This window comes from Ylistrum balloti, unplaced genomic scaffold (genome assembly GCF_031769215.1).
Source record: "Ylistrum balloti isolate Yb309-2 unplaced genomic scaffold, AGI_CSIRO_Ybal_v1 Utg370508, whole genome shotgun sequence".
Classification (NCBI taxonomy): domain Eukaryota; kingdom Metazoa; phylum Mollusca; class Bivalvia; order Pectinida; family Pectinidae; genus Ylistrum; species Ylistrum balloti.
Genome location: NW_026782328.1, coordinates 1,586,551 through 1,650,895, shown reverse-complemented (window position 1 = coordinate 1,650,895; position 64,345 = coordinate 1,586,551). Strand labels below are relative to the sequence as shown.

Below are 64,345 nucleotides of genomic sequence, written 5' to 3'. Positions count from 1 at the left end.
TGGATGTATTCCCCCTTATACATTTTTAGGGGTTGCCGCGTAAGTCTTTGTCGTGTTTACGTTTTACTAATTTTTGAGCTCCGATTACGATTTCACTAACTTGTCGTTACGCTCTTGTTGTTTTCGATATCACAGGGAACTACAGAGGACATATTATATTCACAAGAAGGGGTCAACGTAATAAACCTAATTTAATTGTATGTACGCAGTATAAGCCTTTTTGCAATTTTCTGCATAAATCAATCGGCAAGTTCATATCAAGATCGCCCGGGAGGGGGGATCTACCATACTTACGGGCAGTATGAAACATGTATTTTGTGGAACTATATCATGACCAATCAAGCTTTTGATATATGTTAAGCCATATTTTTGCTTTTGTTTAAGGTGTTTTGATAAAGAGTTTATCTATTATGTAGAACCTTAGGGACAATACAATTCGAGCGTGAAGATAAACACATTTAGAATCGTAGGGTATGAACATAGATATAACGTATATAAATACAGATGTACATCTTTAATCCTGAAAGTTTTATATTTCTAAATGCAAAATTTAAATGATACACAAATGCTGTAATGTTCGACATCCAATCGTTAATCATAATGGTGAATCCAGGATCTAAGGTCACCTTATGTATACCAAGACATTTTCATCCCATGCTATTTTCAATCTTGTACTATTAAACACGAATTCATATGTAAAAAGGTTATACAGGTGAAAAAATGTACTTCCATATCTTTAATTCATCTTCCTGTTCTTGATCGAAATGGGTGAAAGTTAAACGTGGGCGAAAATGTCCCGACGTATGGTATATCCATACTGATATATAAGTATGATGTCTAAAGGAGTTCTTACCTTGCACAGCCAAGAAACATGTATATATGTCAACAAAGATATGCTGAAAGGACACAATTTACCTAATATAGGTGTGCATTTGGTATGGCATGATTGTATCATCATAATGGATTCGTCCAGGATGAATACGTTTTGATGGTACTGGTAGGGGATTATCATTGGCTGGGCGGAAAGAGATTTATCTAGGTTTCCCCATGCCTGTTAAATAGAGATACGTTCTCTGGAATTAAACAAAATTATGTAGACAAGAAACTGTGAAAGATGTGTGATAAAGTTCTAATTTGTTTTTAGTAAGGTAATAATTCAAAATAAATATTTTTGGCCAAAGTCACAATTTATTGTTAAATGTAAAACGAGTTTTGTAAACAGCTTTGAAAACTCCACAAAAACTAGAAACTACCGGTAAATAAATACGTCCATACTTTTCCTTTGACTGGAATCATTCTAACTGAAAATTAAACAAAACAGATGTGACTGCGAAATATACAGTCAACCCCAACACAACACAACTCTGTCACATATATGGTACTAAAACGTAATCAAAGTAAACACAAACGATTTAACACAAATTAAAACATTAACTATATAGCTAAACATAAGACCACACCAAATATATATAACGTAACATAAGGCCACACCAAATGCATATAGCGGAACATAAAGCCATACCAAACACATATAGCGGAACATAAAGTCACACCAAACACATATAGCGGAACATAAAGCCATACCAAACACATATAGCGGAACATAAAGTCACACCAAACACATATAGCGGAACATAAAGTCACACCAAACACATATAGCGGAACATAAAGCCATACCAAACAAATGCAGCCAAATATAGGGCGAAACTAAGTTTACAATGTATATTGTGTTTGTTCACCGATATTGGTGACCGCATAATGAATATGTTAACAACTTAGGCTGGGGATGCAGTGCAGTTGCTTTCTATAAATAGAAAATTAATCATAGAGAAAATAAAATCATCGCACGTGTCATACAGATTGGTAGAAGGGTTTCCCTGTCGGTTTTGTTGTATGAAAATGTGGAGGTAAGTGGCTGAGGTAGAAGAGTCTATTGTGTACTTGATTTTGAATTCAGATGAGTATGTACAATCGAATAAGTCAATAATATCGTGTTTTCTACAGCCAAGACGTCATCAACATATCTGAAAGTAAAATTGAAGGACTTTGCTAAGTCTTTGCGACATAGTCATTAGTATGAGACGACGGACAAAAGACTTTTATCTGAAGCGTGGTGGCTTTACGTAATATGTTTATCATAAACGAAATCTCAAATATGGATGGGTCCTTACTTTTGGCCAAGTCAAGGCCGTATTTAGTCGTAAATTATGCAAAATGCGTATTCAATGAAAAATACGTACAAATCATAGAAGAATTATAGAGAGAACGAAACCATAAAAAGATATCGAAATTTTGGTTTATCATGTCTTCGTCGACAGTGGCGGTAAGTCTTTACAACACACTATTGGAATACCTATTAGAATAGACTGTGTCCCTCTGTCGGCTGACTTGATTTTGTTCTCATATGCGACTGAATTTATCGAAGACCTTTGGGAGCGTCTCTATCACTTCTTGTAGAAGATAGTCGTGTACTAGTCTGGCTCTGCGTGGTTTTGTCATCCATTAGGACAGCATCTGGTCACGGTATTTCTGTTCATTTAAAGTCCCATCAAAGCCATGCATCCGAAGCTTACAATTTAGAGGAAAACATCCTCAAAGAGCAACACCACCTTCCCCCAAATGCTGTTGTACCCAAAATGTTATTCTAATGATAGGCCGTATTTTTAGGTCTCAAAACATGGACACTGCCGTCTGACAGACCAAGTAAATAGCAGCATTTATCAGACTAGCTGACTCTTAGCTAAGACTTTATTTACGCCGGCTTATGCGAACTTTGACATTCCACTGTTCTATAAGCAGTGGTGAATGGGGCTTGCATGCCTGTTAACAACGATATCTATATTCTCTATCTGTAGCCCTTCGAGGTCTGCCACACCTGGGACCTTTATAAACATAAGCGGTTTAGTTCAGATGCGCGGCATCAACCGAGAAAAAACAGAATGACTGACATTAAAACATGCAGCTATTTGCCTGTATTTGTGTTTTGTTAGAGTAGAGGGTACCCAGGTTCCTTCCGAGTTATCGTTAAGCTTGTGTTACACTTGTTGATATAAGATACTAAACATAAAGACAAACATTGTATGGAGTACGACAACGTTTATTTTTACAAAAGGAAAAAATTTTCATTCTTAAATCGTCGATCCATAACCGTAAGGCCTATTGTATATATGACCCTAAGAAACGCAGAAGGTGATATTTGAAGATTATTTATACTGACAATGTGTGCTATGCATCACATTTAAACTTAAATGATCATCTAAACTAATGAAAAATGAGCCACAATGAGGGAGTGGGATGACTTGAAGAAGTTTGGCAAATAAAACCATTCTAATCCTGATTAATCGTCTGTAGAAGCAGTATCCTTCATTGATTTTTGACCTTTTCTTAACAAAGAGGCATTTTATCGTTAATATTTTTCCTCGGGTAATGTGCTAACTTCTTACTAAGGCAAGTGGTAGTGTTATAGGTTAAATGTGTCTTACAAAAAATTGACCACCCTTACAGATACGATACAGATCAAAGCGGTTTCAAAGCCTCAGTTTCATTTTGATGGTATCTCGAACTTTATACATGTTATTTTCGACTGCTTTTTTCCTGGTCTATGGAATATATAAATGACCCTAAAACAATTCATTTAAAAAAAGAAGTATTAAATAAATCTACGGATCTAGTATGGCACAACATGGATTCAACGCAACATGACTTTGAACTAATATGTAAATATTTGTTGTAAAAAACATTTCAAATTTGAGGCAGTAAGTTTTGAGATAAGAGTGATATGCATCCATGTCAGGTTTCTGCCTAAATCACATTGTAGGCATTGTTCGATGCTAATAAGACACACATGGACCAAACAAAATCAAATGGATGAAACAAAATACAGAGACAAATGACAATTATGTTATTATGTAATTATGATATGTTTCCCCTTACTTTGAGACAGGAAAACATAACCAAAATACTTTGTCGGCTTCCTTTACTTAACATCTCAACTAATATGTCGCTGAATTTCACAACTGACATTTTGTTAAAATCTTTTTAATGTCATTTCGGAAAAGCTTAAGCATAATCTCTACTGTGGATTTGATCTGAAAAAAAATTTGCATGGCTGGTAAACTCGGGATGGTATACGACGTAAGGTGCTCAACGATGAGGTAAGTACAGTAGCCATGGGCCCAAATAACCTTCGGGCTCAGATGACCTAGAAAGCTGGTTCAAATCACCTTTTCCCCAAGTAGATGTGTCAATAAAAATAAAGACGAAATAAAAATGTCGTTCAACCCATTATCATTAAATCGTCACATGACGAATGACATTTCTTCCCTAATTACCTTTCGATGATACAATTTCCATTCAAATTCGCAAGAGATTAACATTTAGATATGAAACATTCAAAAGGGTACAAACATGTAATCTGTGTTTACTAAGTAATAAAAGTGATTGATTTTGAGAGCATCATATAGTCTGATATGATAGGGAGGTTTGCTTCAAAATCACAGGTTTAGGAGAAGTAAGCGTCTGCTTAATCGACGAAACCGCCGTAAACCTTAGTCAATCAAGTAAATGATGTCACGTTCTCAAAATAAGAACTAGGTAAGCATGTTATGATTTTGTCATTTCAATTGACGACCTCTTGCATGGAAAACATAATAATGAAAAAGGCCCTTGAATTTTCAAATAATTCCGACAAATTAACTCCGTAGATTGGTGATGAATGCAACTGTTAGGTTTAGTGTGACGAGTGTCTAACTCTTAACATAAGTATATGTGATTAAGTGTAACGAGGGGACTTACCTGACAGTGTTGTCGTGATCTTCCTTCTCTACTGTTTACAATTCTAACCATACACGGGTCATTACGAGGGGACTTACCTGACTATGTTGTCGTGATCTTCCCTCTCTACTGTTTACAATTTTGACCGTTCACGGGTCATGACCTGTCCTATATGATGAGTTCTGTTCATGAACAGTATGTAGTATAGTGCGTGATCTACATAATGTACATTACATCTGGTGGTCTAATTCGGCGATTGACCGGGTACAAGAAAATATACAGTACAACTGCCAACTACGGCCCTTGACGTTTCCTGTCCATGAAGGTGACAAACCCAACGAATGTAAATATCAAGTTGTTCCTATGGTATATAACCCCCAGATTCGGTTACAACACAAATATCTAGGGACACCTAATTCCATGGACTGGAAAACAAAGATTGAGTCAGCTCAGCAATAAGAAAGACAACTGCTACAAGTGCGGGTCTGTGTGACACATAGAGACAGACTTGTTTTAGGCTTTCCCTACTTGTCGCCAATCAAGATTTCAAAATAGGAACACTGTCTGCAGGTGATCACACCTGAGCTATTATTTAATGTGTATAATTAAATAGTACAGGTATATTCGTGAAAATGAATATAGAATGAGGAAAAAACAACAATCCAATCAGAACAAAAATAGTTACTACAACGTATATAGCACAAAAGACAAACACGTTAATAACACCTTTCAAAACAGATTAAGTGGGAAGTCGGGGGTAGGGGGAGCGGTATCTAGGTTTTTTTTGGAGTTTTTGTTTTATTATTGTTTTGATATTTTATATACATGATGTGTTTTATACATATTTCTGTTTCATTTCTGTTGACAAATATTCCGAGGCAAGCAATGCTGTTCTTCGACAGATCTACCATAAAGTTGAATGTCCACTCTCACAATAAAAGTAATGTTATGGACAGCAATGATATCAAATTACCGAATTTCTGATATCCTACATTCCAAATACAGGCTGAACAAAAAAAGTCTACCAGAAACAGCATAATACGCAAAAGGAACGGATGGACAAAAACAGCGTTGTAAGCCATGGGAAATTTTCTGTTTTACGACATAAAATGATGTCCAGTTCAGTGTGACGAGTCAGTAACTTTCGAAATAAATGTGTTTGGTTTAGTATGACGAGTCTGTTATTCTAGATATAACTTTGTGTGGTTTAGTGTGACGACTGAGTGACTCGCTATACATACAACTACATGTATATCAGGTTAATTGTGACAAATCTGTAACTTTAATATTAATAACAACAATAACAAAAATAACAACACGTTAACACAATTTTTTGAAGATTTTGAAGAGAGTAGGACCATACACTGTATGCTCAAAGAATAGCAACTTGAATGTCTTCTGCTAAATCGACGACATCCTCCATGTAACCTTGGTCAATCCAATAAGCAATGCCATGTCCCCAAATGAGAACCAGATATACAACAAGAGAACGAACAGACAGTCTAAACAAGTCTCAAATACTTCGAGCTTTTTTATGCACAAAGAAATAAAATATTTTCAATGATATCACAATGACGACCGTAAATTTTCCCTATAATTTTCATCAGCCTGCACTTTTGAAACCTTGTGTTACGAGTTTGTTCGTCAGTTGACGACTTCTTGCACGAAAATCGTCAAAATGGAAAAAGACCGTTTAATAACTAATGAACTGTAACATGCTTATAGCATAACTTGGGGAAACATATAACTATGTGTGATTTAGTGTAAAGATTCTGTAACTCTCTATATAACAACGTGTAATTTATTATGACGATTCTGCAACTCTATATATAACTAGGTGTAATTTAGTATGACGATTCTGTAACTCTCTATATCAAACTTTGTGTAATTCAGTGAGACGATTCTGTAACTCGATACATAACTATGTGTGGTTTAGTGTGAAGATTCTGAAACTCTATATATAACTAGGTGTAATTTAGTATGACGATTCTGTAACTCTCTATATCAAACTTTGTGTAATTCAGTATATATAACTATGTGTGGTTTAATTTAGGTGTAATTTAGTATGACGATTCTGAAACTCTATATATAACTATGTGTAATTTAGTATGACGATTCTGTAACTCTCTATATAAAACTATGTGTAATTTAGTGAGACGATTCTGTAACTCGATACATAACTATGTGTGGCTGAGTGTGACAATTCTGTAACTCTATATATAACAATGTGTGGTTTAGCGTGACGATTCTGTAACTCTTAATGTGACTATGTGTGGTTTAGTGTGACGATTCTGTAACTCTATATATAACTTTATGTGGCTTAGTGTGACGATTCTGTAACTCTATATATAACTATGTGTGGTTTAGCGTGACGATTCTGACACTATATATAGCTGTATGTGGCTTAGTGTGACGATTCTGTAACTCTATATATAACTGTATGTGGCTTAGTGTGACGATTCTGTAACTCTATATATAACTGTATGTGGCTTAGTGTGACGATTCTGTAACTCTATATATAACTATGTGTGGTTTAGCGTGACGATTCTGACACTATATATAACTGTATGTGGCTTAGTGTGACGATTCTGTAACTCTATATATAACTGTATGTGGCTTAGTGTGACGATTCTGTAACTCTATATATAACTATGTGTGGTTTAGTGCGATGATTCTGTTACTCTATATATAACTATGTGTGGTTTAGTGTGACGATTCTGTAACTCTATATACAACTATGTGTGGCTTAGTCTGACGATTCTGTAACTCTATATATAACTACGTGTAATTTAGTGAGACGATTCTGTAACTCGATACATAACTATGTGTGGCTGAGTGTGACGATTCTGTAACTCTATATATAACAATGTGTGGTTTAGCGTGACGATTCTGTAACTCTATTTATAACTATGTGTGGTTTAGTGTGACGATTCTGTAACTCTATATACAACTATGTGTGGTTTAGCGTGACGATTCTGTAACTCTATATATAACTGTATGTGGCTTAGTGTGACGATTCTGTAACTCTATATATAACTATGTGTGGTTTAGCGTGACGATTCTGACACTCTATATATAACTGTATGTGGCTTAGTGTGACGATTCTGTAACTCAATAGATAACTGTATGTGGCTTAGTGTGACGATTCTGTAACTCTATATATAACTGTATGTGTCTTAGTGTGACGATTCTGTAACTCTGTATACAACTATGTGTGGTTTAGCGTGACGATTCTGTAACTCTATATATAACTATGTGTGGTTTAGTGCGATGATTCTGTTACTCTATATATAACTACGTGTAATTTATTATGACGATTCTGGAACTCTATATATAACTAGGTGTAATTTAGTATGACGATTCTGTAACTCTCTATATAAAACTATGTGTAATTTAGTATGACGATTCTGTAACTCTCTATATAAAACTATGTGTAATTTAGTGTGACGATTCTGTAACTCTATATACAACTATGTGTGGCTTAGTGTGACGATTCTGTAACTCTATATATAACTATATGTGGCTTAGTGTGACGATTCTGTAACTCTATATATAACTATGTGTGGTTTAGCGTGACGATTCTGTAACTCTATATATAACTGTATGTGGCTTAGTGTGACGATTCTGTAATTCTATATATAACTGTATGTGGCTTAGTGTGACGATTCTGTAACTCTATATACAACTATGTGTGGTTTAGCGTGACGATTCTGTAACTCTATATACAACTATGTGTGATTTAGCGTGACGAGTCTGTAACTCTTAATGTGACTATGTGTGGTTTAGTGTGACGATTCTGTAACTCTATATATAACTGTATGTGGCTTAGTGTGACGATTCTGTAACTCTATATAAAACTATGTGTGGTTTAGTGTGACGATTCTGTAACTCTATATATAACTTTATGTGGCTTAGTGTGATGATTCTGTAACTCTATATATAACTATGTGTGGTTTAGTGTGACGATTCTGTAACTCTATATATAACTGTGTGTGGCTTAGTGTGACGATTCTGTAACTCTACATAAAACTATGTGTGGTTTAGCGTGACGATTCTGTAACTCTATATATAACTTTATGTGGCTTAGTGTGACGATTCTGTAACTCTATTTATAACTATGTGTGGTTTAGCGTGACGATTCTGTAACTCTATATATAACTATGTGTGGTTTAGTGTGACGATTCTGTAACTCTATATATAACTTTATGTGGCTTAGTGTGACGATTCTGTAACTCTATATAAAACTATGTGTGGTTTAGCGTGACGATTCTGTAACTCTATATATAACTGTATGTGGCTTAGTGTGACGATTCTGTAACTCTATATACAACTATGTGTGGTTTAGCGTGACGATTCTGTAACTCTATATAAAACTATGTGTGGTTTAGTGTGACGATTCTGTAACTCTATATATAACTGTATGTGGCTTAGTGTGACGATTCTGTAACTCTATATACAACTATGTGTGGTTTAGTGTGACGATTCTGTAACTCTATATATAACTATGTGTGGTTTAGTGTGACGATTCTGTAACTATATATAACTGTATGTGGCTTAGTGTGACGAGTCTGTAACTCTATATATAACTGTATGTGTCTTAGTGTGACGATTCTGTAACTCTATATACAACTATGTGTGGCTTAGTGTGACGATTCTGTAACTCTATATACAACTATGTGTGGCTTAGTGTGACGATTCTGTAACTCTATATATAACTGTATGTGGCTTAGTGTGACGATTCTGTAACTCTGTATACAACTATGTGTGGTTTAGCGTGACGAGTCTGTAACTCTATATATAACTATGTGTGGTTTAGTGTGACGATTCTGTAACTCTTAATGTGACTATATATGATTTAGTATGACAATTATTAACTCCGAATATAGCTAGGTGTGGTTTAATATGATGAGTATGTTACTCTTAACATAAGTTTATATGATTATGTGTAACGAGGGGACTTACCTGACTATGTTGTCGTGATCTTCCCTCTCTACTGTTTACAATTCTAACCATACAAGAGTCATTACGAGGGGACTTACCTGACTATGTTGTCGTGATCTTCCCTCTCTACTGTTTACAATTCTAGCCATACACGGGTCATTACGAGGGGACTTACCTGACTATGTTGTGATCTTCCCTCTCTACTGTTTACAATTCTAACCATACACGGGTCATTACGAGGGGACTTACCTGACAGTGTTGTCGTGATCTTCCCTCTCTACTGTTTACAATTTTGACTGTTCACGGGTCATGACCTGTCCTATATGATGAGTACTATTCATGACCAGTATGTAGTATAGTGCGTGATCTACATAATGTACATTACATCTGGTGGTCTAATTCGGCGATTGACCGGGTACAAGAACATGTACAGTACAACTGCCAACTACGGCCCTTGATGTTTCCTGTCCATGAAGGTGATAAACTCACGGAATGTAATATCAAGTTCTTCCTATGGTATATAACCCCCAGATTCGGTTACAACACAAATATCTAGGGACACCTAATTACATGGACTGGAAAACAAAGATTGGGTCAACTCAGCAATAAGAAAGACAACTGCTACAAGTGCGGGTCTGTGTGACACATAGAGACAGACTTGTTTTAGGCTTTGCCCACTTGTCGCCAATCAAGATTCGAAAATAGGAACACTGTCTGCAGTTAATGACACCTGAACTATTATTTACTGTATATATCTAAACAGTGCAGGTATATTCCTGAAGTTGAATATAAAGCACATTCTTTGTTTATAAAAAATGTTACTTTCATGTTTAATGTACACCTTTCAAAACAGATTAAAAACTGGTTAAAATGAATGTACAGCCATTTCGTCCTTCCAGCACTTGTCAGTGCTGTTAAGAGCAGAACTTATAGTAAACCAGGAGAATACAGAAATGTGTCGAAATGAATCTCAAAATCAAGATGGGGAGGTGTTCTAACCACAACACTAAATAAAGGTCATAAGTCGGAATTTAAAAAAAATTAAAGTGCGTGTGTAGAAATGCTAGTATTAGAATCAATTATTTTGAAGACTACCAGCACTTTCTACTACATGCAATCTCGTTAATTATACAAAAGACAATCGAGTTAAATACTTTTAAATACAATCAAATACAATTGAGCTAGATATTGAAATAAACTTCATCATACAGCTGTTTCGTACGTCTAGGAGTTTCTCATGTGGAGTAAATAAAAAATGTTCAATCCATTTACAAAGACTAATACTCAAGTATTTTTTATTAATATGAACGACTAAAGAAATGAAATGGTGAAATGCAGACATGTTAACAGTTCTAAAATAATCATACACATAACTTACTACTTAAGTCTCATTATTTCATGTGTAAAGCTGATGAACAATTTTATTCAGATTGAAGGCAAGGTACTTTCTTTTGAGTTAAACGTCTCAGTCAAATATGTATACTGATGGAGGATAGTTAAACATTTAATAGCGCTAAAACAGGATTACGGCAAAAAGCTAAAAAAAAAAAAAAAAAAAAAAAAAAAAAACAATTTTAGTGGATTTCAAATAACAGTTATAAAGGTACAAGTGTATCCGGTTTTCACTTGTTGGTTATGACATAAAATGTTAGATACTGTAGATTCAGTGACAAACAACAAACAACACGCTCACTTGATCTAAATAGCAACGCATGTACTTAACATCTTGGCGTGTTTCCTTCCTCCCTTAAGCATGGTTTGTACAATATATATTGATAATGTGATGAAATATACACTATGTATTCGTTAAAAAAATTTACTAGTCAAGCATGACACATGTGAAAATGTCTTTTTCTATTCATGATTATCAGTTCTTTCTGTTCATTTCCTTTACAACCGCCATTGGTTTTGCTCTCCATATTTGAGAGGTTTAGAAATTTACACACACACAAACCTCCTCGTCGTCGTTTTCGTCGTCGTCATGAATTCCTTTTTGCGTTTTAACAATCAAAAATAGCGAGCGTTATGTAACATGAAACACCATTCCCTTAATCGTTCCACAGAGTACTTCAAGCAGAAGTGAAGATGACATCAAGGTACTCGTCTTTCATTTATCATAAACGAATGAGTTTTCACGCCTCATGAACAAATCTAACAGTTTCGATTACGACATGATCCATACAACGGTTAATAACCATAAACCATAAATGTTTTCATAATACCGAATTCTTTTTAATATGATTCAGAAACTAATTGCATAAAAATGATTAAATTTGCAAACACTTTGATGAATCTCGGCTCATATGCATAATTACTTTTCCTTAACGTGAAAAAAATTATTGGGCAGCCACTAATTAATTATCTGATGACTGCCACTCCTAATTTCTAATATTCTAAGTATTGAAAGATTCATCATTGATATAATTATTAAGTCAAAGCTCAAAATAGGATAGCAGCGGGAAAAAAATATTATTACAACATCAAATCATCCGATAAAATAACCTGTCAGTAACAAATCATACTAAACACAAATTAAGTGAATGAAATAGATTCATAACATAATGAAGTATATGAAGTATATTAACATCATTACTGAAATAATGTTATTCCATATTGTAAAGCGTGACGCATGTAACTTAATCAACACACAATATTCATCAAAGATAACAGACAGAAGATATTAAATATAACATAAGGAGTAGTATATAGAACATATGGCAATAACTCTTTAGATATTGGAGTACAGACTGGAATCGTAGTACTCAACATGCATGTCTGTTGCACAAACTTGTATTGTTACTGTCACAATCAGAAGACTGAAATCGTTTTAGGAAGTCAACAGCTTTGTCAAAATTTTGAAAGTATCTTGATAAGATGGTATTCAACATCAGATGTTTAAGCTGGAATTTTTGCGGTTCGCTTCTTTTATCATTTAGTGTTTTTGCACGAGGAACTTGCTATTTATATATGATCGTAATTATCATCATCAATTACTTGGGCCGAAGAACTTGCTACTATCATATGATTGTAATTATCATCATCAATTACTTGGGCCGAAGAACTTGCTACTATCATATGATCGTAATTATCATCATCAATTACTTGGGCCGAAGAACTTGCTACTATCATATGATTGTAATTATCATCATTTACTTGGGCCGAAGAACTTGCTACTATCATATGATCGTAATTATCATCATTTACTTGGGCCGAAGAACTTGCCTTTGTCATATGATCATTATTATCCTTTGACCTCGTTATTTTCATATGACTGTAATTATCATGATGAGAATTGGATGATGTTACGACATTTTTCACATGATCATCCCGAGAACTATTGTTATTAGCATTTCCTGTGTCGATCCGTCCAATTTCATCACAGTTGGTGTTCCTATGGCGATCACTGTCTATCCTGGCAGTATCCGTCTGTGACTCTTCATTAGGGATGTATTCATTATTGACGAAATCGACATTAGAAGAGTTTTCAACTTTCTGGTAATTGAGAGCATTCAGAATATCAAGCTTCCTTGACCTTGAAATAGGAAATAATAGAAGTTTCATTTGGTGCAATTTATGGAGATATGTTTAATGTTTCTGTATGTCTAATGGTGGGATTACATTGCTTGGAACAAGTATCTCTTTCGTCTAAAATGTTATCCTCTGGTGTAGTAGTTGTTTTATTAAGTAGATTCTGAATGGTTTGTAGAGCTTTGTAATATTTTCGAAACTGAAATAGTCATTGTGTATATAAATACCTTTGGGCTCTCTTCACAAATAATATCCCCATGACGAAAACGGTTGTCACACAAATCAACCCGGCAATCAACCCTATTATCAGCGTCACATTTACAGCTAAAACATAAAAACCCGGCAGTCAGCCATCTATTATCAGCTTCACATTTACAGCTAAAACATAAAAACCCGGCAGTCAGCCATATTATCAGCATCTCATTTACAGCTACGACATAAAAACCCGGCAATCAACCCTATTATCAGCTTCACATTTACAGCTAAAACATAAAAAACCCGACAGTTAACCCAATTATCAGCGTCACTTTTACAGCTAAAACATCAAAACCCGGCAATCAACCCTATTATCAGCATCACATTTACAGCTAAAACATAAAAACCCGACAGTTAACCTAATTATCAGCGTCACATTTACAGCTAAAACATCAAAACCCGGCAATCAACCCTATTATCAGCATCACATTTACAGCTAAAACATAAAAACCCGACAGTCAACCCTATTATCAGCTTCACATTTACAGCTAAAACATAAAAACCCGGCAATCACCCCTATTATCAACGTCACATTTACAGCTTAAACTTAAAAAAAAAAAAAAAAAAAACAGTCACCCTATTATCAGCGTCACATTGACATTTTTTAACCAAATTTCATTTTAAAGTTATCAAGAAAATTGTCAGATGAACACCTTACTTGAATGTTCACATATAAACGGACGCTTTTCTTCACATGGTACATATGTAACAGATTCTTCTGTCTTTCGAAATGTCCCGCATAAAGATGAACTTTTGATGTGAAGGGAACCTGAAATATAAGTATTTATAAATCTAGAGAATGTTTGTTTCGACTCATGTGCTATTTCATATGGTATTTTTGTTCGTTAGATATTGATCAGAATATAATAAGAATGAGAATCCATTGCAATGTAAGTTAAATTGCTTTGTGCGTCAATTGCTAGAATGTTGGTTCATACGATATTTACATCGTAAGGAATAAAGTGTTTATATTACAACACGTGCACAAAAAACTTTAAGTTGGGTTAACTTACTTGAAGCATATTCGACAATATCAAATCCAAATCCACGGGTCCAAAATTCGTCTCTGCCAGTGATTCGAGAAATGTTTTCCATACAGGTGAACGAATCTTGGCTACATGTTGGTAGGTCCGTTCTATTCGCATAGCATTTCATTGAAGCTTTAGTCCAGTTCATAGGTCTCATGGACACTTCTACAAGATTACATACTATTAAGATACATGTACGTAGATGTCACTCTTTCTTAAATTGATTCAAATCAAATTTCATTTACCTAGAGTTTGAGACAATCCAACCTCAAGACAGATGACAGACGGTAAAATATCAAGAAACGTGACGTTTCAATGACTACAATGCCACCTTCATTATATAAAAGACCAATATGGAGCGTATTAGCACTACTGGTTGAGGAGGCCATCTGGACAGGCCGCAGCGGACAAGCATTAAACAGGGACAGGGGGCTATAGACTCGAAACGTCATACACAAATTTTCTACTGGTTATGTTATGAAAACTTCTGTTCTAAGGAAATTGGGTTGTTTTCATCTATAAATGGAAAGTATAATAGTGATGAAATCCCTACACTTAGTGACAAGTAGTTGACGTCTTTTAAAGTAAAGATTAATGTAAGCGACAGAAAAACTCTCCAACGGCGTTAGCTTTTCACGAAAACATTTCAAAGCATAAGATGGAACTCACCGTTTTCACAAACAACTGGCAATTCCTGTTGACATCCAGTCAAAGTCAAGCCTCTACCATCACCTCTCTTCCATTTTGCACACAACATTTCATTTCTCCTGTTGATGTAGTTAAGCGGCAAAGAAAAGCCTGCACAATAAACATTTACAGATAAATATTGCTTGATCTTTACAATTTATGATATGGTCATGTTTGTACTGAAACGAGCATCTAAATAATCAATAATAAGCAATACGTTAAATGATAAACAAAAAAGTATGCTATATGCTGTATTTACTACATATTATCCTAAATACAATAAACATGTATACATATCTGTGGTTCACAAACTTGTTGCAGTGCCGCCTGGGCAATAAACAAAGAATTACCAATATAATTATGTTCATAATTAAACAAAACAGTATATGTGTATTTTCGGTTCCCCAACCGTCTCTATTTGTTACCGGCTCTACTGCTTCTAAAGATATTTGCAAAAATATATCTTTTTCAAACGGAGACTACCCTTGCTGTCGCAGTGATCCTAATTGAAATAGAAAATAATTCTACTCAGCAATTAAGCCTATCTACAATATGGCAAGTTACCAGGCCTGTGGTGTGCATAGGCTAGATAAGAGAGAGACAACTGAGCCGAGTAGTCAATGACTAAGTTAGATGATATCGTACAAGGTTCACCTTCCGAAATTGTTACTTTTAAATTCCAACTTCCTCTGTTTATCGAGGCTGGCATTAAGTTACACCATGCACTAGATAATGTGTGCGTTTAAAAGTGTCAATATCACAAAGCTTCTAAACGACTCGGCTACTTCTTTCCTTTTCAGTAGCAAGCTACTACCAAATCATTTATAAGTCAGCTGCTTATGCACTATGTTATATTTGTATTTGCTGATTTTTCCTCCAATCTAATATGTTAGTATGAAACTAGTGAATCGAATATCGTTTCCCAGCACACGTTTTACTTTTCGGCTGTATCTTGTGCCATTCGAAGGCCTTGGCCAATATCAGGATACTTTAAATATCTTATTCTTTAACGTGTTCTACATTGTTCTGTCTGAACAGGTCTAGTTTCGCTTTATCTGTCTCGCTAAAACAGATATACTTTCGTATAACATATAACATAAATACAAGTAATATTTAAATAATACTGAATGTAAAACATGAAAGTGTAGGTGCACTCACCTAATTTTGATTGATTCTGGATAATGAGTGACTCAAACTTTATAGATATAAAATATGTGAATGATTTTGATGCTGTTTGAATATCCGTTAACAATTAGACATGAAATGATTGGTGATTAAAATTGTTCTTGCTTAAAGTAGTCATAAGTAGAGCTTAAAAGTATGCTTCCGAAAGACAAATAATACATAATAACATCTTAAAGCACATGTTGAAGGTTACAACAACCCGTGCACATTAATGTATACTTTGGAAACAGCTATGTTGCGTATGTTCAGAAAAATTACGTCATTTCATTTCACGATTTGTGTATGGCCTTGTCCCAGTATTTTTAACCGTCGCCAATGGAAACCGATAAGGACATTCTATCATAATTCGAATTTATATATAAAATAATCCAAAATTGCTTTATTTCTGTCAGTTTGAATACACATATAGATCAGTGTTGTAGTGGATATAGTAGTATTATAGTTTGTCTTATTCCAAAAGGATATATAGAATCTTGTAAGTAATATTGACTGTGTGGTCCAATATTGGTACTGGTTGCTAACGTATACATATATATAAAGTAATACCTTGCGTCGTAAAGCGATAGGTTGACATTCGTCCGGTACCACCACAAGAAAGCTCTGGGAGAATGGACCAAGGACAAATTCCTATCCTGATAAAATCGCAATAGAAAGCTCTCCGCATGATAGTTATTTTCGACGCTGTCAAACAATAATAATCGCCTTTCTAAGAAAAAAAAACAAACAAACAAACAAAAGAAAAACATGTTTCAAATCATTCAAAATCAATTTCACTGACAGACACAAAACACAATTTCAAATATGGCAGTGCAAGTAGTACTAACAATGGGTGGAAAACCATTTCGCATATCGGTTGGCCAGTTTGGAAATTAAAAAAAAACAACCGAATTTTATCGTTTTGATTTTATTTGTTTCGCAATTTCATTTCAGCAAATGGACTATATATAATGTTAAATATCTCCACACTACATATTGTGGTAAAGAAATTCAACGAAAAGACATATGTCTTATCATTCCTTAATCCGATATTGATAAAGTATAACTTGAAATTTATCATTTCGTTCTTTATTTTTCTTGTAAATGCGTGTCAATATGATAGATCAAATGTTAGTTACTTCAACTCCGATAAACGTATAATTTCGACATCCTTCCAAACATTCAACAAATGATCCATTTCGTATGGGAACAATCGTTAATTCAGCATCCGGCGGAATTTCAAAACAACCTGTTATGGTCAATAGTAAATACAGCTATTATATGCAAATTAGCATATTGAAAAAATACATCCAGTGAAAGTATGAGTATGAAAGCTTAGCAATGTTTTGAATAACATAAAAAAGATGTTCTATGAACATGAAGGTATCAAAATAACTATTATAACATTCCATGTCTAATGATGTACGTTTAATAAAATGAAACATTAAAAAACTCAACAGTCAATTTAATATGTTAAAACACCTTTGACTAAAGTTTTGTAAGTTTGACAATGGGGAATGGTGTTATTTACAAATTAATGCCAAATAAATCCACAAAGTGATTGTGTTTCCGGATCTATGGAAATTCAGGAATGACATATATGGAAATTATTTTATATAGCAAACGTATATGATTAATAATACGAATCTAGGACAAATGTCTGACAGATAAGAAGAGGAGTTGTGACTGATATTTACCGTTCGATACTATCAAGTTATAGTCACTCTCTATTCGACGTCCTACCCACGCTTTCTCGTGACGCTGCGGTATTTCTATTGAGTTGATATCTTTTACTAACTCACCACCAGACCTCTGGCAGAATCTGACAGCGTCCGGCCATGTCATCCGTTCGTTATGATAAGTAACTGTTCCTGTAAGCAAAGTGTTAAATATACAACATTAATAATGCTTAAAAAAAATAAAAATTGAAAATAGAAAAAAACACACCACCATTAGAAATTATCCTCGGCGCAGTAAATACAAAAACTGAAAATGTTGTGCATTTGTTGCGAATATGGGTGACGCATTGGCGGTTATTATTGAATTGGCTCTTGTCAACTTGCCCGAAGGTAATGAGCGACAGTACATTCAAACCAGTCATCGAAGGGTGCATTGGACAACCTTCAGAAACGAAACGAATGTGTTTTAGTCTGTTTTAGTCTTATCGTGCATTACACCTGTCGTTCACACCATATCATAATAAACTGGTGTCTATGCTCATATAATACGTTCGTTAGTGAATTATTGAAATGCGTTTATCTTCATATATATATATATATATGATATATAACATATATATGATACAGTCATCGAAGAGTAAAATCAATCAATTTCATAAACAGAGAATGAATGATCAGTGTCTTACAATGTCTACAGTATCTTATCAAGGATGAAGAAAGACAATAGACTAATGATACACCGTGATACAGCGCAGAAACATGTATTTGTATGTCATATATCAATATTGTTCTATATCAGCATTGTCCTATTTTAGAATTATTCTATACCAATATGTTTATATAACATAATTGTTCTATATCAACGTTGTTCTATATCAACATTGTTCTAAATCAACATCGTTCTATATCAACATTGTTCTATATTAAAATTGTTCTATATCGACATTGTTCTATATCGACATTGTTCTATATCAACATTGTTCTATATCAACATCGTTCTATATCAACATTGTTCTATATCAATCATTGTTGTATATATCAACATTGTTCTATATCAATATTTTTCTATATCAACATTGTTCTATATCAACATCAATATTGCTCTATATCAACATTGTTCTAATCAATATTGTTCTAAATCAACATCGTTCTATATCAACATTGTTCTATATCAACATTGTTCTATATCAATATTGTTCAACATTGTTCTATATCAACATTGTTCTATTCAACATCGTTCTATATCAACATTGTTCTATATCAACATTGTTTTATATCAACATTGTTCTATATTGACATTGTTCTATATCGACATTGTTCTATATCGACATTGTTGTTCTATATCTATATTGTTCTATATCAATATTTTTCTATATCAACATTGTTCTATATCAACATTGTTCTATATCGACATTGTTCTATATCAACATTGTTCAATTTGTTCTATATCAACGTTGTTCTATATCAACATTGTTCTATATCAACATTGTTCAATATTGTTCTATATCAACATTGTTTTATATCAATATATCAACATTCTATATCAACATTGTTCTATATCAATATTGTTCCATATCAACATTGTTCTATATCAACATTGTTCTTATCATAAATCATTGTTTTATATCAACATTGTTCTTAATCAACATTGTTCTTTATCAATATTGTTCTATATCAACATTGTTCTATATCAGAATTGTTCTAAACAAATATCATTATACACTAGTATTTTTCAATATTGATATTGTTATATATCAGTATGGTTCTTTATCAAAATTATTTTTATCAATATTTCTCTACATCAGTACTGTTCTATAATATTGTTAAATGATAGTATCGTTCTATATAAGTATTGTTATATGGTAGTATTGTTCTAAATAGATGCTGTTATGTATTAGTATAGTTCTTTAACAGAAATGTTTATATCAATATTGTTCTATAAACGTGTTGTTCTATATCGCTTTTGTGCCATATCAGTGTTATACGATATCAGTTTCGGTACTAATATGTCTCCTTACCTGCCCATACAGCAACCACATTCAGAATAATAGTTCCGATTGTAAATATTGAATTAGCATCCATTGTTTGTACTCGTGTGTTACGGCTGGTGTATGGTGTATCCCTTGCTTCTCATTTTGTATAAGACCCTTCATAATACACAAAGAAGCAATCACTAATAAAGTGAAGTGTTTGATGGCGCTGGCCAACATCCGTTTTCTAAGTATTTCCTTGTTTTTGAATACTACAATCATGTTTTAATAGCGATAACGTATTGTAATATATGATAAAATTTACATCATTCATATGTTCATCTATATCTAACATCAAAAAGATGACAAACATTTAAACAATTCCTTTACATAAATATATTTTTCCACAAGGTATGAGGATATGACACGTCGGTCAACTCGGTGACTGATAATTTAATTTAGATATTAAATGTCATTAACAAAGGGCAATAACTCTGTAATTGAGGGATCGAATGCCCTGAATTTGGTATACAGCACATTTGTATGGTATGATTAATTAATCCACCAAGTTTCATTATCCACCAAGTTTTATTTTCTTTGCTTAACTGTGGGCAAAGTTATGCTCCAGACAAGAAATTTTGACAGAGGACAATAACTCTGTAATTGAGGGACCAAGCGCCCAAAATTTGGTACACTGCGCATTGCCTAATTATGATCAATGTATACACCAAGTTTATTATCATAGTTTAAATGCAAGCAATGTAAAGTTTTGCTCCCGACACAAAATTTCGATGATTAAGCGGTCTGGCGCCGTCTCTATGACAGCGGTTATTCTGGGTTATACGGAACAGGAACACAACTTGATCGAAGCTAATTAAACTATTAGATAACGTCATCGTCCCTTATCAGATAACAAAAATATAACAACGTGACGGTTAGGTTAAACCTGTGAGTAACAATACAGGATACCGACATTAACCTTTGTAACACATTCAGTTCTGAGGATCATTATTTTAGTGTTGTATTTTAGTGTCAAGATAACGGTTAATGAATACATGAATGAACAAAAAATGACACAAAACTAACTATGGGCATTTCTGCCTTCGTATGCTTGTGCTGAAGACATAAAAGTTACCAGTAGGTTTCAGTTCTTTAGAATTCTATACAGTGTACCTAATGGCTGAATGAAACTAGCATTTTACAGTAATTTTACTGTAATTGCATTGGGGTTACTATGTATCGCATGGCACACCAATTAACATTATCCCATATAATACCTATTCCTAGATTTTTCTATCTCGCCCGATCTGGCTAGTACCGTTACATGCGTTTTCGCGAAATATTTTACGCATCGGTGTATTCATCCGCGTGTAGGCGTAGGTGGCACCTACACCTGTGCATTCCAACAAAAAACGTAGGTTATGTCGTTGTTAATATTTCAACGATATTCTATTTAATTAATCATATTCGTGATATTGTAGATAAAATAAGATTTTAACTGTAAAATGGGTTGTATATTTTGTAGGTGCGGCCTACATTCTTTACGCGGCACAATCCGAACATTGTTTAAAAGTGAAGAGGCTGTGTGGGTAGTTTGAGGCTCCCACGGGATACGCCAAACTCTGATGAAATATTGAAAAATTAGTAAGTGCGAGAAAAAAATATATCATCTGTAACTGAGCGAGATCGGGTTATCTCAGTTGAGGGCTAAGATCCTGTAACATCAACTGAGATACCCTGATAATGCTTGTTAGTCTACCTGGTGGTTCTGTTGTGTGATATGAAGTTGGACATGTTTGATGTTCGTTAGTACACCTGGTGGTTATGTTGTGTGATATGAAGTTGGGCATGTTTGATGCTCGTTAGTACACGCGGTGGTTCTGTTGTGTAATATGAAGTTGGACGTGTTTGATGCTCGATGCTATGTCTGATGGCTGCTATGTCTGATGGTTATGTTGTGTGACTTAAGTTGGTATGCCTGGTGGTAGTTAATTTAACTAAGATTTACAGAGGCAGGAGACACTTACTTTTACGGAACACCTGGTCTTGTCTTCCTTGAACTTTTCATGAGTTTCCGTATGATTTTTTCTCTTCTTCTTTTTTTATATTTTCCTTTGATTCGTTGAATAAAATTCTATTGGCATGTCGGCATTTCAAATGAACAGTCATGTTATACCGGAAGCGGTTTGTTGCGTCATTGATAACGCCTTTTTTGCACATATACGTAGCAATTTCATGTAGATGTCATATATATATCTTCATATTTAAAGCACATAAAGAATAGATTAACGGACAGAAGCAATCATTACGAAAAGTAAACAAAAAGACAGTATACACTTGTACAAGCATTTTTCGATAAATACCAACGTTGGAGCTGGCAAATTTCAATGAAATTAAAAATATTCTTGTTTAAGTTAATGGATGATAAATGAAGAGCAGCACAAATATGAAAACTATATCTAGCTTTATAGTCAAAGAAATCAGTTCCAATAGGTTACTTCATTTTAGATGTTTGTTTACTGCTTTGTTCACAAAGTATCCAGCTTAGGGAGTAAGAGACTGTATTTTTGTGGCCCGATTGAGTATAAGCACAAAGGCGTTGTTTCTTCTTTCATGTAGTTTATTTAGGTACAAGCAGAGTCATAGTTTGTGAGAGGTGGTGTTCCTTTCTCCAGCGCTCTACTGCCTTCTCTGACAAACCTCAATATCTGTCGTCTATTTAGCCCCACTGCCGAAAAATGACCGTTGATCAAACCCCGCTTAACCCATGTACCTTGAATGATGAATTTACGCTGATGTTAGCTAAATTATTGCTGACCAATACAATCCGTAAATCCATACATACACATACAATTGTATACTGCGTTATTTAATGTGATGAAATCTTCCTGTTTGTAAAGTAATCCTACTTCACCTACTTATAGTCTTCAATGTCTTGCCACATCAGCGTAAATCTTATTAACTAAAGATACATATTAGGTCTGATAATAAATATTAGATCAACGGTACATTGATAACTTTTAATGAAACCAATAATTGATTTTGTTTCTGCTATATTTGTTATAATTTGATGGAACACCATTTCACTATAAGCCATCTGGCTACATTTTGTTTTCATTATTTCACCTATCTAATTAGTCAAAATATTTACTATAAACATTAGTTCTTTTGCGCAAAATTTTGTTGACCTAAAAGATTCCTTTATATATTGCTCATATGGCAACTGTTGTGGGTGGACAAAATCAAAGCGTAATAATGCGCTAAATTTTGATTGCTCCAAAATAAGTACATTTCCAGTATTTGATTTTGAAACAAAATCAACACCGATCTTAACAAAAATGGAATGCTTGTTTATCCGTTACTCACTAAATCAACTCAAATGTTTATATTAATCATCAATGATGTTGTAATTCTTATCTTATTCATTTTATCAAACCAAGCGCACAGACCTACAGGTAAGAATACACGGACGTGAATATCTACTGAGATACAGTGGATTTATATATCAACCTGCTTCAAATTCTATCCTTTGATATCAGTATGTCTTCACAAATCGTAGTCCTAACTTAGCGGTAGGAGACCTGAGATCTTACCCACAGACAGGTAAGAAAAAAATACGTGTTACTTATATATTTCTGAATCATGTATACACATTTATTAATATTTTTCCCAATGGTTTCGCCTTCCGCTATTTTAAAATCATACTGAGTCTGTCTAACATATTCTACTGTCAGTTTAGTGAACTTTTTCATTAAGAAATAGTAATTTGTTTTCTTGCTTGCTGATTATTTATATGTCAAGTTTTTTTCTTGAATCATAACAGAAACATTACTCTCAATTCTGTATCTCACACGAATCGAAACAGTATTATAAAGTGTTATAAAATGTATCAAGGATTTCCTAGTCCTTAATATAGATGGTCGATCCCGTCTCCTTGCAACAGTACCATCCCTCACGTGTTATCACTCGAATTATCAGAAATTATTGTTATTAGTTATTGTTATTTGCTTCTCAGTTAATGCAAGATAACAATTATAGATTTCATAGGCTTAGCTAAATCATATCTTTTAGATATATGTTCCAAAGTGGATAATTTATTCATACAGCCCTCCGCCCTTTTCAGTCAATTGCTGGACTTAATCTTCATTACAAGAATACTTCGTTGTTTTGAAAAGAAAATATATTTTTTTTTCAAAACGTTACATGCATTTGAATATAAGTAGGGGCCCTTTTCATAAAAGCTAAATTACTTGAAATTGTGTTGTGGACGTGTTCTCTTCTCAAATCACCATAGTATTTTGTTCTGTTTTTTAAACTATAAACTAAACAATGTTTTTGTTGAATGTGGTGAAATGTCTATCATAAATAATAAGTAAACAATGGCACTGCTGAATCTCATAACCGATCAGGTCGGCACTATAATCATCATACAACTTCATAAATAATTATTTACAGTTTATCTCTGATTTTTCATTAAAGAGTACGTAATGCTTCTTGAAATCATTTAACACATTTTATTCAGAAAATGACAGACTTAGCAGCCCTCCTTCTGTGCATATTTGTGACGTTGACTGATTCACGAGCAGTGTCACATCATTCATGGAACGTAAACGGTCACCACAATACGCCAAGCCACCAAAGCAACAACGCCCATCAATCTAGCCCTCCAGTCGACAACGCCCCCACGCCATTTCGGACGTATCTCCCAATACACAAAGAGGATACAATCTGGATGAATGTTATACTTGATGGTATACACATGAATGACTTACCGGAAGTCTTTCTTCCTATGGCCGTGTTACGGGAAAGAAAGTCATTGTCATCAAGTGCGCCGTCTAGAGGTGCACGTGACACATCAGTGACTGCGTACTGTGCGACTGCGGAGTGTATTCAGTTGATGATGGAGTACGAGCATTGGAGGAGCGAGCATGGTTATTCTGACACATACGGAAGATGGGGATAATGACATTGGACACACTTCGGGTATTTCCGTCATTCTTTGCAGATTCAGTTGGATGCCACCGAACTGAATTCGTCCTTCATTAAAACCAGTGACAATAAATGTGTAAGGATAATGTATCAATATTCTGTAACTAGCTATAAACAAAGAATTTGAATTAAATATTATAGTTTCAAGCTAACATAGTCGTATCGTTGATAACAAATACTAATTGAAAAATGGGCGGGCATATTCTTTGCACCTTTAACTTTCTATGGTTGAAATGTATCATACATCTATCATCAAATCAAGTGATACAACAGGCACCGTATGCGTCCCAAATGGTTTCGCTGTCAAAATTTCGCTTAACGTTTTTTAGAACGTTTTGTAACTTGATTTACTTCTACAAAGTGGCTTTCTCCGACGAAGCAGACAATGCTGAACAATGCTTCTGGAGTTTCTGGAGTTATATCAATTGTTAGTCTTTATGATTCCGTAATTAATCTTTTCTGTGCTATATTTTAACTTTTTATTTTTTTAACTATATTTCTACATCTAAAGTAATGTCCTTTGGAAATTCCATTCATTTTGTTTGTGCAAGCATTATTAGTAATTGTGCTTTAATCAACAGTGTTTCTGTTGTATTTGTAATAACTTTTCCTTTGTTCTATTCATACTTGTAGTATGCAATAGCATTAAAGGTGTTTTTAAGGAAAGCGGCTGTCTTTCAACCTTTCTGGAAAACGACTTATGCTACATGTTTTTTTCTCCTATTTTGGTAATTTTTCAATCAGTCCCAAATGAAATAAATATTCGTTTATTTATTTATCTATTTATTTATTTATTTATATATATAATTATTAAATTTTCAAAGCGACTGTATTAACATCATTAACAATCGAAAATTTCTTGTAAGTAGATAGCTGGTTCAGTGTTCGTCGGCATATTGTTTACTGATTGTTCGTCGGTATATTGTTTACTGATTGTTCGTCGGTATATTGTTTACTGATTGTTCGTCGGTATATTGTTTACTGATTGTTCGTCGGTATATTGTTTACTGATTGTTCGTCGGTATATTGTTTACTGATTGTTCCTAAGCATAATGTTTGTTGATTGTTCGTCGGTATATTGTTTACTGATTGTTCGTCGGTATATTGTTTACTGATTGTTCCTAAGCATAATGTTTGTTGATTGTTCGTCGGTATATTGTTTACTGATTGTTCGTCGGTATATTGTTTACTGATTGTTCGTCGGTATATTGTTTACTGATTGTTCGTCGGCATATTGTTTACTGATTGTTCGTCGGTATATTGTTTACTGATTGTTCGTCGGTATATTGTTTACTGATTGTTCGTCGGTATATTGTTTACTGATTGTTCCTAAGCATAATGTTTGTTGATTGTTCGTCGGTATATTGTTTACTGATTGTTCGTCGGTATATTGTTTACTGATTGTTCGTCGGTATATTGTTTACTGATTGTTCGTCGGTATATTGTTTACTGATTGTTCCTAAGCATAATGTTTGTTGATTGTTCCTAAGCATAATGTTTGTTGATTGTTCGTCGGTATATTGTTTACTGATTGTTCCTAAGCATATTGTTTGTTGATTGTTCGTCGGTATATTGTTTGTTGATTTTTATTTCGTTGTTCCATGACAGATTGTTAGTTCGTTGACATTTTTTTGGTTTATTTTTGGTTGGCAAATTGTTAGGGTATATTTTCGCGGACAGGTGTTGGTTCGTTGGCGAATTGTTTAAACATGGTTTGCAATCGCATTGCTGTTTCATCAACTGTTGAAATATCGTTCGTTGTTTAGGTAACTACCAAGATCCTTTACACTTTGTTTTTATTTATTTTAAGTGTGTGCTGTTTTAAGATATCATATTTTCACAAATTAATAAAACTCGCATTCTGTCACAAAATTCTTTAATATGAAAAAACATGTTTTGGACAAATAATAATTCTCATTCTTTACCTTCGCGTAAATTCGATGTACATGTATTGTATTGAGATTCATTATTCTAATTTCTTTTTTTAACATCAATACCTAAAAATAAAAAAATGTAAAGGAAAATGTTAAAAGCAAGAATATAGTTTTTTGACTTTTAAATGCTAGTTAAAGCGAACTCTTATGTAAAATCCGAACAGGTTTATCGATGCACAAACAGCTTTAATTTTCTTTGTTCAAGTGTTAACGTCCGTGATTTTTACATTTGAATCGAGTAAGTTCATCGCCGTCCAAACTTGCCAGTAGTGTCCGGATAGTTTTGTTCGATGTTTACAAATTGATCGATGCATTGCTGTGTTTGGCACCACGCTTCGGCGCCATATTTTCTGTATATGCGTTTCTTGTTCTGGTTAAAGTCTGTTAGAAGGCGATAAAGAGAGTTTTGTTTTGGTGAAAGATGAAAGTTCTTTGTTTTCACTAAACCTGTCCCGACAAACCGCCTTTTGAAAAATGGAATCTTGATGTGCATTTCCTGGTTGCGCACTGGGAGTCTTATTGGAAGAGAAGGGACCTTTTTCAGTACATCTTTTTGAAGTTTATCATCTTTACTGCCAACTATGATACAGCCAATGGAGCTAATCCACATCGCAAACAAGACTACTGAAAAAATATAAACACACACACATATATATATATATATTGTATATGTCTTCAGTATCACATCCACAGTCGCTGTGTATATGATTCACGAATAACTATCGCAAGTGAACTATAGCTACTGTTTTACATTATTAGTTTTTTTTTAATTTGTCTCGAATCCCTAGAAATCCTATTAAAAGATAAATATGGCTAAAATAGTTTGTATGTACCGGTTTTGATATCCAATTTACCAATTTAACATAAAAACCATCAAATTTAAAATTGACAAAATGGTGAAAAAAGAGCACACGAAATGCTTACACCGAACATTTAAAGTGTATGTTGTAAAGATAATTAAATATCCCAATAAGCCCATTGCTCCGATGTCTCGAAACGATGTGGTTTTGGAGAAATATTTGCCTTAAGTCAATGGAAATTAGTATTTTTGCAGCAATATCGCTTAGTTTATACACATCTTTTATCGTTTTTAGATTTCCTAAAACATTAACTGAATCTAAATTATATGATTTTATAAGTTTAAATTTCCTTAAAACATTGACTATACAGCAATATAAAAGACACAACTGCTTTTTATGTAAAAACGGGTGTGAATATCGAATCAGTTGAATTGATAGCTACATGCAATTATGGATTGAAACTGTAATATAAGTAAAACTGCGATAAAGGTTGAGAATTATCATCGTAAAAATTGTATGTACATACCACTTAATTTCAGCATAGTGCTTGTATGCTCCATTCCACATGCCACGTCCAATCCGAAAACATGCCACTTTTGAACAAGGGGTAAATTACCGTAACTTATGTACATTTAAGGACAGAGACATTAAGTGGACGTTTATCTTTGTTGATTAACTCCCCTGTGATAGTTCCGGATAAGTAAGGGCTTATAGAGACAAACCCTTGATAGTTTACAATTTGTACTCAGGTGGGCGGACTGTTTATGGAACGAATTGCGTATATCGTGACGTTGCAAGGGTCTTACCACAGGAGATCATTTCGGGCTAGTTACAATAAATTTATCGGTAGCTACAACAAGACTTTAGATGAAATTACAACGGAAAGTCTGATATCATAGTTTGGATACATATAAGTTATCAACAAGCATATACCTCCCAAGAGGTGATCTGTCCGCGGGTCTAATCGCAACATTATATTGATATTTATGTTGAAGTAGATTAGAAACGCAAAGTCTGATATGTTATATAGCCAAACTCTGGTATGTTATAAAGCCGAACTATTTTCCATTTTCTGTTAGAAAGACTAACTATCATATGTTAGAAAGGCGAACTCTCATATATCATCAAGCCGAGCTCTCGTGCATATACACAAACAATAACATGATAATTCATAATGATGAAGTATATCTGATAATTACACCATATATTTAAATATATTTCAAGATGAAAAGAAGAATAAAAAGATATGTAGATAGAACTGTAACGAAGACAATAACGAAACGAAGTTTAAGTCAATAATCTGACCGCGTAGTTGTACGAGATAGATTAGAGTCTTCTCCTTGTTGAAATCATTTCCCTGACAAGCCTTTTTTATACCACCTAACAGTGACCAGGAGACGTTGAGCGAAGATAATCACGTTAAGGATCTCTATCACAACTTCAACATATGTAAAGGACACATACTCTTTGAATAGCAAAGTGTTTTATATACCATTACTCAGTCATAACGTTCTCTTTAACTTTCATAACACCCTCTAGTGTATTGTGACATCATTGAAGAGTGCTAGAAAGGTGAAGAAGAATGCAGTTATACTCATTAGTAGCGTGTATAAAGTATACAATAATTCACTGGTATCCTTTTAATATAATTATATAATGCTTGAACATAACATTTATCCGGTCGATGATTCCTATTTTCTGTAGGCAGTTGTAAATGTTTCAATATTCATATTAAATTTAGTGGTTTCTGTTCTTGTTTCCTTCGAGCAGACAATGTACTGACCCCTTGTTCGTTCTGGAGTTAAATGTTTATAAAGGATATTGATATGTAGTCGTATCATCCACTTTTTCTAGATCTTGAAATCACAATATCAACATAGAAACAGAAATAGTATGTCTTATGAAATCTTCGCTTGAGTATATTTTATATGTTACAGCATATAGCTTACCATATATTTAACAATTTATTAAATTGCTTTGTTTGGGTTTGCTAAAGTCGTTACCCTGATTTCTACATACACTTTATCTCCTTAGGTTAAATGATAAGTTCTAGAAGGACGAAGCTCGTGTATGATGTTGTATGTTGAATTAATTTGCGCGGTAAGAATTTCTGAATTTGTATAAAAGGTGTTATGTATTCAAGTGTGTTTTTTGTACAATCTTTGTTAGCGGCAAACACTGTTGGTGTAAATCATATCCCAGAAATTAATTGTAACAGCAAGTCACGTTTTATCATTCGATAATGATAGCACAGTTAGGAAAATAAACAATCACTCACTTGACGTCAGGAAAATAACGGAATACGTGGATTTTATTGAATTATGTGTGTAATCGCTCTCGTGCCAATTTCTTCTTGGATTATAATACCATGCTTATAACATATACCTAGTTTCGATTTGCATTCTACAAGCTTTCGACAAATTGAACGATTTGATAATGTTTCTTGTTAATATCTTCATACTAAAATAAGACTGAAACATTTATTTGTTTTCAAATAGCAATAGAACAAAATCTACATCAACGAAAATGTCCAGTTTATAACTGTATCCAATGTATTTGAAATGAATGTAAGATTCAGAAATCTTAAATGGCGATACTCTTGCTTTATATATCTCTGAGGGGATGTTACATGGCGACACCATGTATGTATATCGTTAGAATATAAACCTTGAAAGCCATCATTAAATCTTAACACAGAATTAGCCAGTGTACGTTATTACACCGATAGAAATATGAAAATGTATTGAAAGGTAATTCTGCAGTATTTCTTTTGTTTTATTTAGCTTATTCATTTGAATATCAAATGTATAAACGTTTATTTCAATCTTTTTTTTTTCTTTTTTTTTTTTTTTTGTATTCGAACAAAATAATTTGGCATGTTGTAATATGCAATGTGTTGTTTTTAATTGATTAGTTATCATAGCATTTCTAATGAAATAAACGGGAAAGTTTAACAAGGACATAAATAAATATGATGATTTTAATCTCTATTTCGATATCCACAGCATAAATCTACTACAAATCCTTAAACGTAAACAAATGTTTTTAAAGTGAATAAAGAATATTTAAATATCTGAAATAAAGGTCACTCACACAATAGTTTGATATGATTTCGAGAAAGGTACCCAAAAAATGATATTTAAAAGTTAATAAAGGGCGGAACGGATGAAGCATTCAAGGTCGGTGAAATAAACAGATGTAGAGTGATAAACTGGTCTGTCGACAAAGTATGATATACAGATAAGGAATAGATCGTGCTTCCTACACACGCTCTTGCTATCATATAACCTTCACTTTATACTGTTGTTAGTAGCAATCGTTTCTCATTCTCTAGCTATGTTGCTCAAAGTACTAATAGCTCTGTGCCTGGTTCTAGGTATGTATCGATATTAATTGTCTATCTGTTTGTCAATATGTCTGTCTGTCTGTCTGTCTGTCTTTCTTTCAGGCCGTCTGTCTTTCTGTTAATATGTCTGTCTGTCAATATCTCTGTTTTGACTAATGTTGTTAACTCTACAGCTGTTGTTGCGGAGCCGCCAGTAATTGGGTCCGAGCTTTGCCACTCCATAGAGTCAAAGGACTGCTCTGTGTATGAAGAGGAAGTTGTGTGCGGATCTGACTTCAAGACCTACAGAAACAGGTAATGCTGACGTTTGTATCACTGATGATATATGTAAGTCAGTGGCTAAATTCAAAATCCTATTAAACACGTGTTTTGATGTCATATTATCGTTCTGACCCACTTAAAACATAACCAATCCCAACATAATTGTGATCATTTATTCGTACTTTATCATTATACAAACATGAATCTACACGTGAAATGATAATGAAGAACCATTAAATTTTTGTCAATCCAAGTGAACAATGTCACGCTCCCTAATGAGAACAAGGTAACTGAACCAACACGCAAACCAACTAATGAGTGTCAAAAACGTCGAACTTCTTATCGAATAAGAAAATAGAGTACTTTTCGATAAGATCGGTATGGCGATTGTAAAGCTTCCCCAAAATCTTCATCAAATATTCATTTATATATATATTTATATGACGCCAGCTATTACGTTACAGTATGAAACATTCGCCAGAAATGCCGTGATCATTTAGTTATGTTTAATTCGATAACTGGGTATGACGACATCCAGAATGAAAAGGATTTTAAAGATACTCCATATTTTATAGAAATACGAGACTTAATTCTGAAGAATATTGTTACATTTTTATACTGCAACAAGGGAATATCACGAATAGAAGTAATATAGTCACCTTTTCATTTCTTGTAGCTGTGAATTTGCCAAGGGTATCTGTAGCCATCATGGTCATAGTCTTCACGCTGTACACTTTGGACCATGCCAGTAATTCTGGAATAAAATATTTGGCATGATTTTAAGACTTTCTGTTTTCATTCAAAGAGAATCTGTACTGTATTCTTGATTCTGTCATTTTCTATATAAATCAAAAGAAAAAACTTCAATTTTGCAGATTTGTTGTAACATTTCTTAATATCTCTAGTTCAAGTATCATCCAATTGCTTGACGTTACCAAATATGTGAATTGATCGGAATGAAAACATCAATTACGCATGGCATATTACTTAACCAACACAAGTATATTTGCGTTAAAATATTAACTTACAGTCTTTTATTCCAACCTACCACTTTAAAAAATCATGTAATGTTTGGTGATTTATCTACATTTACTTACTGAAACGGATTCAAGGGGTTTCGTTTCAATAGACACGCGCATTTATTGAGTTGCTTCCCTTTAGCTTTCAATAAGAAACAACTTTCACATACAATACTGTAAACATAGGTTATATATCGGGATAATAACGTAATAATATATTTTTAAGTCCTTGATTTCAAGTTTTACTAATAAGTTATTTAAAGTATATGTCTAAATTGTGCTGGCGTTTACAAAGTTTGTTCTAATGGAGGTCGTAAATACTACGACGAATAATCAAACACAAAGACAATTTTATTGAATTAATGTGTATTGGCAGTCTTCGAAGATACTAAAGTTTACTTAAGAAAAAAACAGAAACATTTCTTGATGTTTATCATTTTATATAATACGTGGATATTTTTTTTAAGTGTTCATTGTACGGAGAAGAACTACAGCTGACAGTGTCAATACCATATCATGCTTACACTCTGATTTACTGTCATACAGTGTCATGAGTGCCATTACAATAACATGCTTTACACCCTCATTTACTGTTATACAATACAATACAATATCAAAGAGACCGCTATACATTGTAAAATTGTAAATATCATTTACTATCAAAACATGCTATATCAACCAGGAGGACAATTTAATTGTAAAGATATCCAATTATATTTAGTTCTACCGACTTAATACGTTATATCTCTAAGATAAGAAAACATGCATCTTACTTTTTGTAGAGTATCGCAATTGAAGTCTCGAGAATAAAATTTACTTTCAAAATTTGCCCCGTATTTTAAAGCAAATGTCACACTGTACCAAGAGTATTGTTCAGTATTTTACGTTGTCATAGAGCCTGTCAGACACTTTAATTTTTTTTTCAAACAGGGATTGTTTAGTTCTACAAAGCGTAAAACTTATTCAAAAGAGTGTCATACAACATCAAATAGTAGCATAAGAATGATTAAATATATCACACGATCAGATCGACCACCGTATAGAGCGTAAACAGTATTGAGTGCTAAACAACATAGAACTTTTGCAGAGACTATCAAATGGTAGCATAAGTATAATTTATGTTATACAGTATCAAAAGTTATTTTTAAAACAAAAAATGTGTTATACTGCCTTACACAGCAGTATCTGAACTCTGAAAGTGTTTTACAGCACAATACTTTATCATAGATTGTCCTACATTGTCACCTTGCAGCAGAAGATAATTAAACTGTATGATAGTACCCTACCTTATCAGAGACATATACATTTTTACTTAATAACAGAAACATCATTCAATCCATTGTATCATAAATATCCTATCGAATATTTTCCATCTTAAACAATTCACTAACGACAATTAGGACCACAACGTTATAGTATCCAATAAACACGGTTACGTTCAATTACAATACTGAATAACTAAATACGTTTTGATATTTGCATATCTTCAATAAGGTATTTGAATAAATAACTGCATATCCTGTTCAATCAACACTTGACTTTACAACATTACCTCACAACCCATTTCACGACCATATTTGGTTAGGTTTGATGTCTATCACTTGAATGCATGTATTGATTTTTTTAGGAAATGTGCTATCCACACTATGACTCAAACATTTGTATATTTGTATACACCAGGTGTGTCGTCTGCTACCAAAAAATGACGTCACGAAAATCAGGTCGCGTGCGATTTATCGCCACCGGGTTTCACTATGCCCATGCGTAGTACCTAAGTTGACGTATGCTGAGTGCGGAATCTGTTTCGCTTGTCATCCTCAGAAATACCTGGACAATATTGGTGTAAACAAGGGGACAGTTTAAATAGTTCAAACAAGGATTATTGTTACTTACCTGCGAGACAGGTGCAAATATCCAATGGCGGGACGAAAGTTACCGTAAGTATATATGTATATACATTACGTATATTTGGATATGATTAAGTTTTAATCTCCTATATACAAGGGTCATCACATCTACACAGCTTTAGGTATCACCCGTCACTCAAGTAAAACTGGTTTAATTATATACATGTACTACATCCAAGGAGCGATTCCATTCTATTGTTGAAATGATACTTCTGTGGAGCACAGTAAATTGTTAATTGGATTTTATAGAACGTTGCTGAATGTTATGCTGATATTAATTGAACATTCATAAAAAAATATAGTAAAAAAGAAAACAGCAGATGATGGAAACATGATGAAAAACGCAATATAATATTTATCAGTCCCTTTGAGCGAATAATAGAACACCATAAATTATCAATTAACAATTAATTAATTATAGTATTCTTTTGATCAAAGCCTTAAAGTTTTCATTAAATTGTATCAGACCCATTACATACATTAAACCAAACCGTTCGGGGCCATCATATATATATGTATGTATGTCATATATGGTCATATACATAAGATCTTTAATACGCTTATTAGGTCATCGACCTTTTGTCGTGAATTTAAAACAGAGCTTTGAATATGAATACAGGCCCCAGCAACTCTTTTTTAGAATGTCTAATAGGTTATTCCCGAAGAGATTACATACAAATAAATAATCTAAAGTAAGTGTAATGGGTGGTCGCCTTAGATAAAAAGTAGTAAGGACGTGAAATCTGATTTAGGAAACAGATTGTGGATATGATTGTAATCTTAATTGTCATCATAAATGTTTCAAAATTAATGTGATGACTCAAATGGATGGGATTTGATTTCTACATATGTTTTATAAATAAGGGGCATTGATCATTGTAGGGATAACAGTAGGCGAGACATATGATAACAGAGCTACATGTCGATATATACACAGGCTATGTTTACACAACAAAACCAACATGTTTACGTGTGGGGCAGGTCCTATCCGCATCAAACGACCCTACATCATCTATAATCTGGTCTAGAACTTAATTCACACTTTCGACCGTGACATGAATAGACCTAAAGCACGGTTCACTGACAATGCCCATATACAGGTCACGTACACTGACAGGGACCATGATCCTAATCCATCCATTTGTCAGCTGTAATGTGTGTTGATACACCTCTTCAATGGCACTGAAACCAAAAGAATGTGCAGTGAAAATTTTGAATTAGTTAGATGTAGTACAAAGACTGATATTTTGCTTCAAATATTTCCGACATTAGCAAAGCATTATTTCATTATTTCAATAAAATGACGAATACCATGAAAATTGGTCTTCTGACAGAAATATTTAGTAACGTTCTTTCAGATTTGGAAAATTCGGAGAGAGGCGACTTTTTGTGTGTCGTTTTGAAACATTTGCACATTCATAAGTAAAACAATCCTAGAGATTTCTGATTAAGAACAGGCTAAATGTTTGTGATTAAGTACAGGCTAAATGTTTGTGATTAAGTACAGGCTAAATGTTTGTAATTAAGTACAGGCTAAATGTTTGTAATTAAGTACAGACTAAATGTTTGTGATTAAGTACAGGCTAAATGTTTGTGATTAAGTTCAGGCTAAATGTTTGTGATTAAGTACAGGCTAAATGTCTGTGATTAAGAACAGGCTAAATGTTTGTGATTAAGTACAGGCTAAATGTTTGTGATTAAGTACAGGCTAAATGTCTGTGATTAAGAACAGGCTATTGATAAGGGAAGAATGTTTGAAATAAGACTTGGACCAATTAAAAAGTGTACAAAACATAACCCGTGGGTGCAAACAAAAACGTGGTTATTGTTAATCAAAGTAATCTATAAATTCACACAAGTCACAAGAAAAAAACTTTGTCCTCTTCATATTTCTGTTTTAGGTTCATTAAGTTTTGCTTCGAATTTTTTGTAGAACTGTTGAAATATATCCCACTGTGGAGAAAAGACCACTAAGTTTGTAAACCGATGGACCTCATATCATTTACTCAACAAGGTCGCCTCAACAACGTGTCAAGGATATAAACAGATAGATAGATACATAAACGTGACAAATATCTTACCTAGATCGTCAGGTTCGTCCCACATTCTCTCTTACATAACTGGCATGTCACAATTGACGACAACCCCGGGGTTTTTACCTGATCAGTGATGAAAGTCTTGGTCAACACACTAGTTGCCCGTAATTCTCACCAATTAAACCCATTCACCCAGTGTTTATTACTTGTCGACAAGAAAACTATACACCGGTATTTTTTTTACCTGCTGATTATCAGTATTTTCTTCTTTACGACCGAGAAACAGCTGGTTTATAGTTGTCTCTGTGTTTGACATTCACTTTTAGCAGCATAGTTTTTATTTCAGACTATAAGCACTCTTTTCCTTTTTTGGAACAACACAATGAAATTGTGAACTATCTCCAAGGGCCAATCTGTTAAGGCACAGCATTTGATATTTCTCCATCATAGATGTAATGTTGTAGATAGCTAAATGTTGTATTTCGATAGCCATGCCTAGGGTTATGAATAAGTTAAATAGTAAAGCCATGATAGCATCATTGCTTTACATATATGATACTTGCGGACAAACAGTCTATGGTGTACCATAAACATTAATACTGGCTTTCTGACCAACTCATCCGTAAGGTTTTTCGATTAATGATCCACATGAACCACCATACCATGTAGTAATGAGCAATATATAGTAGTAGCCATGATCAAAATACATACATTTTTAAATGTCCTTTAAGATATAAAGAACTGGTTTTTCGGAATGGTAGGCGTATTCTTCTTCATAGACAGCAACCGTTATGTCAATTTAGGATAAAATCTAAATAACGTCATATTCTCAAATAGAGAACCAGTGAAATGGTAACGAAACTGTTTTCATACATCGGGGCACCAAAACAGTGACAATTTCAACATAATAAGAATTCAGTAAAACAACAGAATGTAACTTGTGTTAATCAGAACAAGATTGGAAGAATTGTTTTAAAATTGAAACAACTTATCTAGCTCCTAACACATGTCTAGCTTATCTAACTGCTAACACATTTTCAGGTTATTGGTGAGGTCATTAGGACAACACGTGACAAAAAAGACTTGTTTTAAGACAACGATCGCACCTTCATTCCTATTGGTTAAATTGCATTACGGCAGGGAGTTTTATCACGAATCATCATGTAACATTGCCATGTAATATATTTGTTATAAAACTAACTATTATTTAACGTTGTTTGAACACAGATATTTGCTCCCTGCTATCATGAATACTTTGCGATAATAGGATGTTTTCATGGCAATATATCGAGGAATGTAAGCCGATGGTTATGTAAGTTTTCTTCCGAGTTTTCAAATTTCGATTAAAGGTCGGACAAATTGAATGACCTATCAATCTATAAGATTAAATAAGCAGTAGCGAGATGGTGATTATAGTCCGTATCGAGCCAGGTGTGACTATAGGATCTATTCTAAGCACTATGTCATAAAAAAGAATCCTGCAGCGTTACTTCCGTATGTTCTACCTGAACTCCGTTTCTTGAAAGTCGCGTGGGAAAACCTTTAAATCCTGTATTGTTGTAGAGATAGTGTCGTGGTTCAGCGTCACCGTGTACTCAAATCAGCCCAGCATGTTGTGAAGGTAAACGGTCGAATAAAGTGATAGAGCGGGGCGGGTGTAATACAGTATAGCTTTACACTTGTTACATATCAAAACTATTTGGTGCACATAGTACTTGTCAAATCCAGCGACGAGGATCCTCGATCGATCTCAAGCTGTACTATTCAATTAGCTACTTAAACTCTTGGTATTACGTCAAACATCACCTTTTACTCGTCTAAGCTGAAATATTGTAGAACGGTTGGATGAAGTAAGAAAGTAGGGGCCTGTTACTGTTTGACATGGCTTAGTCAATGGTACGATCACTATTTGTAATTCACCTTGTGTGACTATCTCTAGACCTGAACAGTAACATCGACAAAAATCAACTCTTAAACTATTGATTCTGATCATCATATTACACTTGAAACTTTCTATCATTCCGAATAATATACTGTATACCGGAATATTTTCGCCCTTGGTTATTTTCACCTTTGTACCACTAAACACGAATTCGGCGAATGTCCATTTCTCCTTCTTAGGATTATATAAAGGGGTTATATAAGTGTAACAATTTTTTGCTTCTATCTTGTCTTCTCAATCTCTGAAGAAAAAATGACGAAAGTTAAACGAGGAAGAAAACTTCCCGGCTAGACATAAATTATATGTTACATACATCGTCAGAGTTTGTAATGAAATTAAGATGACTCTCAATGGTAAAAGTAAATCCAGATTTTATACTAGACCTCTACCTATATTCTTAAGATTATGCGACGGTTTGAAAAATCATATGCATGTAATACATGATAGAAAAATGCAATATCATCTTGATGTTAACAGATTGTTAAAACCGGAAATGCATCGTCTTTTGTGCTTGATAAAGTAGTTTATGTTACATGTAAATATTTCTTACATGCTAAGATTGATGATCGGGTTAGTTGTAGATTTGAATTAAAGAAAGACGAGCAGCATGACCTTGTGCATCTTTGCATATCTACCTGCCGCACGCATGTCCTGGTTTGTTACCCACTTATATCACTCATCACCTGGATAATATAAAGTTATACAAATCAATATATGTGATATGCAAAAGTTTAGTCGCATTGTGTGATGGGAAGCCGAGACAGTTAGTAATTTGTAGTTGTACCTGTAAGCTGACAATGCTTTCTTCACCTTCATTCTGATGAGATACCGCTTAGTGACATGTTCAATATGAATACGTAATAAGAATTTCAGAATTTTGCTGTTGGTTACGAGTCTCAATTATTTGTAATGCTGTCCTAAAGATGGCGCATGGTATTTTGTTTTCAAATAATAGGCCTTTGAATTGCTTAAATATTTCCATGTACTTTAAAGCCTTAGGAAGTGATCGGCCTTCAATAACCAAGGATCTGATGAAAATAAATCTTTGTACACGCAACATTTTTTCTCTAGTGGTTCCAGTGAAAATATATACCAAAATAGACTAAAAGTACAAAGATGCAGTTAATATACTTTTCACCATAACCATTTATTGACTCAAATCACAGGACGCCATGCCCCCACTGAAAAGCATTCTTGTTGTCAAGAGCGAAAAGGAGGTTATACTAGATTGGTTCTGCATAGTGGCCTTTTCAAATATCATGTTTCAAAAATACATCAATTTATTTGGATTCTAGAGGCAGACTTTCGACAAAGTAGAACAGGAAGACAGAAATCGTCGCTTAACAACAGTCAATGACACGTACGTTATAAGATAACTATGATCGTAATCACTCGGAGGGTCAAAACACAAATTATGTAACTATTAAATCTAGATTAGCATACGGCTATTAAATGTTGATTTAAGAATATAACTGATTTTTCCAAAACATGTTTAATTTATTACCATCATTTCATAAAACATAAGAATACATGCATAATTCAATATCGTTCCCCTTCTTGTGCCTCCGAAAAATTGTTTTTTGATCAATCATAGGCGCTTCCTGTTTTTGCCCAAATTAGCTCCGATACATCTCTGTTGTTATGTATGTACTTATCAACAGGTCATGTTTCCTGCATGACAGTCTTGTTGTATTACATATTCTTTGCTTATTTTGCTGGTATGATAGTATACAAATATGGTATGAAATCATAGTTTTAGTAAGTAATGCATCATGCAATTTGTATGTAATGAGTTTAAATATACTTTCCTGAGAGATATAATTGAAAAACAATTATTGTTTCAACAATGACTCAATGCTTGCACGGCTTCTATGTACTTTTCTGATAAACAAAAGGTTTATTCAAATACTACTTGAGCTTGTGTAGGTTACAGTTAAGTGTTTTACGAAGGAATGTAGCGTCAGTATGAAAGGGATGGAAACAATTTCATATATAACGGTAGCAGTAAACATTTCGGCAGTATATGTATGTATTGAATAAGACTTACCAGAAAGTCGAGAAGATCTGTGTTCAGAATTGTGTTTAAAACTACAAGATAAAAACATCAGGAAAAATTTTAATCATATCACTGTCAAACCAGTCAACATGGCCCCTCCTCCTTTGACGTAAGTAAATATACATTTATATATATATATATTTAATTTCGTCACTAAATGTTCATTTATCTAGATACACAATGCTTTTTAACCGCAAGCCACTGAGAGTTATTTCTTGTACTAGATATAAAGATGATGATAAACTGTTTATCTACACATAATTTATACTTTGGTCTCATTGGGAACATTCTTCTTACTTTGCCACATGAGATTGGATATTTTTGATGCTCGTAAATATGTCTAGTTGTTCCGTTATTGTTCATCAATGTCTGTTTTTCGAACGGGACATCACTTACTTGAATTACCAAAGATTTAAATGACGGATGTCTCCGACAAAGCAGAAGACGTATATCCTTCTAGAACACCTCATCCTCAATACTCCAGGAGTTACAGTCACTTTCACTCTCTGCACTCTTAAAACATTTCATGACAAAATTGAAGGTACAAGCGTAATTTGATAATTTGATTGATCTTAAAAGGGATTCAAGAGGAAAAAAACACAGACCAATACGCTCCTTTGAAGATCATAAATGAGAGACGCCCAACTTCAAAGCCAGTGCAAAATACCGTTATGCGACCATGAGATATATTGAGCATTACCCTTGGAGTGTCGATTATGAAGTGAGCATAAACCATGAATTCTCGAGAATGCGAACACCTGTTCTGATTCTCCTTGTTTTTATTCACGTATCTCGCTGTAAATACATCTTTTGTTTATATTTTGTCCGTTTTATCGAATTAAGTTCGAATTGAGATTCTGACCAGAACACATCAAAAGATTCTTAAATAAGTATAGTCACAAAAGGGATTTCTTTTCTCAAAATTAAATTAATTCTATATTTCTTTAATCAGATTCAACAACATCGTCTGAAAGTTACAATACGTCAAAAAATTTCAATAGATGTGTATTCCAAATAAATAAATCGTAAATGTCAATTTCAGCTATTTGAACAGTGATTATTAACATGTTACCTTGGCTATTACGTTTACCGATGAAGTGCTTAAAAATTAACGGTGTGTAAAACTAGATGAGGCATCAAGTATGTGAGTGAAAATATATTGAATATCACTTCAGCATTGTGTTATGTCGACTCTGATGACGATGACATTTCCTCTTTAATCATCCGAATCATACTGTAATCTGATATTATTTCCTTAATTCTCTCAAATAATTCTTATCATCTGGATTTCCTTTTTCAACTTTTCTAAATGTCTACGTAGTGTTTATGTTTTCAAAAGGTTTATATTCTGTTTTATTATCTCAAACTTTGAAAACCTTTTAACGCCATTTATTACGAAACTTCATGTAAAATTTTTTAATTCGAAGTCCCTAAAGCTGAACATGCAGATACCAATTCACCAGCTGATCCAGAGGACATGCGACCCTCGATTATAAATGACAACACTTATCAAAATCATCTTCATTTCAGATAACATCAAAATCACCAGACTATGAAAAATCTACATATTTGTGAGGCATTATTTATTCTGGTCCTCATAATGTGACATTGACATTTATGTCGAAAATGGGGTCAAAGTTATTAGACTAAGCTTTAAAGGTCAACAGCTTTAAGTTAAAGGCCATAGAATTATATTTGGTAGTAACATTAGATTGGAGTTATGTATTATGATACTTGTAAGTATTGTACGGTACAATTTTTCATTTCTTGTTCTCAAATTAGGTAACACTTACTATAATGATCATCTGTCCCCGCAACATCCTGGTCTAGATTGTTTTTTTAAACTGTCTTTGTTAATTTGTTTATGTGTTCAATTATTACACATTGGATAAGTCAACCATTAGATTATAATGCAATATCATAATTAATTAGCAATGTTTTTAATGATAGTTATCTATATTCTGTTCAGTACAATGCCTTTTACTAATTGTAATAGTTTTACTTGAATGTAAATATAGATACCGTTTTAAGTAATAATCATTTCGGTAGTTAACGGATCTCATATTGTCGAGATATGATTCTACGAAGAAGTTTTATTGAATTTATAACCTAAATACCTGAATGATTCACGTTATTATCATTTAAAATTTTATCCACGTGATATCATCTAGCTCAACCTAAAGCACGGCTTCAGTATCGTCCGTTATGCCAAAAATCAATATTGTAATGTAAGATTAATGCAATTCTTTGGAATATTCCTGAATGATAAGGGTTGGAGACCCATTGTAGAATAATAAAATAACGACATGTCTATGGATGCAAGAGAAAAATCGTTAGAGAATTGATTTCAGACTTCAGTGTACTAAGTCCACGTGCACTTTAAGAGTTGTATGTTTTAATGGTGGACGTACACAGAATGATTAATAACAGACTATATTCAGTGGATGGGGTGTCTTCAATGTTGCTCTCGAGCTGTACCAGAAACACAATCCTCATATATAACCAGGAGGGGCATACAGGGAAGTATCAAAATACATTTATTGAGAAATCCTTCATGTGAATATCCGATACATAATATCATACAGACATTCTATATTACAGTTAAAACAAAATTTAGAAAAATATCTTAAATGTAGCGTAGTTTGATAGGGAAGTCGACAAACAAATCATTGTGCAACAGCTTGCAATATATACCGTAAACGTCCTTCGTTTCACCTTCATGTGGTGGGGAGTATAATACTAGTTACTTAATATGTTTACTGTCGTTCTGAGTTTGATCACTTGTCTTAACCATGATAAATGCATAAAGTTAACAATGTCATGCACATGCGTCGTCATGACCGCTCTTCATACTCAAATTCCATAAACCACTCCATCCAATCTGGAAAAGTCTTTACAAGTCAATAAATTTGTCAGAAACGTTCAGCTTTCTCACATTCTCATGATGAAATCAGTTTCAAACTAAGATGTTAATTATTAAGGTTTCCCATAATCAGTCTCATTTTTTTCTTATAAACATTAATAGTAACTACATGGTAATGAATTAGCTAGCGTCTTAAAATATGTGTTGATCAAAACAAGCATTTAGTCGTTGATTTCAGATTTTAATATAAAATTTACATATAGTTTTTTTCATTACCTCTAACGGTGGAGACTGCAGACGTTATCGATACTTGATCAAAAGATCTCTATCGATTTGTGGTCGACAGCTGACGGCATTATGGGTGTGTGGGGTAACAAGATGCCTGTTAATGTTTACATATACAATGCTGACATTATACTATTGTTCTGTGTATTATTTCCTACGCTACACATACACAACATAAGTCTTAAAAATAAAGCGTCCATGTGAATGTACATTTTTACTACATTGCTCCGTACTATAAAGGGAATATATTTCCCCCTCGAGTTATATGATGTTAACACGGTGATAATAGACCTCCAATCTTTTTGACATTTATGTTTCTTACGTGCAAAGTGGACGAAATTTTAGTACTAACCAATCAATGATTTGGAGACATTCTATATGTATTCATAAGCTCCTCCCACATTACATATTAAAAACAGTATATAGTGTTGATAAATAATGATATCGTTTAGTAATTACAAAAACACTAAAACCAAATGACGTATGGAAATAACTACCTTTGTAAGGTAAATAAGGTTTCAAATAAAACAGAAGGGGAAAAGATTGACGTTGAAGTGTTTACTCTCGAGAGACTGATTTGGCGACTAATATTATAAAATCTTTTGTCATGGAAGTAATTAGATCATCTTTAACGAGGGGACTTGATGAATGAGGGTTACGCCAGACATGAAGTATGACTTGCTATATACAGTAAAATGTGGCATACTGGCTGCAAGAGGAATGACATTTACCAAATTTATTATCAGAACTTGCCGAATTAGACGACAGATTCGGACCAGAGTTTATTAACACTGAGGTCGATTTGATACTGTTCACATGCTTCAATGGCAGGTCACAACATTCCAAAGGTGTATTTCATCTACACACTACATAAATCTTACAAACGACAGCACATGTCAGTCAGGTATTTCATTCACAGTGATAAAGAGACCTGTATCTTATACATGTTACTACACTTGTGAATCTGGTAACTACATGGCATTACATATATATGGTAAATATCATATTTGAAAAGCTTATAACAAAATTATTTTAAAATCAATACTCTATAATTAGTCAATACGATTATAATTTACAATATTTGTTGATCTCTTCTTGCGCTGTGTCAACGAAGAAGATTTAATGAGGCTGCTGCACCTCCCCATCTAGGTTTTGACTTTTTCTAATCACTATGGAAAACCTTTTTGATTAATATACATACGTTCAAAATAAATTTCCTTTAAACCTTTCTGTCTTTCGAAAATATTTGAGAACGTGACATTACTTACTTGAGCTGATCAAGGTTACATCACGCTTACCTGGTCTTATTCTCCTTTTAGGAGTCTCCGTGTAATATTTCTTCTGTTTATGTTTCCCCTAGTTTGATTGAGTTTGGATAATGATTATTTTGATATATTGGTAGTTGGTTGTGTTTAATATAGACCACACTGATCGCAGCAGGCAGATCTCATTTGATTATATGCATTTTAGTTTCCATTGTGTGAATAGATCGTTTCAGTTAAGCAAATTAGTGAGACACATCCGTGTTGTGAATATGATTTTCCGCGTATCCGTAATCATATATTGTATGCCTGCTTTTCATATTGACTTCTTCTTTCACATACCGTATTTCCTTGTCATGCCTTTGGCATATTACGGGTTTTCTTCGTAACAGGTCTGATTTTATGAGAATAAAAATATGCTCCTTTTTATACATGCACATATTAACTGTAACACTCCATCCATTTACTCATTTGATATACCGATGCCTTCATTGTTACTATCTGTAAAACATTTAATCACCTATTTACAGTTAAATGATTAAAACGTTAACGTGTTGACGCGATGTTATAAACTGTAAATGAAATAATCAGTGCTTTGTTTGTCACGACCTATTCCGATTTCGCCATTAAACAAGCATTAAAATGAAGCACCGAATAAAAGATAGCTGATCCAATAATATTGAAATATCGGTTGGTGTTCCATGCACGCACGTTTAATATATAATGATAATACTTTCCAGTTTCCTTTCTTCACAGTTCCACTATCGGAAACCTGATGGAAGAACTGCAAAATCATTAATGTTTGCGTGCCACAACTGGAGTTTAGTTGTAGCTTTATAATGCAAAATCAATATTAGATATTGGAAAGGCACTGATATTACTGGAAACAGTCTGCACTTTGATAAAGCATTATATCATTAACGTTATAGAGCATTACACCTTAATGTTTTCATATATGTAACAACAATTAATTTTCACCTGTAGAGATTTGCTGGCAGAAGGTTGAAATTTTAGTTAAAAATTGTATGTGTAGTAAACATACAAGTTAGATAATCTAATACAACTACGGACCACTAAGAATCGGGATATGTATGCTTGTACACACTTCAGAGACTGTTAACGTTTATATTTTTCGTTTGTGATTTGCATATAAATTCTATTTTCAATAAAAAAAATTGCAGTGGAACTTGACATTACTTATTTTGTTTACGTGGCGGGTGTCGTCGATAAATTAGAAGACGCTTTAACTTCCTATATACATGGCCTTATTCTCCTTGTAATATTTCTCTTGAGTTTCCGAGTAAATGTTTCTTTTGTTCATATTTTGTTTTATTGAATTTCAATTTGGATTATGATTTTTTGTTGGGATGTTGGTATTTTGTCTTCTTGGTGTTTTTGTTCAATTCCTTACGCAAAATGTCTTCTAAAACAGAAATTGCAGCTAGTGTTAATTTTCACACTCCACTACTTTCATATTTAACGTAGGTACATGTGAATATGCAAATATCACCTGATACATGGTATCTACAGTAAACACTCGTGAAAAAACTATCAATATTCCTCACAACCAAGCAATGAATATGAATTTCAAACATTTTGCCTGGAGTCAAGCCTATATACACATGATAAGACTGCAATTTGTATGCATACCGTAAATATCCATCCATAGACCTTCGTGTTAGTGAACTTATATAACTGTCTGGAACCTTATCTGTACGTAGATAACACACTTACCACATTGAGTCATCCTCATCACACTTATCAACCATGATATGTCGATATTCTTTACGTCCACATATCTAAATCGCTACATTGTAAGATTACAGTATCAGGAATGTCGTATGTCGGTCAAAAACAACATAACTCGGCTAACCTATCATATGATGTCGTTTATTACGTTGTCAGTATTGTGATAATGTTTGTATTCAGTTTTGTAACTGATAATTTCTGGGAAGATGACTAGGTGGCTGTATAAAATGTTGGGAGTTGAGTAAAATGAGACGGGATCTGGTTAAACTAGTTTTCATATCCTCCACTGATTTCAGAGATACATTACAGGATTTTCAAGGTTTCTCAAAGTAAGATTAATTAGATGAGATTACATAATAATTTCTCTGTTTTATTGTTCGTTGTATCAGAAGACGATAGCCAGGCAACACATTTAAATTGTAAACAGACACCAAACTATACAGCTCTCAGGTTTGCCGTTTATGATATCTACACGGAGCTAAGTAAATCAATTTTGCATGTTATCAGCTTACAGAGATGTTTACTAGTAAAACTAGTAAAAATGTTCACTTAAAAATAGTTTTATAGTTAAGATGACAAAGAATGCTGTATAAATTTAACAAAACCATGTTTTTTTTTGTTTTTTGTTTCAGTTCTTTTGTTATTATTTATTTAACTCATGGAATATATCCATTGTATTTCAATAAACAATCATTTGTTGTTTACATATGAATCCGGTAAATACACTCACTGACACCATGTATTAACTTACACGTAGTGTATAGGTTAGGTGAAAGTAACAGACTGACACGGTTACGAATGTCGAGAGCTTAAGGCGATATCTTGTAGCGGACATACATCACATTCTTATACTCGTTTACTAGTGTTTAATCATTTTAACGCAGAAATGCTCTGTCCATCAAAGCAGCAATATTATCTCTCAGTCTAGTCGACTCACAAAACAAAATGATGTTACATGTTCAAGATTGTGACTTTTGCTGAAATTAAAGTCCACAAGAAAGCAGATATTGTACATAGAAATATCTTCCATTGATTACCTTTCTTACGGATTAGAACTGGATGTGTATACCTGTGCATTCTTCTCATGTTTTGAATAAAATTATGTACAAGTATATGTTGCAACCAACGTGCTTTCATACGTCGATGATATCTATGGTTTTTAATAAAGCCACAAATATGAACAGTCTGAAATACGTAGGAATATAAATTAGCAGACATTTATACTGCGACACCACATAAAGAGCATATATTAATGTGTAACATTGCCAACACGCCGCCATCACAGATCACAGGTAATCAATTAAACATTCATTAACAAGGTAATGAGGTATAACTCATAATAGATAATAAATCATCTATTATGTAGATCCAGTTCACATAGAGAGAGATAATAGTTTTCATTATCATATCATTTCAAACCCCATTTAAAGAAGCACAAGATACAATAATCACAGATTCCGTATCATGGATGCTTTTGATTTTTTTGGAATTCAACATACACCTGTATACATTTTATATATTTAAAGAAAAATGCTTGACAATTGATATTTTATTACACTTACCAATTAAACCGACCCTATGTCCTCTATTAATTGATATAGGAAACATTGGTCCGTCGGTCAAATATAGAGTGTTTTGTACGATTGTATCATTAGGGTCAACTGAAGGGTCAACTACAGCCTATTTTTATTATTCTGCATTTGTCTATTTCCCTGATTTTCTTCGTAAATGTCACTTTTAATAAATCGTTTGATATAATATTTACCTAAATTATTCAAGTCTGATAATTTATTATCAGGTGTTCTATGAGGAGTATATGACCATACAGATATAGTTTGGTGTATCCTGTCTAAAATGGACCAAAATGTGGTACATTTTGTTCGTTTTCCTCATGCAATATTTGATTTTGTAAGCACGAAACGAAGCTACCTTTTTACGTACTATAAAACACACCTATCAAATTAGTTAATTGTTTAATAATATCATTGGTTGCACTAATTAAATTCTACCAAAGGCTTCCAGTTTTTTGTTAATTGATTTAAAATAGATCGTAAATAAGCTGTTTAATTAACATTTAGTTTTTGTTTGTTTATTTTTTTCTGTAAGAAGCTATTCCGATATGTAGAGACTGAAACTTGTTCCCAGTTTGAAATAAAGAATTGTCAAAAATTGCAAAAAAAATATATAGGAGAAAAATTCCGGGACTATTAAGTAAAATAGGAAGGGACAGGGATTGGGATTAGATAGTGGTCGGTTTTATGATATAGACAGCAAAATAAAAACTAATAGATACACTAATACATAATGGTTATCCAATTTATATACGATAAACTGTAAAGAATGACTAATGGTTTAATCAGTTATTATCATAAAAAGACAGGTTCTTCAAATCAATATGTGGATACAAATGACGCAATAATCATTAACATCAATTTAAGCATTTCCTTCTCGTTTATAATACCTTATTCAGATCAGGGTCTACCTTTGCCCTCAAAGATTTTTAATTGATGTTTCTCGAACACATGGTGTCGTGACCAGGATGTCATCTAGTTATTATAGCACTTAATATATCAATGTTACTGCAACACATTTGTTACATGAATTTGTCAAGACAATTTTATTACAATATAAAACAAAACATACGGTATGGGTTTCATAATAAATACATCAATCTGAATATCATATAACATGCATAGGTTTGTTCCTGCACGTGTTTGAAAACCTCTGACAGCAACAGCTTTATACTTATGAATACGTTTGTCATGATGAATGTCAAATAGAAATCTAAGTAACAACCATTGTATTGGATCGCTACGAGTTAAATGTCGCGACTGCTTTTGACTCGAATAGTTATCGAAGATATCAATATCAATTTCCTTCAGAAAAGACGGAATCATTTAAAACTCCATTGAGACAATAACGCCATTTAAAAAACTAGGATATATAAATATGGATAAACATGCCAAACAAATGTGACAATCGCCATCATAAAGTATGATAACGCAAAAATTAATCATTGTTTGCAAATGATAGATTTATGTTTCACTTGCAATTCTCTTCGATGTAATTTCTTGCGAATTATACTCACCTGTGCTTGGCCATGGCTTTGAACACTTAAATTAAGAGAATTTGAATTGAAAATATATAAAGATATAAATGTTTTACTTCAATGTTATGCCTTGCCGGATCTAATTAGTCTGTGTCATGTTAACGTGCCATGGTTTAAGTTGCTTTGGAGGAAAGTATTAAAAACCATATATAATAGAGAGCCTTATCCATTTACGACAAGTAAAACGGTCCTTCATTCAAAGCACGTAGTGTTATTTTAACCAAAGAATTTATAAGGAGTGTTAAGTAGTTATGACACACCATATTTTGTCAGATGCAATATTGCACAATGAAAAAATACATCCCACGGAATTCTTTTTCACTTGTTTACGGGAGCGTATAAATTAAAATGTGAATTACTTGGAATCTTGTTTTTTATCATGTTAACAATAACTGTCACCCTTAAATGCATATACATATGAACGATTATAATATCAGTTTACAGAAAATTGATATGCAGCTATACATATAAAAATTTGGGGGACGATTATGTCATTGTCAACACAAATGATAAAATGTATCACACCGTCAACACATGCTTTTAACGTGTCCTAAAATCTAGGAAGTATTCAGGAGTTAATTTCTTTTCCTCAGTTTTGATTTCATGGGTTATTTTCGAGACCGCCTTATGTCTTATTTTCAAAGTAAATAATGAATATAAAAAAGTGTGTGTATATAAAGATCTACGAATTTTATAATTATGTAGTGAAAAATCATGTTTTTTAACATATACCATGTTTTACTTCCAAGAGGATAAGCCATGACTAAACAGGTTCTTAAATTCTCATGAAATTAGGAATGTTATTATAAAGCCTATTATTAAGAAAAGAAAACCTACAAGGAGACCAAGTGTTCCACAAAGATAAGTATCTTTTGTGTCATTGATGACATCCGTCAGGTCAATGAAATTAAATTCATGTTTTCAAATATGAGAACATTGTCAAGGACAAATAAGCCACCAAGCATAATGGCGTACATCTAACATATCTTATTTCATATTGCACATTATTGTAAATAGAAAACCATCAAGAATAGCACACACAGATAAATAACACGGGGTCAAGTAGAAAAATACTTTGTGAGTTTGCGAGTACATTGTCATTACACAATGATTAAATTTACAGATTACTTGACTCGCGAACAAAACCAACGTATATTACAGTACTAATGCACAAGTTAAAACATATTTCATTTTCAACATATAAGCATAAAAAAGTACTACAGCGCTTATATATAATGGCAGACTTTCTTATATGACTTAACTTTTACAGTCACCTGAAACTTTTTGTAGATAATAATACATTTGATTTGTTGTGTGTCTAGGATCCTTTTATTTGTGGCAAAATTAGGCATGTCTCTTACGTCAATTTCATAACATACAAACAAATGCATCACTGTCATACCAGTAATAATATTTGCACTGTTGCGACATGGGAGAAGATGATAAACCAACAGTAATGTACAAGCTTAATGACTAATGAATGTGCAATCCTAAAGTGGGGTTACTGCTGCTTATGTATAAATATTTATACTACTTGACGTGATGCATCAACATTATATTTGCCATTCATACAGTTGAAGGAGAAATACTCCTTAAATTTGAGATCAAATTTGCTAATTTGGTCATATTTTCAAATTCCCCTTGTCCAATTTAGAGATCAACTGGAGATATAGGGTTTAAATGTATTAGTGTGTTAAAGATTGTAATTAGTAAAATGCACTTTTCTGGAACTTGGAGATTTGGAAACACGGCATTTTCTCATATAGATTTCAAACCTTACGCAACAGTTTCTGTATTCGTCATTGAGGTTAAGTTAGGGGCCTAAACTTTGAAATATTAAGAAAGGATGAAAAGCATAACTAATCACCAGAAATTTGAATATCTAGATGAGTAGATACAATAAACCCAAAATTCAATAATTAAACATGGGAAAAATAGTTGGAATATGAAAATTCAAATGTCAGTTCTATTGTTACGAAATGTCGTGACCGACAGATAAAGATTTATTACCATTCGTTGTAATGAATGAAAGATATGTACAATGTTCAATGCAATATTCATTGAAAAATAGATTTAAATATAAATTATTTGAGCCATATGTTAAGCAGAAAGATGCCTCGGAGGAGTAATGTTGAATTTTATGAAAAGATGTTAATAAATCAGATATCTGGATAACCCGAATTAACTGTATACATGTTATTTGCTCTCTTTGATACCATAAAAAGGACATTATATCTCAGTTGCTGAGTTTTCTGATGGTACATATTTGAATGAGACTATAAATCATTGGATCCCCCGTAGCTATACGATGGCTATGTATTCCTAATGTCATTGATCTTTCTCTAATCTATGGTAGCAGTTAATAAATTATACAAAGTATATATTAAAGGCTTCCTGTCGTTTATTACGTTTAATAAAATATAGTATAAAAGACATATTTGAAATTAAACATATTCAATGCAAAGTAAAGTGACCTTATGCTAAAAAAATCTTTATTGCTGCACATCTGCATAAACAAACGTTTATAAAGCAACACGAATCCGTATATATGAATATAGATCAAAAGAAAATGATATAAAGCGAAAAGGAATATCAGGAATATCAGCTGTAAGAGTATCCTCCTTTGTGTAAAACACAGTTGATAGTCACACAGAAAAAAATATCCCCGATACATATATCTGTAGGTATGTGAGTTAAGGTAACTTGATACCAGGGAGGATCAGGTGTTCCCTCATTATAATAATTACCTGTGTAATGTGATGCTGACCCTGTGATATCTAGTCACTGTCAAGTAGAAAAGGAATGTACCCATTATCTCCTACCATCAACATTCCCAGCTGTTGAATGCGAAAGTATTGTCAGCTTTAAAATGGTGATCAGATAACAATACAATCGCTATATATAGTAACTATATAGTTATTGTTTTGTGAAGAATGAATTCTTGAACATTTTAATCTATTAATGATTTTGTCGTCTTGCACGTTCGATTAATTTCTTTCATTTACTATAATTTAATTCATTCATAACTATAGCATACAGTTGCGTTTTGTCATACATAACCTACCGAAACATTTCATTAGTCGAATTCCTTAAATATGCATCATTCTTCAATATAAAACACCACATTAGAAATGAGGTCTTGACACCATTTCCCAATAAGACATTTTAAGATATATTTGCTGATATAATGCTATTCATCCGGCTGTTTACCATGGTTTTAAGCACATTTATTATTCTTTAAAAATTTTATTGTCATTAAGAAAAATAGCTAAATCATTGTCATAATAAATATTTTACGGTTTTCTTTGAGTATGGTACTTCATTTCTGTCATAGTGATGTCGCTTATATCCAAAATTACAAAGTCACCTTTCGTTGCAGGAAAGAAGCACAGGCAGTATTTGATAAATACACGCACAACTTCGTGAGGAGGTTAAAGAAACCAGAAGCTGTGAAAATGTTTGTCAATGACTACAAGCTTTCAGATGAGCATGCCGGTGTGATGTTTGATATATTCGATATTGACAAGAACGGAGAACTCAGCATTTGGGAATATCAACAGTTTTATTCTTCGCTTGGCAATAGGTAAATTCATGTGCAAGCAATATTGTAGATTATTTTTCTATTGTTTTTATTTCATTCACAGTCATGTCTACGCTATATCAAAGCATATAGATGTAATATACCAACCTCTTCCATTCAAAAGCTGTATCATACATCGGTTTCCTCCTTCTCGAAAACGTCATCAATGCTTAGGGTCTACTACTGAAGCCTAGGAAGCAAAATAAATGAAATACTAGATCGGGAGATGTACTAACGCCAAAATGCAATGGTTAATTTTCAAAAGAGACTGGTTTAAAAAGAATCGACTTCATACTTGTGTAGTTTCTTTTTCTGTTATTGTATTTGCTTGATACGTTGTTCAGGAGGTTTTTTCAATAATGTAGATATAAATTAACGCTCTTAATATTTCGTTTAATGTCTCCTGGATACAAGTTCAAGTTTACTCTGGAAAATTATTTTGATCCTTGATTATCTAGCCGCCGGAAACGATTGTTCTCAGCAAAACAATTTTGGAGATTCTAGAATTATATAAATAATGTCAGTCGATATAGGAAAACTCACTGAACCAAATGGGGATCTCAGGACAGGAAAACTTGTCAAATCCAACTGGTGTATTCTCAATGTTTATCGTGTAAATTTGTTCTCAAAGATTGATCAGGTTTCGTTTATTATGGGTTAGAGAGTATATGATTCTGTGCATTACTTAGTTTCTATATAAGATTGACGTTTTCTTTTATGTTTTCATACATTTTTATCAGTGGTATCTTCCTTGTTTTAAAATGTTTTCTGTTTTCTTTTCGTCAGTTTAAATGATGTCATCGAACTCTTCTACAAAGTTCAAAAGGATGATTCTAGCGGAACTGTAGACATGGAACGCACATTTGACGAAATGAAGCAAGTCAAGACCATGTCTGGCCGTATACTCAATGACACGGAATTAGAACAATTCCTCAAGAAAGGAACAAACGAGAATAGAGAACTGGACTTTAAACGATTTATCAACGTCATTGTCAGGATCAAAACTTTCCGAGGATAGACAATGGACATTTGTCAAGGTCAAGCAAAACAAATATTGACGATAATTCAAAATTTCGTGTGACATCTAAGGACACTTGTTGGGTGATATTGTATCCAAACTCATGATAATAATTCATTCCTTCTTGTCATCTTTTTTAGTAATCGATAATTCAATATATTCGTTCTTTTCCGTTATACACTTGTTATTTTCCGGATAATGTCACGTGATCTTCCGGATGAGCACGATAAGTTACAATGTTGTTCAGTCCATGTGAAAAGTAGTTGTTGCTGCTAGGTAACAAATATGCATTGCATATGACGTCAAACTTTAGAGTCGTATAACTCGATATGTTTTCAAATATCTGGAGATCTAATTATAAATAATGATAACATATATAGCTATTTATCTTCGTTCTTTTAGCATCTTAATTTTGTTTTTATTTAACATGTGACTTATATTTTGATAATTTATTTCAAAAATTATAAATTATATATTCCCACAACACTGCCATATTGCTGCAAAAGTTTACTTTGCGACAAAATTTATCAACTGATGACTTTGATAATTTTGATTCGCAGAGTTATTCCCCTTCGACTATAAAACGAATGGTAGATATGAATACTTGCTGGGATTGATTACATGTCTATGTCATCTTTTCCTCATTGTTGGAAATGGAACTGCAATATAATCGGAAGTACTATATTTCATGGAGTTGCAAACTATTTTATAATAGCTTTAGGAAAGGGTATTGATATTATTGATGTAACTTGTATCCAATTCTTCTGTTTATTGGCAACAAGCTATGATTAATTCAAACTAATGGATATTTGCAACTAACTGAATTCTTAAGAAGGAATATCAACGTCAGCTGTGTCACTCTGTTTATGATATATCAATTAGTTATTTTTTTAATGAATCTTGGCTAATATTCATACAAGACTTAAAGGATCTGTGAGAAATGTCACTCTTCATTTCTATTAAAATAAATTTGTTGATAATATATGTCACTGATATATATTTCTTCTTAATAAAAATGTTACATTATACAATATGTTGTCGATCAAATAAACAAAGTATTTAGAAAATATATTCCTTTCGTTTCTTTATCATTTTTGCTATTGTAATCAATAATCATTTTAGGAGAAGATACGCATGATAACGTTTCGTTTGTTAAAATTGTTTGTTGAAAATCAAATAATAGATCAAACCAAAGTGAGTTGAAAAGACAATCAATTTGGTCAGTAATAGACTGCTTAAACACAAAGCATCACCGAAAATAAAGTTTTTGATCTTAATGATAACTATGAAATGAAGTGTATACTATATCTTGTACAGTATATATAAAATCTAAAAAGAAGCACATATTTTATTTGATCACAAAATGTGCAGGACTATTAAAAAACATATAAAAGTATTTATTTGCTTTTTTTTATTTCAAGGATAATGCGTCCTGTCTTTCATCCGTATATATAAACAGATCGGTATACGTGAAAGATACAATTATCATCATAAATGTTCACATAGATCGCTACTTATAGGAAATTTTGGTGAAAGAACAAACGATATTCATTCATGGTCGAGAAATTACATATCAACAATCCAGGGTACAGACAATTATCCCAGATAACACATGTTCTTGCCATTATGCAGAGTTGTAACTGTATCTCAGTATCCTCATTTAAATGTTATTGAGAAACGGATTGAGTTAACTACAATGTGGTCCATGACAGCTGTAAATAACATAAGGACTATTCTCAACCGAAAGCTTGAAATGTAGTCTTACATAAAAATTTCTATGTACTGTTCTTGGAATCTGCGATCGACAATTTGTTTTTTTATTTATTTATTTATTTTTCTGAATCACCTGTTTCCAGTATATCACCCTGCTGTACTTTTTCTGACATTTATTTCTCATCCAGACCTCGTGGTAAAAATGTTTTGTGGACAAGAATGCGTTATATCATAGTTTTATAGAATTCGGCATATGTTTGACTGTTTTGTGGAATGTTTCGTCCATTTAGGATTCCCCAGTGTTAAGAAAGACCTAAATATGTTGAAGCCTAAGAGGCGACTGAGAAAAACCAGAAGTGATTGAACGCAAAGTCCCATTCTAAATGGGGAGGTGTAACAGACCCAATACAATACATTTTGTCATTTCTGTATTTCTTATCAATTTTATGAACGTCAGGTACATGTGTATACGTGAAAAAGGCTGAACTTGCCACCAAAAAAAACCCATTCCAAAAGGCAAGAGACACGCAGAAGAATAGCTCAAATTTCAGTATCAGATACATTATTTGCAGAATAATGAATAAATTCTAACTGTGAACTTTAACTGCTTGTTGTAGTGGAGATACCTCGTTAAAGTGAATTGTCGTCGTGAAGGTGATAGGAAACCAATATATAAATGTATATCGATAGTGGTAAATTGCTTCTGTACAATTAAATTAACTTCTTTCTTCAACAAAAATCGATTGAAGTATGCACCTCAGTCCTACCTGTCAAGACAGGTAGGGTTTTTTAACATTGACCTAAATGTATTCTGTTACACTGCACTATCTGGTCTACCTTCGGGATTTTGAAATTCATATAATCAATGACTATCAGACATGATTCAGGACTTATGATTTCAAACACCTTTGTGATGAATTATGTGAATTTTGTTTCAAGCAAACACGAATTATTTCCCTTATATTGAAAAGTTTGGGTCAAATCAGTTGCGAGATAAAAATGATTGCATGCTGCAGTATCAAATAACTGATCAAAATAGACAATTAAATCTTAGAATTTAAAAACTTGGTAACAGTTTTGTAAAAATTAGTTCCTCATTTTGTTGTACTTTATCAAACAACATTTCAGCAAAAAATATAATTATGAACAATACAAATGTTTTACTTTGTGGAATTAAATTATTGGACATCTTAATTGTTGACTTTCGGTAAGATTCATGGCTGGCATGACGCAAATGGGCTATCAAGATGGGGATGTTATGTGGAAAATCAGTTTTTACAATGTGATTTGACTTGAATCTCTAGATGTTCGCTCTACCTGTCTTTTTCGAGGAATGAATGATATGTATGCCCAATGAAAATGATATTTCGATATCTAAGTGACATATGAAATTTCTGGTATCAGTCAAGTATTCTTATTGCCATCAGAAAAGTCTAGAAAATACACTGTAACCCAACGTTTTGAATTATAGTGGTATCATCAGCAAAAGATTCATGTGAGAAATACGAATACGAAACTTTATCGCATATTGTTGGATCAGCAAGTTATATTTCTTTATTTCATATTTGACTGTATCATGACATAGGTTCTGGTTAGTTGTCCATATTTTCAACGGTTGACAGATATTTAAGAAAACATATCTGTTATTTCAATTCTATAATTTTTCATAATGTGATAAAGTTTACTTTTTTCCTTGCTTCAACATAGCCAATATTTCATCAACTTGAGAGAAAATGCTTGTAACACAACATTGGAGATTAAATGTTAGATACAAAAACAATGTTTACCATTTTCAAGCACATTTATTATCTGTTTGTTTTGAAATTCCAACCAGCCAATATTTTTCAAAACTAATGTTTTCCGAATCTGTCATGGAAACGGGGATTGAAAGGCCAAGATCGTTTGTCGCCATACCCCCGCTTATCCCAGAAGCCTCGCTTATATTCAAGTTGTTGCACTTTATTGCCTTTTGTCATTGCAACATTTTCTGCGTAAGTGTCCAATACAAGCGGAAGTATTCTTCTAAAATAGGAAACAAGTCCGGTGAATCCAGCTTCCGGTGCATCACTTTCACGCTTGTCACCATATCCTCTTTTGTCTCCATACCCACGTTTGTCCCAAAATCCTCGTTTGAAATCTGATTCCTGCATAAATCCACCCTCTCTGTTTTCAATGTCTGTAGATCGAAATTTGATTTCTGACTCGTCTGATTTGCCGAGAATACCTGCTTCGCACTGTCCCAAAGCCATGAACATGGTGATGACTATTGCGCATGTGCACAGCCAACGAGATATTTCAGCCTACAAAAACATAAAAAAAATGCAAACAACATTAGCAGTAGATTTGACTAAAAAGCTCCCAAATGAATCTAGATATAGATCTTATTACTAGATGTATTTTGAAATTTTAAAGGAATCTTTATAAAACTGAGTTCTACAATTAATTGCAAGTACATTATTTTTGAGTGTCTTGTGAAATGTCTATGAAAATGGGATAAGTTTTCCGGGACTAAATTGGACAAGTGCAATAGTGTTTTCTTGTGATATATCTTAAAACACTGTAAGATTTATGATCATTTTTCCCAGCTGACTTCGTTATTGTGAAAACTAATACTTGACAATTTTGTAACACTCGTTGCAATTTTCGTAGCTTCAATCCGGATATTTTCAAAATTTTGACACAAGTAGTTTGGTAAATTATCCCAGAAAATATCAGAATATTCTAGTGTAGGCATAAAAATATGAAACATTGCTTGAAGAGAATTTCTATCAATAGTTATTTTAGACTTCTTGATAAAGCTAGTCTTTTTGACACTTTTTTCAATATATAATCAACATGGGTATTCCATGTACCAGCATCTGATAACTTCTAAATGTTTATGGGAACTAATAGCGGGTACGGTGATGTTGTTTATTGTTATAGGATCTGTGTTAGTTTTTCTGCTTATTAATAAAGAGTCTGCTTTGTCTGGGTTGTATTTAACTAGCGACTCACTTGTCCAGTTATGTATTTTCAAATGATCATTATTAATAGTATTTATAGTGATATATATATATATATATATACATGTATGTATATACGAAAATATGATACACGCATTTACAAATATACAATAGGTGTATACAACTATAAGGACAAGCATGCACAAAATGTACACGTGCATCTTCATATTCCACGGTAACACGTACTCATCAGATGGGTGTAGAATAAGAACGAAATTAATATTATTTTCTATTGTATATAAGAATCATTAACCTTCTGATGATAAAATCCGTGACACACTGTTTATACAAACCCATCACTAGTGAAGACGCGTTCAAAGTTCAAATGAAGTTAAGTAATGCTTACAGAACTTCTAGTGTGAGTGTACTGTGATATATTCATAATCAGTAAACCTTGTCATTTTTATATTGTCAACATAATTATATAATTCGTTTGCATGGATCAAATATGTCGTTATAAAGAAATATCACCATTAGATAAGTTTCGTGAAACGGAATCAATATCAGACAGCATGAATGAAAAGGACCAGGAATTACACCAATGCAGGTGAACACAAATGCTATGATAGGGTAAGTGTTTTCGGCAACAAACCATTTTAAGGGAAAAAAATTAAACCACACGACTTTTTATGGATATACTTCTCTGATGTTTTGACATGAAATAAGATTCAATATCACATGAATTCAAACATAATATCCTTTATCTTTTTTACATACTTTGTCATCTATAAGTTGTACTTATAAGTAGGAAACAGGCGAAGTATATCACGTTTTGGAAGTAATTTTGCTCGTGGACGACATTTTTGGCGGCGTGATTCGGTCAATAACGTCAACAATTTCAACGTTTTCTGGTTGATAAGGAACTTCTCTTGAGTATAACTCTTGAAGTCATGGATTATCACCACAAATCATACACTTCAAATTCGTGAATTTCGACTTGTTGACCACTTTGCCGGATTTTCAGGAGCCGGTTATAAATGTTTCAGCTGATTTCTTGATCTTGGCAAAACTGGCTGTTTAGGTGAAAATTACAGAAAAAAACACAGGACCCCTTTTTCAATCATGAAAAGTGTCCTCGATTATTCCCATCAAAACTTAAAGTCATAAAAATGTTTAGTACTAGAAGACGGTAAGATAAGGGACTTTTGTCATTTTGGAACATTTTCATTTTTTTGGTTGCTATGCAGCTTAAAGTTCGTTAAATCAATTAAAAACTTAGCATTTTCACATCATTATACTCTTACTGTGTTATGAAACACTAAGATCTATTTCAAATAAGATTGTCACGAAAACAACAGAGAATATCAGGAGAGAATATAAGAATAATATGTGGTACACATATTCTGACGTACCGAAAAACAACAGATAATATCAGGAGAGAATATAAGAATAATATGTGGTACACATATTCTGACGCTTGTACCGAAAAACAACAGATAATATCAGGAGAGAATATAAGAATAATATGTGGTACACATATTCTGACGCTTGTACCGAAAAACAACAGAGAATATCAGGAGAGAATATAAGAATAATATGTGGTACACATATTCTGACGTACCGAAAAACAACAGAGAATATCAGGAGAGAATATAAGAATAATATGTGGTACACATATTCTGACGTACCGAAAAAAGTAGTGTAGCAACACATTATTTTTTTACATTTCGGTATTATTATAATTTTTTTTCTACTCTCTAAAATCAAACCTTTCAAAAAACCATCAGCAGCGAAAAAGTTTAATACTGTATTTTTTTTCCTTATGAGAGGAATACATCCTTAAGAGTAAGATACATGTTTTAATTTCAATATTCATTAAATTTACAAAAGACACACAGATGATCAACACCTTTCAAAAAAACTTAGAATTAGAACAGATTGAGCCAAATACTGAATTTGAATAAAAGATTTAATGATTGTTATAAATTTTAAACTCGTGCCAAACGGCGGAAGATTAAAGTGTCATTTAAATGAAAGCGGTATTATGCTTGTTTATTAATTGTAAAATCAACGACGTGGAAATAATTGAAATGTACTTAATATGCGTTCATATTACTTTCGATATCATGGTTATTTCAAAAGCCCTCGAACGAATAAATACATATTGCTTAAAAACAATTTTATTTTTGAGAAATTTGCATCAATTTAAAGGTACATAACTGACCAGTAATTTGTTGTTTTAATCACCTACTTTCTTGAAGAAAATGTCCATTATCCTCAAATAATTTAATAAAACCTCATTTTTATATAAATCATATGTATGTTTTAAGGCAATGTGACGTTGTTTAGTGTCGAGGTCAGAGAATTTGATGTACGGACAGAGTGTAAGTCAGATAAAACAGATGTGTTTTACAAAATACAGTAAATCTAAGGTGTATTCAGATTTATTTTGATTATAGCTTAATCATGTTGCATAAAAATTGCATATTTGTTTAACGAAAATATGTATAAAACTTTCATAATGACTAGGTTTCGTTAAAATATAGTTCATCTACTTTCGTGAGCCGTGCTTTACTAAGAGAATTAAAGGAATATACATGTATTTAAGACATCTTTTATCTTTTTATGCAATTAAATGAATTTATAAGAGAGCAATAAAACCATGTGTAAATGTTTTAAATGTTTACATTAAAGAAAAGAAGTACTTACATTCATAAAGGCCATGTTTTCCTTTCCCAAAAATTGCGTTCGTCTTTCGTGGTGACTTTTCTTTCAACTGGTCGTTCTAATTCACTTTCATGATTTACAAAACTGGTAAAGAAATTCTGGAATTATATACGGATCTTTTTCTTTGAACCTCCCACAAAAGACACTTGTCATTGGAGATTTGCGGATTAGGGGATTATCTACATTTGGCTGCTATCTCGTTTCCTCATTTACCGAGCCTTATCCATCCCAGCCCATCACACGCCACGCTGGTAATGAATTTGTTACGTTGAGAATTCTGATAGTATTTTCGTGTGTTGCTCTTAGTCCACATAACCTTCTACGACATAAAGAAAGCATGTCTTGTTGACGCCACATCTGAACGATACCGCCACGGTATTGATGTTAATAAGAAATTTAAAATCGATATGTCGATCGATTTCTCAAAGCCTTTTAACTCTTCGTTTACTAAGAAAAAAAATAGTCTAATTTACATTTTGAAATACGCCAAATATTCATTAGATAAATCACGTTTCGTTCGGAGAAACTGACTAATCACTGCGTGTTTAAATAGCCGCTGTGGAATAAAGGGATTGTGCATGTATCTTTACGAGACTCCGTAGGTTTGTCGCGCGGCTTTATCATTGATTGGTCTTTATAAATTTAGATCAACACGATCTTCCGGAACTATTAATAAAACAAAATGTCATTAAAAATAAAAATGAATGAAACAATATCGCTAAGTTTTTTTTTCATTTCATACGCAATTTCCATTGTTATTGGGAATGGTAAAGGACGTATTATTTCTGCTTGGACAGGACTGGAGATCTGCTTATTGCGTTTGAAAAGAATATTGCTTAAAACACCTTCGTGAAACTCATTCTCAAGCAGGTGTATTTTGCTTGATCCAGTTTTTTTCAGGAAAGTTTTAAAACAATTAATTATATTTATTTAATAATAAAGCTGTACAAAACTTGCGAAACAAGTTAGTAGGTTTCTTACTGTGGGAGGTAACCAGCGTGCTCGAGCAGGTAGCCCCATTAACGTCTGATGGGGGACTCGAACCCTGGTTGGTTAGGTGAAAGGCGAATGCGTTATTACTGCGCCGTAAGACTACCGGTAATACAGTGGTAGTGGTTTCTATTCCGTGTCTCATTTCTGTGTTATATATAATGGAATATTTTATTCTTATTATTTTGCATTTGATGTAAATATATGCTAATTGTAATATAAAACTTATTTTTCCATTTCTAATGCAGAAGGAGTAACATGTGTAAAATTCTAACTTCAACACAAACGTATGAAATATACCGTGTTCTGGAATCTTGATATCAACTGCATATATCTACACAAGTAACCTCCAACGTATTCCGAAAGTTAATTTTCTGTTCTAGATTCGTGGGTGTTGGGCGCTATTATCATAAAGACATACATACTTTGGTAATTTCTAAAATATTCTTCAGACAAAAATGAATCCACCTATTAACGCTTATATACCATTCTCGTTTGTTTTAAGCATTGTAGGTTATGACAGTAGGACAATTACAAATAATGTCTATCTAAACGTGTATCAATATGAATTTCATTCATAAATATTTGTCCATGGATTTGATTTATTCCAAAAGACGCGAATTAAATTAATTGTTTTTAGGCTAAACATACTCAGTACGCATAGCCTATTGCGACGGCCTTTCAGACAAAATTTACCGATCCTGGCCTTCTCATTGGCTGAAATATCGAAAAGAGTTAGAGCCCTCTAGTGGAAATCTTCTGCGTAAATAATGCCGCGATTTTTCAAATCGCTATTTTAAAAGCATCCAACAACAATACGATTACTATATATTTCAAAAAAGAAGCACAGTGTGGTTGAACTATTGATAAATTTTGAACAATATATTTTACAGAATTCTCGACATGACGTAAGCGTACAGAACACTGTACGTGCGAGTTGGCGCCATGATAAGAAGCTAGTCTGGGGGCTTGGTTTGAATTATCAACTAACAGCACTTATAAACAAATAAAACTTACAAACAGAACATCAATTTTGCTTTAATCCTTGTCGTTGTGGCAAGATAATCTTAATATATAACATCACTTTACCTCATTAGACGTCACAAAATTGGACTGTTCGTCCTACGCGCACATCCGCCGATATGACACTTTTTCAGGATTTTCACATCCACCGCAATGACACTTTTTCAAGTTTTTGAAGATAAAAAGCTTGCGCTTTGAAGGCAATATACATTTGGTGCTCATGATTTATGAATGATATATTTTTAATACTGTACTGATCATGATGTTGACTTTGTTATAACTTTTATATTTTTTGTCTTTTAGTTTTATTTGATGAAGGTTGATTGTGCTGATTTCTCAATGTTTGTTAATGTGTATCAAAGTTCCTTGAAATGAAAATATTCCTTCAAACAAAGCGCGTATAAAAAAAAACCCAAAATATTCATGTTTATAATTATCAATTAACTAAAACGAAATATTTCCATAACATATTTATTCATTTAGTGTGTCATGGTGACATTATCTAATCCATTGGAGATCAGAAATAGTAGTAGCTATAGTGAAAAATATTGTAAATTTTGTATACATATGGAAGTCTGGTTTAATCTCATAGAACTATGCCTTTATATACATAATTAATGGAAGAAAAGTCTTACCATGATACTTCAAGGAAGATAGGCATGTAAATACATTTAATGTAATTACTGAAATGCTGTGTATACCTTATCTACTTTCCTCAACTACAAATATAATTATAATAAGTAAGGACTATTACTTTGCAATACATTCAAAA

General features: G+C 33.1%; 4 protein-coding genes across 6 annotated transcripts; 2 read left to right on the top strand and 2 right to left on the bottom strand.

Moving 5' to 3' along the window:
* Positions 1 to 12,347: 12,347 nt before the first annotated feature.
* LOC132555645 (uncharacterized) lies at positions 12,348 to 20,140 on the bottom strand. Its single transcript, XM_060219996.1, has 9 exons — positions 20,071 to 20,140; positions 18,071 to 18,244; positions 17,513 to 17,622; positions 16,944 to 17,103; positions 15,195 to 15,323; positions 14,511 to 14,690; positions 14,156 to 14,266; positions 13,470 to 13,566; positions 12,348 to 13,246 (listed from the first exon to the last, which is right to left on the bottom strand). The coding sequence occupies exons 1-9, from the start codon at positions 20,132 to 20,134 to the stop codon at positions 12,676 to 12,678; spliced, it is 1,596 nt and encodes a 531-aa protein (XP_060075979.1). The 5' UTR covers positions 20,135 to 20,140; the 3' UTR covers positions 12,348 to 12,675.
* Positions 20,141 to 31,081: 10,941 nt separating this feature from the next.
* LOC132555583 (ovomucoid-like) lies at positions 31,082 to 32,104 on the top strand. Its single transcript, XM_060219928.1, has 3 exons — positions 31,082 to 31,121; positions 31,265 to 31,385; positions 32,029 to 32,104. The coding sequence occupies exons 1-3, from the start codon at positions 31,082 to 31,084 to the stop codon at positions 32,102 to 32,104; spliced, it is 237 nt and encodes a 78-aa protein (XP_060075911.1).
* Positions 32,105 to 34,235: 2,131 nt separating this feature from the next.
* LOC132555638 (uncharacterized) lies at positions 34,236 to 55,211 on the top strand. 3 transcript variants are annotated; one of them, XM_060219989.1, is made up of 3 exons: positions 34,236 to 34,308; positions 52,960 to 53,163; positions 53,947 to 55,211. In XM_060219989.1, exons 1-3 carry the CDS (start codon positions 34,289 to 34,291, stop codon positions 54,176 to 54,178), a joined length of 456 nt encoding a protein of 151 aa, XP_060075972.1. In that variant the 5' UTR covers positions 34,236 to 34,288; the 3' UTR covers positions 54,179 to 55,211. The 3 variants fall into 3 exon arrangements, with proteins under 3 accessions (XP_060075972.1, XP_060075971.1, XP_060075973.1); XM_060219988.1 differs by lacking the exon at positions 34,236 to 34,308 and adding an exon at positions 40,269 to 40,421; XM_060219990.1 differs by lacking the exon at positions 34,236 to 34,308 and adding an exon at positions 40,922 to 41,033.
* A 2,530-nt stretch (positions 55,212 to 57,741) lies between these two features.
* Positions 57,742 to 61,557, bottom strand: LOC132555624 (uncharacterized). Its single transcript, XM_060219970.1, has 2 exons — positions 61,543 to 61,557; positions 57,742 to 58,191 (listed from the first exon to the last, which is right to left on the bottom strand). The coding sequence occupies exons 1-2, from the start codon at positions 61,555 to 61,557 to the stop codon at positions 57,742 to 57,744; spliced, it is 465 nt and encodes a 154-aa protein (XP_060075953.1).
* Between the last annotated feature and the right edge of the window lie 2,788 nt (positions 61,558 to 64,345).

Bases quoted from the DNA above. Each gene is read 5' to 3' on its own strand.
- LOC132555645 (XM_060219996.1), bottom strand. From the start codon at position 20,134: ATGGATGCTAATTCAATATTTACAATCGGAACTATTATTCTGAATGTG. The intron at 18,245-20,070 runs GTAAGGAGACAT...CTTTGCTTACAG, and splicing joins TGTGGTTGCTGTATGGGCAG to GAACAGTTACTTATCATAAC. The intron at 17,623-18,070 runs GTAAATATCAGT...TGACCATAACAG, and splicing joins TAACTTGATAGTATCGAACG to GTTGTTTTGAAATTCCGCCG.
- LOC132555583 (XM_060219928.1), top strand. From the start codon at position 31,082: ATGTTGCTCAAAGTACTAATAGCTCTGTGCCTGGTTCTAG. The intron at 31,122-31,264 runs GTATGTATCGAT...TTAACTCTACAG, and splicing joins AGCTCTGTGCCTGGTTCTAG to CTGTTGTTGCGGAGCCGCCA. The intron at 31,386-32,028 runs GTAATGCTGACG...CATTTCTTGTAG, and splicing joins TTCAAGACCTACAGAAACAG to CTGTGAATTTGCCAAGGGTA.
- LOC132555638 (XM_060219989.1), top strand. From the start codon at position 34,289: ATGGCGGGACGAAAGTTACC. The intron at 34,309-52,959 runs GTAAGTATATAT...CTTTCGTTGCAG, and splicing joins ATGGCGGGACGAAAGTTACC to GAAAGAAGCACAGGCAGTAT. The intron at 53,164-53,946 runs GTAAATTCATGT...TCTTTTCGTCAG, and splicing joins TATTCTTCGCTTGGCAATAG to TTTAAATGATGTCATCGAAC.